Raw genomic sequence first — 72,089 nt, 5'->3', positions numbered from 1 at the left:
ATCAAGATGCAAATTATATCAAACATAAGAGAAGTAGACAAACCTTAAAGGAGGTGTAGGAAACTCACAAAGTAATGTGGCATCCTCCCAAGAGCTTGCTAGTCCTCAATCTTCGCCCATGGCGTCATCACTATCATCATCATCGACCTCCTCACTTGAGTCATCATCAACCTCCATGGATGCGGAGTCATCACCACTTTAACTTGCACTTCCCTCTTCTTCTTCTTCTTATTCATTTTCTTCATTCTTCACCTTCTTTTCCACCACTCTCAACAACAACCATCTCCTCTTCACCCAATCTACCACCTCTAGAAGCACTAGGAAAGAAGACTTCCTTATCCGCCCAACTAGGCAAAGGACAAGATGGGTCAATAAGTCCTTGCCTAGCAAGATGTAGGAGGGGCGGATATTGTGCTTTGTAAGCATCGAATCTATCCTCATAAGCTTGCTTGTGCATTTCTTTCATCAAGAGAGTCAAGTAGTCATTTCCCGCCTTAGCATTTTCGGGTTGAAATTCACGGTAGAGGAATGGGTAAGGTGGGGTGATAATGGAGGAGGAGGGCTCGACAATGTCTTCCCCTTGGTGTTGTATAATATATTCGGCTTCCTCGGAGAGTGGGAGAAGGTAGTTTGGCCTATGAACATTTAATCGGCAAATCTTGCTTGGCAATGTGAAGGATTTAGCATCTTTTGTTATCCACCCAAACTTGTTATCAAGAGTATCATTCTTGACCCATTTGAATTTTTGAACCATGGTGGGTAAATCAATGATATGGTTTCCCGTTACCGGTTTATAGGTGCCATCCTTGTTGAAGTTCCGGTTAAAGTGCTTAGCCAAATAAGTTACCAATCCTCCATTAACAATAAAGGCCGTGCCTTCTTTGCCATGATCAACATTGAGCCACCTCTCAGTCAAAATTCAAAGAATGTTGTACTTTTTGGTGAACTCTCTTCCAATGTTCAAGGTTGACTCGATAAAAATAAAGTCAAGTTCGGTGAAATGGTTTGTACCCTTCCTAGCAATCAAAGTATGCCCAACAACCTTGTGCCATACTCTTATGCCCGGATGATGGACAAAAAGAGCACGACAATCTTGGTAAGATGTAAACTCTCTTCCGGTAATGGCCTTCCATAAGGGAGCGGGATCATACTTGGTAGGCTTCTTCGTATAAGTCAGGTCATCACTAAGGCCAAAAATTTCACCAAACTCACGAAAAGACAATTTCCTATCAATATTCTCGAGATGGAATTCAATATTTGTTTGGGTCTCCACTTTGGTAACTTTCAAAGAGCTTAAGAACTCTAAGGTGAGGGAAGAGTAAGTCAACTCTTGCATATCAAACAATGTACTCAATCCCATGGACTCGAAAAAGGTCTTGGTTTGTTCTAGGACACCCAATTTTGACAAAGTCTCTTGGCATATGAATTTGGTGGGCAAGATAGTTTTCTTAGAAAAGGAAACAAATTTCTTCCTATGAGAGTCGGAAGTGAAAATTACCTCCGGATAATCATCTAGTTGTTCAACAACCGGAGTAGAAGTAGTAGCTTCCATAGGAGGATTAGACTCTTGAATTTCCAACCTTGCATTTTGAACCACCAATGCCTTAGATGCTTGAATTGCTTGAAGAGCTTGTTGTCTTTTGGAAAGGTTCTTCTTTGAGGGTGCCTTACTTCCACCTTTTGTTCTTGCCATGTTCTCCTTTATGTAGTAACACCAAAGATAAGCTTGATTTCTTCAAATTCCAATAAGACCCAAATCGATTTAGGATAGTTGAATTTTGCTTTGTATCCTAAAAATCGATTCAAACTTTGAAGATGTTGGTGTTTTAATCACTTGTTGTTGGTAAAGGAGTGAATTATTTGAGTTTTGAGGAAATTTGGATTTAATTTGAGTGATTTTGGTTGAGAAATTTGATGTTGGTTGATGGAGAGAATGAGGGTTTGGGGTTTTGGAGCTGTGTTTATATTGTGAATGAGTAAAATGAATTGGAAAAGAGGGGTTTTAATCCCGTTGGATTTGAAAATCAGAGGGGAGATGAGCGGCTTTGTGTCGGGACGAGCGGATTCTGCTGCAGTTTGCTTCAGGAAAAAGACGTGCTGGGACGAGCGTCTTCTAAGGAAGACGAGCGTATTTTTGAAGGAGGACGAGCGGATTGTTGTCGGGACGCTCGGATTCCTTGTCAGGGAGAAATCCCAATTTTTACCAGCTGCAGGACGAGCGGATTCTCTGTAGGACGAGCGTCCTAACTGAGACGAGCGGATTCTCTGTGGGGACGCTCGGATTCTCAGTCAGAGCAAAAACTTCTTTTTCCAGCTTTCTCAGGATGAGCGGATCCTACCCAGGACCCTCAGATTATCTTCAGGACGAGCGGATTTCCTTTGGGCCGCTCGGATTCTCCCTCTACCACACGAATTCAGGTCCATCCGTGGGTATTTCATAACCCGTGTCATTAACTCTTCATTCATTTGGTGTTCATTGTGGGGGCACTACGAAGGCTTGGATAGCCTAGGCAATTGTTATCCCCACACTATGTCAAAACACTACACATCAATAATCACATAATTCCCTCCCTCACTTTCTCTCTAAATGATGAAAATCTTGATCAAGGCATAAAAATATAAATCCAAATTGGACAAAAATGCAATACAATAAGTAAAATGCAAGTTAGGGAGTTAGAAAATTTACAAGTGGTGGTTTAGGGAGGACTCCACCAAACTCTCATCCATTAATGAGATGTCAAGGGGGCATGTTCAAGGTGTTATTGATGTTGCTCAACACCTTGAAGAAGTAGTCGAAAGCTTGTTCATTGTCATGATAAAGATCTTCGATAGACCTTTGCACTTGTTGTTCTTCATGGTGGTCTTGGGACATAGCATTACCGATATAGGGATTGAATATCCCTTCAAACTCATCATCCCAAAGACCGCATACTTCGTCTACTTGATCCCTAAAAATGTCATGAGTTGATGAGGACAACTCTCCTTCCTTCTTGTCATGGCCAATGAGGCCTTCTTCTTCACTTGTCATGGGTGAGCTTTTCAAGCTCTCTTTGTTGAGACTTCCTTGCTCTTTGGATGGAGCATCTTCCACTTTCTTCTTCCATTGAAATGCCAACTTCTTCCTATCACCTTGCCGGCTATAGTGATCAACTATAAAACATGGCTCATGTAATCGGGGAGCTCTCATTGTCTTGTCAAGATTAAAAGTGATTGTTTTATCTCCCACTTCAAGGGTGAGCTCTCCATGTTTTACATCGATCACCGCTCCCGCGGTGTGCAAGAAAGGTCTTCCTAAGATAATAGGAATGTTGGAGTCTTCATCCATATCAACAATAACGAAATCTACCGGGATGAAGAATTTGCCAATTCTTACGGGCACATATTCCCATACCCCTAAAGGTGTCTTTGTTGATCGATCCGCCATTTGAAGCGTGATATTAGTGCACTTGAGTTCTCCCATTCCTAGCCTCTTGCTTACCGAGTATGGCATGACACTTACACTTGCCCCAAGGTCACATAAAGCTTTGTTGATTGTAGTGTCACCAATAGTGCATGGAATGGAGAAACTTCCCGGATCCTTGAGTTTTGGAGGTGAACTTCCTTGAAGAATAACACTACTCACTTTAGTGAAAGCAATAGTCTCAAGCTTCCGGATGGATTTCTTCTTTGTAAGAATATCATTCATGTATTTTGCATAGGCCGGAACATGATTGATCAATTCCGTGAATGGAATCGAGACTTCTAAGTTCTTCACAATCTCCATGAACTTTCCAAGTTGGTCATCAAACTTAGGCTTAGCTTGACGACTCGGAAAAGGAAGTCTAATAACAATAGGCTCCTTCTCTTTGGCCTTTTCTTCATTCTTCTTTGAAGCTTCTTGAATGGTGGGTTCTTCTTTCCTAGAGTTTTGCACAACTCTTTCCTTATCACTAGTCTCCACAATGTCATCATCAATTTGCTTCTTTTGCCCTTCATATCTTGTACCACTCCTCAAATGGATGGCACTCACCGATTCATGTCTTGGGGGATTACTTTGAGGTGGTAATTGCCTCTTTTGTCTTTGAGAGCTAGAAGATGCTAATTAAGTCATTTGGGTTTCCAACATTTTGGTGTGGTCTAGGATGTTTTTGATGGTGATGTCTTTTGCGTGACTATCTTTTTGCATTTGAGTGAAAAATTCTTGTTGGTTCTTTTGCATTTGGAGGACCGCTTTTTGAACATCAAAACCTTGGTCATTGGATTGATTGTTTGGAGTTTGATTTTGATAACCTTGGTTTTGGTTGTAAAAGGGTCTTTGAGCTTGGTTTCTCATTGGAGGTGGGGTGTATGTTGTTTGAGGATTTTGAACATTTTGGCTTTTGTATGAGAGGTTTGGATGGAATTTGGTGTTTTCATTGTAATAGTTTGAATAAGGGGTACCACTCTTGTATGCTTGGAAAGCATTCACTTGTTCATTTGTTCCCCTACATTCACTTTGGTCATGTCCCAAAGTTCCACAACTCTCACATACTCCACTTGGAATTGATGAAGATGCCACCATGGCATTTACATGTTGCTTAGGTGATTTGGAGGCTTCTTCAAGTTTAGCCATAGCCTTCTCAAACTTCAAGTTAATGGTATTAATATGAGCACTAAGTTGAGCACCCAATTGAGTAATAGAGTCCACTTCATGCTTTCCTCCTCTATTAGCCTTCTGAGGTCTACTATATTGTGGGTTATGGACCGCCATTTCCTCAATCTTGTTCCATGTTTGATTATCGTCAACTTCGGTGAACATACCATTTGATCCCATGTTGAGAATGTTTCGGGAGTCTTCATAAAGACCATTCCAAAATTGTTGTACCAAGAACCACTCGCTAAGGCCGTGATGAGGACATGAGCGGTAAGTTTCTTTGAATCTCACCCAAGCTTCATACAAATATTCTTCGTCCCTTTGTTTGAACCCGGTGATTTGGACTCTTAACATGTTAGTCTTTTTTGGAGGATAGAACTTTTTGTAGAAAGCAAGTGCCAATTTATTCCAAGAGTCAATACCAAGAGTAGCCTTATCAAGGCTCTTTAACCATTGTTTCGCGGTACCAATCAAAGAAAAAGGAAATAAGACCCATCAAATTTGGTCTTGAGTAACTCCGGTTTGAGAAATCACATCACAATAGTCACAAAAGGTCTCCATATGAGAATGAGGGTCTTCACTAGGCATCCCCCCAAATTGGCTTCTTTCGACTAATTGGATAAATGCGGATTTTGCAATGAAATTACCGGTCAAATGTTGTGGTGTGGGAGTACCATTGGGTAGGTTCTCCTCAGTTGGTACGGAATGTGATGAAAATTTAGGCATTGTGGGTTGATTTTGTGGTTGATTTTGTGTTGGGTTATCCTCTCTTTCTCTTGCAAAAGGGTTGATGAACTCAATGGTATTTGGTTGAATATCCACAATCTCACCAATACCTCTCAAAGTATTTCTAACAAGTCTTCTATTGTTGGTCAAAGTTCTTTCAATTTCAAGATCAATGGGTAACAAGTTACCTTGTGATCTCCTAGGCATGCAAAATATCAAACAACTCGAAAATAATTAGAACAAACCTTGAGGAGTTTTACTTCCCCAAGGTAAAGAAAGACACAACTAAAAAGAATTAAAGAAAATCAAATCAAGTTAACACCGTCCCCGGCAACAGCGCCATTTTTGGTCGGTTCTATTTTTCGGTTACTTGTCGTTAAGAGTTACCTACCCCAAAACAATATTTATAATTTCACAAACTACTCTACTATTAGTAAAGAGGTAAGTAAAGGTCGGATCCCAAGGGACGGGTATTGATGTAGGATTTTCGATTGCAAATGGTCGTGTCTAAGGGTGTCACAATTTGAATTGAGGTAGGAGATCAACTAAACTAAATAACAAAGTAAGTAAAGTAATGAAAGCAAGCAAGATGATTAAAATGAGATGTAAACAATTGATTAAAAGCACTAGGGTGTCATGGGTTCATAGGGGATTCATGGGATTTGATCATACAAACATGTTTTCTACTAGATGCAAGCAATTATTGTTGTGATGGGATCGAGTTAATGTATATCTTACAATCCCTAGGAAGGTTTGGGTCCCGAAGCCGAATCGATTAGATTGTACAACACCTACAAGTCGACTTAATCCTCCCTATCCAACTATATGCATGGTCTAATGAGACTCGAGTTGGTTTATGTCTTACAAGTCTCATTGAAAAGGTAAGTGATGGGTAAAAAATGCAAGGATTCATAGGCTCGCATTTCATCAAACATAACATGTGCATAAGTTGAAATCACAACAAGCAAGCAAATTAATTATGAAAGCATATTAGATTAAGCATGAATCAATCCCCATGTTGGTTTCCCCTAATTCCCCATTAACCCTAGTTAAGGTAAGTACTCACTCATTATCAAGTTTAACATGCTAACAAGGTTGACAATCATTCTAGCAAGGCAAAACATGATGAACAAATCAAGATGATTAACAATAATTAAGAAGGATTAAGAGAGAATTATACCTAAAAAGATGATTCAAAATAATAAAGCAAAGAATAATAGAAGTACTTGATGATTGATGAAAGGTTGTCAATCCTCCAAATAAACCCCAAATAATCTTCAATTACCCAAAATAAATGATGAACAATAGAGAAATTAAGGAAAGATTAAGAAATGAGATTTGTATTAATGTTAAATTAAGAGTTGATTACAAGATTAAGAGAGTATTAAGACTTAATTAGAATAAGATTAAGATGACATGCTAATCTAGGTAGTACAATGGGGTATTTATACTAGAGATTAGGTATAAAGATTAGGGTTACTAAGGGCTTAAATGACTATTAAGACCCTTAAGAAAAGTTGAGAAAGTGCTCCTCTCCAAGGAGATGCTCATCTCCGTTTTGGTGGTCTTCAAGTAATACGCTCATCCCGAGCGTCTTGGCTGAGGGACGGTTTGTTCTGCCTGAGGATCTGAGCAGATTGTGGGTCGGGACGCTCGGATCATTTGGCCTCAAAACGAGCGTCTTGGCCACGGGACGCTCGGATTGTAGCAGGGGGAGACGCTCGTCCTGGGCATTGCGACGCTCGGATTCCTTGACAGCACCTTCTCTTCTCTTCTTTCTTCAACAATCCTCGAGGATCTTGTTGGAGATGCAAGGATCCTTTCATCATTGCCCAATCTACTTTATTATCTACATAGGCCTTTTAGCATTGTCTTCCTTTGATGCTTGGTCATTGAATTCGATCAATTTAGCTCCATTTTGCCATGAAAATGCAAGGTTCTTACTCCTTTCCTACCAAGGGATCAAAACCTCAAAGAATATGCAAAATGAGAAACTAAAGATAATAAATGACCCAATTATACACTAAAAAGCATAGGAACGAGGCTAATTCGGGGACTAAATAAGCTCCAATATGAGTCACATCAGAGAGGCTAAGGTATGTAGAGCCTCCGGCCGATTCTTCTTCTTATTCCTTCCGTCACCTTACTATAAAGAAGAAGTTGTACACGGATAGTTTTGCATCCACCGAGGCCTATTGGACCTCGAGATTGGTGGAGGAGGGTGGTCCTCACATCCGGTGGATGGTGCCATGGTGGCACTTGAGGTCCTTCACGGGGTTGCCCACTCCGGTTTCTAGTTCTTGCTCTTTGATGGTGGTGGGTTTGAAGGTTGCTTGCTTCATTTATCCCGAAAGGCTCATGAGGTAAATGGGGCGTCAACAAAAGGTGCCGGTCAAGATACTCTCGTCCAAGAGAGTGTTTTTCGAAACTCCGAGCTTATGGAGGTCTTCGAAAGATGGTGGGCCCCTCGGCCGCTTTGGGAGGTACCAAACCCCGTTGCCACGACATGGGTGACTCCCACTTATGTCAAGTGGTCAAGAGCTCAAACCTTCGAGGAAAGGTCCAAATCTCGTAAGGACGAGGTCCTTGATTTGAAGTATAGAGAGGTTGGAAAGGCCAACCGTGCTTTCTTTGACGACTTTGTTGATGGAGCTAGCCCGGATGTGATGAGGTCACCAAAGAGGAGAAGCTTGGGCCCCAAAAATGTAGTGGGCCGTGCATGGGCTAGCCTTGGACCGAGTATGGGGTCATACAAGAGACCGGAGGCCGTCACCGTTGTAGATCCATTGAGGATCCATTCCGAAGAGGAAGTTCATGCTAGGCAGGCCAACAAGAAGAACAAGGGGAAGATGTACCCCGAGGGAAAAGGCAAAGGTATAATGGAAGAATGAAGATCTCCATTACCCATTTTATTATTATGTTGTATTAGTGTTGTGATTTTTATTATGTTTTACTAGCTATGTGTTGTGTGTTTTATGCTAGTTTTACTACGTGAGGTGTCTTAGTTGACACCTTAGCTTTGACAAGTTGTAGACTTGCCGAGCTTTATTTGCTGTTGAATTTGTAATCCTTCTCATTATTAACTAAATAAGAGGATTGCTTGTGTCAAAAGAGTCGTGAACGCTTGTTTCTTCCATCCATTTTATAAAGGCAATTCGGCTTGACTTGTCCTAAACATTGCACTTGGGAAGTGGATTTTGTGGGAAGGGAGAAAGGCTTCTTTTTGTATTTTTTGTGGAAAATATAATGTTTTACCCTCTTTTTTGAGTTGATATGGGTGATTTTTTTGATTATGGGGATGGTTGTATCCTTCTTGTGTAAGAAAGGACTGCCTACGTATCCACCTGAAAAGGTGAAATCAAACCATGATCGTAGTTCGAAATGTTTTGTAATTTATTTGGATTTTGTGGTTGTATCCTTCTCGTGTAAGAAAGGACTGCCTACGTATCCACCTGAAAAGGTGAAATCAAACCATGCTCGTAGTTCCGGTGTTTTGGTTTGAGTGCAAGTGGATGTTGCCTTCGACAGATCAAAGGACATTTGAAACGGGCAAGGTACCGTAACTTAAACTCGATAAAACATGCAATTTCAAATCAGAACGCGTTGAGGAACTTGACTTGAAAAGGATAAGGTGGTCACTAGTTGTAAAACTAGGGTGAGGTCGTTGGTTGCTAAAGTTCAAGGGTAGTATTTCTTGAGGTGGTCTAGGTTGGTCGGGTTTGTAGAATCCTCGCCGTCTAGGTCACTCAGTCTCACTATGCCCCCGAAAGTATTTTCTTGACCAGGTATGGCCCGACCCAATTGGGTTTGAATTTCCCTCTCGGATCGACGGATAATGGTGCTCGAACCGACTTGAGGACCAAGTCGCCTTCTTTGATGTTCTTGGGTTTAACTTTTTTGTTGAATGCCCGTTGTATACGTCGTTGGTATAGTTGGACGTTGTGCAAGGCGTTGAGTCGCCACTCGTCTAGAAGCATGAGTTGCTCGAACCTTCGACGGCTCCATTCTGCCTCGGGAACCTAACTCTCCAGTAGAATGCGTAGAGATGGGACCTCTAATTCTACTCGCTGAACCGCCTCCATACCGTATGCTAGGTAAAAGGGTGTGGCTTTTGTCGGTGTTCGGATGGAGGTTCGGTATCCCTAGAGTGCGAATGGGAGTTTGCTCGGCCAATCGCGGTAATTATCTTGCATCTTTTTGATAATGGTGACAAGAGTTTGGTTTGCTGCCTCCACCGCTCCGTTGGTTTGGGGACGGAAGGGGGATGATCGATGTCGTTTGATCTTGTATTTGTCTAGCAAGGCTTGTGTTTCCGTCCGGAAGTGGGAGCCTTGATCGCCGATGATCTCGTGGGGTACCCCATATCTGCAGATGATGTTGTCCTAGGTGAACTTGGCCACTTGTTTAGCGGTCAAGACTGCGTAGGACTGTGCTTCTACCCATTTGGTGAAGTAGTCGATGGCGACAAGGATGAAGCAATGCCCTTTGGTGCCTATCGGGTTGACTTTCCCGATGATGTCGATTCCCCAGGTCGAGAAAGGCAAGGGTGATGTCATGGTGTAAAAGAGGGATGGTGGTATGTATTGTATGTTGGCGAAGATTTGGCAATTGTGGCAATGTTCGATGTAGTTCAGGCAATCGGCTTCCATGGTGGTCCAGTAGTAGCCTAACCACATGATTTTTCGGGCTAGCATCATTGCGCTCATGTGAGGGCCGCATTCTCCGTCGTGGATCTCTCCCATGACCTTTTTGGATTTGTGATGGTCAATGCAAAGGAGGAGAATCCCTTGGGGTGTTCTCTTGTATAATTGTTCTTGGTTTATCACAAATTGTGATGCAAGTAAACGGATGGCTCTTTGTCCTCTTGTATCAAAGTTGGGAGGGAATTCGTTTTTGGTTTTGTAGTTGAGGATGGCTTGGTACCAAGGTTCGACATGGTTTTCCTCCTCGTTGCTGATGGCGCAAATGTGAGCTAGCTCGCTCCTTCTCTCGACACATAGGGGCATCGATGTCATGTCTTCAGGTATGTTGACGAGTGCGGAAAGTTTTTCCAGGGCATCTGCAAATTGATTTCCTCTCGCGGCAAGTGGAAGTAGTCGACTTGGTCGAAGAACTCGGCTTCTTGATTGATTTTCGCTTGGTACGGTGCTAAGCTGTCGCTTCGGATTTTCCATGATCCGGACACCTGATTGATGATGAGTGAGGAATCGCCGTGGACCCTCAGTCTCTTGATGCCAAGTGTTATGGCTGCTTGTAGGCCGAGGAGGCATGCTTCATATTCGGCGGCATTGTTGGTGACGGCGAAGTCCAGTTTGACCGAGATCGGAACATGTTCTCCCTCTGGTAATATTAGAAGGATTCTTACCCCGAAGCCTCTCAGATGAGATGTATCGTTGAAGTATAGGTTCCATGCGTTGGTGTCGGCACAAAGGATGTCTTCGTCAGGAAGTGACCATGTGTCGGTTGTTGGATCCTCGTTGACGGGATTTTCTGCTAGGAAATTGGCGACTGCCCTTCCCTTGATAACCTTGAAGGGTACGAACTTGATATCAAATTCGAATAGCATGAGCGTCCATCTAGACAGCCTTCCATTTAGTACGGGTTTTTCGAAGATGTATTTGACTGGGTCCATCTTGGAGTAGATGTGAACCGTGTAGCTGAGCATGTAGTGTCGCAGCTTCTTTGTTGACCATACTAGGGCAAGGCATGTCTTTTCCAATTTGGTGTACTTTGGCTCATACTCGATGAACTTTTTGCTGATATAGTAGATAGCTCGTTCTTCGCCGTTGACTGTTTGTGCTAGCATCGCTCCTATGGCTGTGTCGGTGACAGTCTGGTATAGGGATAAGGCAATTACTTGTTGAGGTGGCATGAGGACAGGAGGTTTAGATAGCTTTCCTTTATCCTATCGAAGGCCTTTTAACAGTCGTCGTCCCAATCGGTGTGATCGGAGGCGCGAAGCTTCTTGAAGATTGGTTCACATATCATGGTGAGCTTGGCTATGAAGCGGCTGATGTATTGAACCTGACCGAGAAATACGGGAATCTCCTTCTCGTTATTAGGCCGAGGCATTTGTTGAAAGGCTTTGATTTTGGTTGGATCAATATCAATGCCTCTTTTGCTGACGACATGTCCCAGGAGCTTTCCGGAGGTGACCCCGAATGCACATTTATGAGGATTCAGTCTCATGTTAAATTTTCGTAGACGAGCGAAGAATTTCCGAAGGGCGTTGATGTGGTCGTCCCGTTCTTTTGATTTGACGATCATGTCATCGACATATACCTCTAGCTTCTTGTGCATCATATCATGTAGGAGAGAGGTAGTGGTAATGACACCCCCATACTCCAAGTGCCTTCCCAGGACCACTCAGGTATAGGAATGTCACCATCTCGGTTACCCGAGGCAATGATAATCATAAGACAATAAAGAAACGTACTTTAAAAGTAAATATTATTTATGTGATTACATGTTCAAAACCAAAACTAATAAATCCAATACATCCAAATCCAAAAGTGTATACTATCAAAACTGAACAACTAAGACATCGTCTGACACAGCGGAAGACTCTTCTAATGCCAAGTGATGACTCATCCCAGCTAGCCCAAATATATCATATCAAACCTGCTCAACAACTGCTCACCATCCCCGAATGGATCACCACAGTTTTACAAAACAAACAACGGGGTCAGTACTAATTACACAATATAAATCACAATAAACAAATGCCAAATAGCTCAATCGTCACATCAACCACATTCTCCATAATCAATCTCCACACAACTGACTACACACTAAAGTGTGTAGTCCTGCCAGAGTACCCATCGCAAGAGGTGCTCCACACTGCCAGTGGGGGACCGCAGCCGTTCCCACCTAAGCCCCGCTCATCTCATCCGAGCGATAAACCCATGTTCATTAATGTCCACATCCCTTCTGTGGCGGGTTCCACAGAAAGAGAATCAAGGGCGTGAAGCCACTCCCGCAAGTGACTCCACTCAGCCAGGGACGCACCGCGAAGATCACAGACAGATACAACAACAATCAACGATATTAATCAAACAACCGTCATAAACTCCAGCAGTATGATAAATCAACAATAACAATACAACCACCACACACATCATGTAGGTAATACCGAGTAAGGAAACCCTACCTGGAATGCAATCACAGAATCAGACGATCTAGCAGCTGTCTCAAAACCTCTCTTCTACGAACCCTCCTCCTATACACACATTTATACAATTACTACCATAACAATAAAAATCATAAAAGCCCCCAATTCCCCAAATTAGGGTTTAACCAACATTAACCAATTGCTACAAAAATGATATGTAGAACTTACCCTTGACGCAAGGATCGCAACGGTATAAAGAACAAAGGAAATCGACACCTCTAGCTCCGGGATTTGCCAATAATGCGAATGAATCGAACAACGTAACTTACAATCTCTCCTTTTTGTGTTTTTAGGTTTGTAAAACTGTTTAGGAAAAAGATGACGGAGTATTATATATTAATCCGCATTATTAAAAAACTCGTCGCAAATCACCCGATAACCGACTTACTCGATCGAGTAAGTCACGTACTCGATCGAGTGCCACTTACTCGATCGAGTGCCACTTACTTGATCGAGTGCCAAGACTACTCGATCGAGTACCCTACAGGCAGACTACTGTTTCCTATACCAAACATACTTACTCGACAGAGTAAGCCCCACTCGATAGAGTACCCAAAGACTCATAAAACCGTAGTATTACAGTCTTCCCTTCTTAAAAAGAACTTTGTCCCCGAAGTTCAAACCACACAAAACAAAAACACACTAACACTCTCCTGACACAACAACAAAAACAAAACTCAACATAAAACTCCAAAACATACTTACGAAACCAAACTCAATCCGACTCGAACAACTACTAACTATATCAAAATTAACATAAAAACATCTCCTACCCCCCTAAAAGAAACAAGGTTACGTCCCCGTAACCATACATACCTGATCAAAAAGAGACGGGTACCGCTCCCTCATAGCCTCTTCCGCCTCCCATGTAGCCTCCTCAACCTCATGATTAGACCAAAGAACCTTAAGCAACACTGTCTCACCATGTCTAGTTTTCCTAACCTTTCGATCAAGAATCTGTTTAGGCACCTCAAGATAAGACAAGGACTCATCCAGCTCTATGTTCTCTACCTCTAAAACATGTGACGGATCACTAACATACTTCCGCAGCTGAGATACATGAAGCACATTATGTACCCTATCCAAAGCAGACGGTAAACCAACCGATAAGCAACCTCTCCAATACGGTCTAAGATCTCATACGGTCCTATGAACTTCTGACTCAACTTCCCTTTCTTACCAAATCTCATGACCCCACACATAGGAGACACTTTCAAAAGAACCTTGTCCCCAACCTGAAACTCTATATCCCGTCGATGTAGATCAGCATAACTCTTTTGTCGATCCTGGGCCGCTCTCATCCTCTGTCTGATCAGCTTAATCTGCTCTACCATCTCATGTACCATCTCTGGTCCCAATACTACTGCCTCAGCACTATCGTCCCAACAAATCGGACTCCTACATCTCCTCCCATATAAAGCCTCAAATGGCGCCATGCCAATACTGGTGTGATAGCTGTTGTTGTAGGAAAACTTGATCAAATCCAACCTCTGCTCCCAGCTACCACCAAAATCCATAACACAAGCTCGGTCCTCTAGAGTCTTGATGGTCCTCTCAGTCTGGCCATCTGTCGCAGGAAGAAATGCTGTACTCATCTTTAAGGTAGTTCCCAAAGACTCATGCAACTCTTTCCAAAACCGTGAGATAAACCTCGAATCTCTGTCAGACACTATATCTTTAGGCACCCCATGTAATCTCACCACATTCTTCCGATAAGCCATAGCTAATTGTGCCTGAGTCCATATATCTTTCATTGGCACAAAAAGAGCTGACTTGGTCACTCGATCCACAATAACCCATATCATGTTGTTACCCTATTGACTCTTCGGTAAACCCATAATGAAATCCATAGAAATGGACTCCCACTTCCACTCAGGTACCTCAAGAGACTGAATCTTACCTTGTGGTCATCGTTGCTCCCCTTTTTACTCTCTGACATGTCAAACAACGAGCCACGAACTCAGCTGTTTCTTTCTTCATCCCAGGCCACCAGAAAGTCTTTTTCAAATCCTTTTATAGCTTGTCACCGCCTGGATGTACCGAGTATTGTGTGCAATGAGCCTCTGTCATGATCATCTTTTTCAGCTCCTCATCATTAGAGACACACCACCTCCCATCAAACCTCAGACTACCATATGTATGAATAGAGAATCTAGACACTGTCCCTTTCGCTACTCCAGCTCTCCACTCCACAATCTTGGGATCCATCACCTGTTTACCGCGAATATCATCATAAAGATCAGGCTGCACTGTCAAATATCCCATAGCATCCCCTTTCTGGATCATATGTATCCCGAACTTCCCCACCTCATCTCTCAATCTCATCAAAGATATAGATGTGCACAAAGAATACACACTCTTCCTGCTCAAGCATCTGCAACCACATTGGCTTTCCCTTCATGGTAGATAATGTCCATGTCATAATCGCCAATCAACTCCATCCACCGCCTCTGTCTCATATTCAACTCCTTTTGAGTGAAGATGTACTTGAGACTCTTGTGATCTGAAAATACCTTAAAGGTCGCCCCATATAGGTAATGTCTCCAAATATTAAGAGCAAACACAACTGCACCCAACTCCAGATCATGTGTAGGATAATTCTCCTCATAAGGCTTCAATTGCCTAGAAGCATAGGCAATCACTTTCCCATTCTGCATCAACACACATCCCAACCCATTCTTTGAAGCATCTGTATACACTTCAAAGTTCTCACTCCCTTTAGGCAATGCTAGGATTGAAGCTGTGGTCAAACGCTCCTTTAATGTTTGGAACGCCGTCTCACAGCTTTCATCCCAATTAAACCTGTTCTCTTTCCTCATCAACGCTATCATAGGTCTAGCAGTCTTGGAGAAATCTTTCACGAACCGTCGATAATACCCTGCTAAACCCAAGAAACTCCTGATCTCAGCTACATTTTTTGGTGCTTCCCACTTGGTAACTGCTTCAATCTTTGCAGGATCCACAGCTACCCCTTTCTTTGAAATCACATGCCCCATAAAAGCTACCTCCTCTAACCAGAACTCACACTTGGATAACTTTGCATACAACTCATGTTCCCTCAAGGTCTGCAACACAATCCTCAGATGCTCCTCATGCTCCTCCTTAGTCTTAGAAAAGACTAAGATGTCATCTATAAAAACCACCACAAACTTGTCCAAAAACTGACTAAAGGCCTGGTTCATCAAATCCATAAACACATCTAGTGCATTAGATAACCCAAACGGCATCACCACATACTCATAATGGCCATACCTCGACGTGAAAACTGTCTTTGGTATGTCCTCCTCTCTAATCTTCACCTGATGGTAACCCGATCTCAAATCAATCTTAGAAAAGACTGTTGCACCACTCAACTGATCAAACAAATTATCTATCCTTGGCAAAGGATACTTGTTCTTCACCGTTACTCTGTTCAGCTCCCTGTAGTCTATGCACAATCTCAGGCTCCCATCTTTCTTTTTCACAAACAGAACTGGTGCTCCCCACGGTGATACACTAGGTCTAATGTATCCCCTCTCAATCAGATCATCCAACTGCTTCCTTAGCCCTCCAACTCCTTAGGACCCATCCGGTACGGTGCCTTAGAGATTGGCCCTGTCCCCGGTTTCAGCTCAACACTGAAATCTATCTCCCTCTTTGGTGGCAACCCCGGAATCTCCTCTGCAAAAACATCTGGAAACTCTCCCATAACTGGTATCTACTCAACTATCGGACTCTCCCCTCTGTGATCCCTCATATGGCACAAGATCAACGGGCACCCTTTCCTCAGATAGGACTTCAAGGTCACTGCTGCAATCAACTTAACTTTGGGTTTGACAACAAACCCACGATAAGATATACTAATCCCCTTAGGACCTCTCTGAGAAGCTTTCTTTTGATGACAATCTATCTTAGCTTTGTACTTTCCCAACCAATCCATCCCGACTATCATCTCAAAACCGTCTAAAGGAAACTCTAGCAAGTCTACAGGTAGATCAACTTGCCCAACTATCATGGATACACCTCTATACAACCTCCCACAAGATACAGACTCACCCGAAGGTATAAAAACTTCCTCTCTTATAGACTCATACTCACTCAAACCCAACTGTTTAACATGACTCGAAGATACAAACGACTGTGACGCTCCCGAATCAAACAAAACAAAGGTATAAACACCATTAACAAGAAATGTACCAGTGATAACATGAGCGTCGTCCTCAGCTGCTTTCTTCTCCATCATAAACAGCTTGCCACTAGTCTTCTGCCCACCTCCCTAGACAGTACTAGCTGAGGTAGTCGGCTTAGCACCCGACCCTTGGTTGTTGTTGGTGTTCGTAGCTGGTTTCTGATAAGAATTACCGCCATTGCGGTTGCCCCCACTGTTGTTGTTCTGACCTCCCCTATTGTTCCATGACCCAGCCAGTCTGTTGCTCGCATAACTCTGTGCAGGCCCCTGTGAAAAGTTTCCCTGTAACGGCCTCTGGAAACCCCCACTCACCGCACTGGTGCACTCATGTCTCTTGTGGCCCACACCACCACAGTTAAAACAGGTCATTCCCCAGCTACCGCTACCACTCCCACGGCCACGCCCATATGAAGCCCCAACACTAAATCCCGAGCCAGATGAATATGCTCTCGCCTGAGTGTGGTTACTCTTCTTGTAGTTGGATTGACCACCACCCTCGCTCTCAGCCTTCCTCTTCTCAGCACCCCTCTCCCTGGTCATCTCCACCAACCTCTCAGCCCTCCTTACTCTCTCATAGACTTCCTTCACATCTGTAAGGACTCCCACCGGTAGCTTCTCCATAATCTTGGGGGTCAACCCCTTCTCAAACCTCAAAGCTAGATTCTCCTCACTCAGCCCCATATCCTCAGCGTATCTGGACTTCTCATTAAACTTACGGTAGTACTCAACCACCGTCATATCAGATGTCATCTTAAACTCATCGAACTCCTCCCTCAGCTTACTCCTCACATGTTTCGGCACAAACTCACGTCTCATGGCTCTTCTGAACTTATCCCAAGGTATTGCAGGTAGTCCCTGCTTCATATACATCTCCATAGCACTCACCTTGACCTTATCCCACCACTCACCTGCCGCTTCCCTCAAGTAGAACGCAGCTTGTTCCACTTTCAAATCATCCGGGCAGTGAACTAACTCCAGGATATTCTCCATCTCCCTGTGCCAATTATCCGATCCAGAATAATTGGCTCCCAGTTCCCTTATACTCTTTCGGATTGAACCTCGCTATATGGATGCTGATCTTGGAGTGATCAACCTCCTTATCCTTTCCCACTCTCTTCAAAGCTTCCGTAAGAGCATCTTGGTGCTCCAACATCTTTACTATATCGTCAACCGTCATACTTTCAGCTCTAGCATACAAGGCGGTTTTCTTTGGCGGCATCTTGTAACTATATAAGAAAAGGTAGACATAAACACTCATACTATAACCTAAAACATGCATATGACCTGTATAAAACCCACTCGATCGAGCACCAACACCCACTCGATCGAGTTGAGGCCACTCGATCGAGTGCCCCACCTACTCGATCAAGTGCCTCAACTCCAGAACCTGATCAGAACTCTGCTAAAAAACATACTCGATCGAACTGACTAGCCACTCGATCGAGCTGACCCCACTCGATCGAGTGCCCCTACCTACTCGATCGAGTGCCCAAAAACACGCTTCTGCCCAGAAAACACTAAACTATCTACTCGATCGAGTCAGACCCACTCAATCGAGCCTCTCACCTACTCGATCGAGTGCCCCCCACTCGATCGAGTCATGCAGACTCGTATAACTACCCGCATGCTTATCTTTCTTTCCCAACTATACATATAACCTTTATATTATTAACATAACAACAACAATAACAATTCATATGTATAAACGCAGCTCTTTATATACTCAACATAATAACTTTGCTTCTTATCACTAATATGCCACATTATAAAACAAACAACATGCCTTCATCCAATCCAACATATAAATCACATATCTTTCAACTTCTATTCCATACCTCCAATCCTCCACATTCATACATCCATCAATTCACACCACATGCTACTATATAGATACTCAAACCAGAAGATAACACATACGATCCCGACACGTACCCCATGTGACCGGTTCAAAATTGCAGGGCGAGTTCGCGACTTTAGGACGTCTCCCAAGCCATTGCATTAGCTCCTACAACTTCTACCCCGGGTTCATTTTAATTTGACTCCCTATATTCATTAAATTCTTTGGTTACAGGTTTCAGGATCGTCGCTCTGATACCACTTTGTGACACCCCCATACTCCAAGTGCCTTACCAAGACCACTCAGGTATAGGAACGTCACCATCTTGGTTACCCGAGGCAATAATAATCATAAGACAATAAAGAAACGTACTTTAAAAGTAAATATTATTTATGTGATTACATGTTCAAAACCAAAAATAATAAATCCAATACATCCAAATCCAAAAGTGTCTACTATCAAAACGGAACAACTAAGACATCGTCAGACACAGCGGAAGACTCTTCTAATGCCAAGTGATGACTCATCCCAGCTAGCCCAAATGCATCATATCAAACCTGCTCAACAACTGCTCACCATCCCTGAATGGATCACCACAATTTTACAAAACAAACAACGGGGTCAGTACTAATTACACAATACAAATCACAATAAACAAATGCCAAACAGCTCAATCGTCACATCAACCCCAGTCTCCATAATCAATCTCCACACAACTGACTACACACTCAAGTGTGTAGTCCTGCCAGAGTACCCATCGCAACAGGTACTCCACACCGCCAGTGGGGGATCGCAGCCGTTCCCACCTAAGCCCCGCTCATCTCATCCGAGCGATAAACCCATGTTCATTAATATGTACATCCCCTCTGTGGCGGGTTCCACAGAAAGCGAATCAACGGCGTGAAGCCACTCTCGCAAGTGACTCCACTCAGCAAGGGACGCACCCCGAAGATCACAGACAGATACAACAACAATCAACGATATTAATCAAACAACCGTCATAAACTCCAGCAGTATGATAAATCAACAATAACAATACAACCACCACACACATCATGTAATTAATACCGAGTAGGGAAACCCTATCTGGAATGCGATCACAGAATCAGACGATCTAGCAGTTGTCTCAAAACCTCTCTTCTACGAACCCTCCTCCTATACACACATTCATACAATTACTACCATAACAATACAAATCATAAAAACCCCCCAATTCCCCAAATTAGGGTTTAACCAACATTAACCAATTGCTACAAAAATGATATGTAGAACTTACCCTTGACGCAAGGATCGCAACGGTATAAAGAACAAAGGAAACTGACACCTCTAGCTCCGGGATTTGCCAATAATGCGAATAAATCGAACAACGTAACTTGCAATCTCTCCTTTTTGTGTTTTTAGGTTTGTAAAAGTGTTTAGGAAAAATATGACGGAGTGTTATATATTAATCCGCATTATTTACAAACCCGTCGCAAATCACCCGATAACCGACTTACTCGATCGAGTAAGTCACGTACTCGATCGAGTGCCAAGGCTACTCGATCGAGTACCCTACATGAAGACTACTGTTTCGTATACCAAACATACTTACTCGACAGAGTAAGCCCCAATCGATAGAGTACCCAAAGACTCATAAAACCGTAGTATTATAGTGGTTCTTTGATAGGTTTCTCCGGCGTTGATGAGGGCGAAAGGCATGACCGTGTAGCAGTATATACCACACTGCGTAGTGAATGTAGTTTTGTGCATGTCTTCCTCAGCTATTTTGATCTGGTTGTACCCAGCATACCCGTCCATGAATGATAGGAGGGCGTGCTCGGCGGTATTGTCCACCAGGATGTCAACATGTGGCCAAGGGAAGTCGTCCTTTGGACTTGCTTTGTTCAGATCCCCGAAGTCGACGGAAACCCGAATCCTTCCGTCTTTCTTAGGTACATGCATGATGTTGGCCACCCAGTCAGAGTACTCAGACACTTTGATGAACCCAACCTTGAATTGTTTATCCACCTCTTTCTTGATTTTCAGGGCCCATTCAGGGCGCATTCGGCGCAGCTTTTGCTTTACGGGTTTGGCTCCGGGTTTAATGGGTATCATGTGCTATGCAATCTCCCTGTCAATCCCAGGCATGTCTTTATAGGACCGGGCTAATACGTCCTTGTATTCGTGTAGGAGGTCAATGAACTGTTTTCTTTCCGAGGGGTCAGGGGTTATCCCTATCCTAAGTTCTTGAGGTGTGTTGTCGGTTCCTACGTTAATAGGTTCGGTCTCCTTAATGATGGGGGTCCTAGTTTCTCGTTTTTCAAGTTCTTTGGCTAGGTGAGGTGGGCAGTCACTCAAGTCAAATTCCTCATAGTCGCTCAGAATTGTATTGCAGTTAAATTGAGACGAGTCATAAGCAAACTTAGCATTCATTAAGTCGACTTGAGCGAAAAGATCAGATAGGACAGATATCCCATGGGCAGTTAGAGGCGACACAGTGGAGGAGGTGGTCCCTGGAACAAGCTCCAGGTTGCTACCTTCCACGGGAGTGGGGATGACCCTAGTTAACTCAGGCTCTGAAGCAGCCACAGGTTTGTGATATCCATAGTGTTAGGAGCTAAGACAGATTCTGACTCCGACTCCGACTCAGACTCTTCTTCACTTCCCTCTTTGAACATATGGCCTTCTCCAGTTATAATCTTGAGAATACGTCCTTGACGATCAGTCCATTTGACGGTTTTCCTCCAGCCTTGTGTGGCCTTCTCTGGGTCAGTATCAGAGATCAAGGTGGTGGGGTCAAACTGGTTGTCCTTTAGAGCAATATTAATGATGTTCTCATAGCCGAGGTGCTTGACGTTGTCTTCTCCGAAGAGGAGAGTGACAACTTGTCCCTCGAAGCATGGGGTCGATTCAGACTTGGGTGATGCAGCTTTGGTGTTGTCGGGGATGAAATATCAGTCTTGAAAGACTTCTACACCCGGATGTCGAACATTGGCTACGGAATCATAGATTGGCTCAGGAAAGCCGTGGTAGAGCTCGGACTCTCCCTCGGGGACAAAGTATCCATTGAGGGTCAAATGATAGGGACGGAGGTTCATCTTCGTATTAGGAGGCTTATCTCCTGGATGTCTTCATTGATTGGCTCATAGCCTAACCCCAAGAGCATGTTGGGGACCTCAGCCTGTTTCAAGGGAGGCAAGGTGCTCTTCAGTGGATTGAGGGGTAGACCCCGAAAATAACCCTGGCGCATCAGAATGCGGTTGACTGTGAGGTTAGAAAATGGGTCACAGTCAAAAAGTGTTGATTCATCTGTTAGAGCATTCACAGCCTGAAATCCCCACATTTCGCTGTCGTCCTCCTCAATGGCTTGGGAGGCTATTCCCTTTTTCATGACGGCTTTGATTGGGGAAGCGGGAATTGTGATTGTCTTCCCGTTGAAGGGGACCCTGATTTTATGATGAAGGGTTGAGGTAACTGCCTTGACGGTGTGAATCCAGGGACGTCCAGAAGCATGTTGAAGGAGGCGTCAATGTCGACTACCTGAAAACTGGTTTGCCTTTCCAAGGGTCCAATTGTAATGGTTAGGGTGATAAGCCCCACAACCTTGCGACGAGTGCCATAATAGGCGCGTACTCCTTGATTGGTTCGGACCAAATCGGATTCTTTGATACCCAGTTTATGAGCCGTCTTGAGAGGAATGGCATTAACCGTAGATTCGTCATCCACTAGAACCATAGGCACATTCTTTTTTAGGCACTGCATGGTGATGTATAAGGCCAGGTTATAGTTGGCTCCGAATGGAGGGATATCTTCATCAGATAAAATGATCGGGTTGCTCAAGTCGGGGACATCCCTTGTCATGTGTGCCACCACTTCTTCAGGAGAGGAGGTAGAGGGAATAGTCAGTTTTCCCAGGGCTTGCAGTAGAGCTTGCCGATGCTCGAAGGATGTAGCAATCAGTTTCCAAATTGAAATTTCGGCCTTTGCTTTCTGCAGTTGTTTGAGGATTGAATTTTCGGGAGCCCTCGGGTGAGCGTTCGTGTCCGGGAAGACCTGGTCATTCGTTGTTGGAATGACCGTTGAGTTGTTTGGGCTTTGATAGGGGCGTCGAGACCGGGTAAGGTGACTGATTTATTTTGCCTGTTTCCCCTTTCCTTGGACCACATAGACATCTTTCGCATCGTCTCTCCAGATGCCATTGATTTCAGGATCTCAAGGGTACCTTGGAGGGGTATTCTTCGGTGGGCATGTTTTGTGAGGGAGGTTTTTGTGAGGGTAATTTTTGTGAGGTTGATTATTATGAGGTTGATTATTCTGGGGGTAATTTTGGTGGGTTGCATGCCAGAATAGTCGCGGGAGCAATCCTTCCTGGTGAGGGTAGTTTCGGGTTTTTGAGGACCCTCCTCGGGCGTGGTACTGGTGTTGGTGGGTTGAAAATCAACCCGTGATAAGCGTCGTCAAGCCGAGTAATCCTTTTTGAGAGACTGGCTATAGCCTCCTCAACTTGTTGGAACATGGTAAGCATGGTTGCGGCGCTGAACACGAATACCCCGTCCGAGGCATCCTTCTCCAGGGCATTCACTTCATCGTCAATTGGTAAGATGAGGTGCGAGCAATCCAAGGTTGGCTCGTCATCGCAGATAGCATGGATTCCCAAAGGGTTTGTATTGTTGTTTGGTTTTGTCGGTGGAGGCAAAGGTAATTCCTCTTTCTCGATTATGTCCTGAATGACGTGTTTGAGCTTAAAACAGGTTTTCGTGTCATGACCTTTCCCTCGGTGGTATTGGCAATAGGCATTGGGATTCCAGAAACGGGTCCTCATAGCCTCAGATGGATCCGGAGTGGGTCCGATTGGTTGTAGTTTCCCTTGGTCCATAAGCCTTTTTAGGGCTCTTGCATAAGTTGACCCTAGGTTGGTGAACACTCGTTGAGGGCGCTCAGCTCTTTTCGCGGTTGGCTCGAGGAGGTTGACCTCGTCAATTTTGTTTGTTTGACCATATGGGCGAGATCCGGTTGATGTAGATCCCTGGTAGCCTCTACCGGTGGTTTTGGCTAGGACACCCTTTTGAAGGCCGTCTTCGATGCGGGTTCCAAGGATATGTAGATCCTGGAACGTCTTGATGTTTTGGTATCTCAATAAGTTGGCATACACCGGGCGGATATTGTTGACAAATTTCTCTACCAAAGTTTATCGCAACTTTTTGGTTTTTAAAGGTTGTGTTTTACAATTTTTGTTTTTAAAGGTAGTGTTTCGCAAAAAAGTTTTTTTAAAGGTTGTGTTTCACAAAAAATCCTATTTCATTTTAGTTCAACTCAACTCATCTTAGTTTAGGAATATTAAATCCAGTTCAGTTCAAACAAGTTCACTCCAATAAAGGAGGGGCATAATGTCTTTCCTATAGTTAAATGATTGTAATAATTAGAGAGGGCTTATAAAGGAAATGTGATGAAAATATTTAATGTTTAAAAATAAAAATAAAAAATTATTAGAATAGTTTAAAAATAAAAGAAAAAGTTGTTGTTTTGCGTTGGAATAAAAATTATTTGTCAAAATAGGGTCAAAATAGGTATGGGAAATCCAAAGAAAAACTCAACACCTTACACAACCATACCTATGGCAAAAGCAACCCGACCCGATTGACCCGACCCAAAAAGGCTTCCCCGAGACCCGAAAATGACCCGACTACATCATCTGAATATGAACCAAAAACCGAATTGTCCCGACTCAGCCCGAAAATGACCCGAACATTCTTGACCCGTAAATGACCTGATCCAAAACCACCCAACACGAATATGATCCGACAAAATATAACTCTAATTGAAACGAAAAGACCTGAAATAACTTTTTCTCTCTTATTCATTGACCTGAAATAACCCGACCCGCTTGACCAGAAACAAACTCGGCCAACAAACCCGAAACAACCCGACTCGTCCCGAACTAACTCGATGTCCATAAAAGACTCGAATTGACCAGACCCGAACTGATCCGACCTTAACCCGACCCGATTAACTCGTTTTCCAGGTCAAAGTCCATACTCTTTATCTAATAGACACTTCTGTGATTCACCACCACCTCCGCCTCACTCCTCCACAGTCTGAGCCGCCAAAACCTTCTGATAGTCACTCCATCTTCGCCTCCACCTCTACGGCCTACATCCACCATCGCAACCATACCCCTTATCCTATAGACACTCTTATTATCTCACTTCACTAAGCACCGCTAACCAACCATCAGCATTCACTCATGCCACACGCTCCTCCCTATCAACCACCATCATAGCCTCAATCGCCGCCCTTTTAACCGCCTTCATCCCAGATTTCAACACTACCCTTCTCGGCTCCATAATCCCATTAGCAAACAACCAAGATGACTTCGAGACATGAGAGAGGGTTGCCATGATCAAAGTCGTTAGCCAGCGATGACGGATGCGGTGGAGGAACCAAGACCAAAGCCTAAAGGGAGGCCTTTGTGGAGGAGAGATAGCTACCGAGTGATCGTACGTTGAGGCGTTTCATAGCAAGGAAGGGTTAACGGATATAGAGTAGCCAAACAATGGCGGAAGCTTGACGAAGGAGAGAGAAAAGGCAGTGGTTGTTGGTGGTTTTGGAGGAATTTTGTTTGTAAGGGAGGGTGGTTGGCAGTGATTGTAGGGGTTAGAGTGGCGATGTGGTGGTGGTAATAGTGGTAATTTGTCAAATCCAATGATTGTGGGGCTGACTAGTATAGGGTGACTGGAGAGAAGGGGTGATTATGAGTCAATGTGTTGACTAAGGTTAGGTTAGGGATTTCCAAACTTAGGTGGACATTATTTTGACAAATATGTTTCATTTTAAACCAAAATGATAATTATTTTGTTTTAGGGCGTTGTTTTAACAACAACTCCTCTATATGACCGTCTATAGCATAAGAAGGGTCCAATAGAAAAATTGGTCGAATAAACATGAAAACCACAGAACATTCCCACGATAAGAACAAATACTATAAGATTTTATTAGTTTAGGCTTCTCCAATCCCCGCTCCAGCACCTCCGCAATCACCGCCGCACACTATCTCTGCAACCATCTTCGCGGCACCAGTCATTTAGCCGTAATAGAATAAGAACGGTGGCACCAATCACCCACAAATATGAATTTATATTTTAAAGGCACCATATTTTAATAAGCTTCAAATTTAGGATTCTAATTTTGAGAAACTAATTTGTATTAACTTGTTTAAAACTTTTGGGTTTTAAGTGAAATATTAGGGGACTGGCATTTTTAGTTTGATTACAATCAACTTTAATTTGAAAGCATAAAACCTTTCCTTTATCTTTAATTAGTAGGAATTATGGTATCAAAGCTTATCTAAGTGCTTCTCTCACTAAAAACGCTATCTTCACTCTCAACCTTTTCCTCCCCCATTAAGTAACCCTATATCTACTACCACCGCCATCCTCCTTGACCTCCCATATGCCCCTCCGGCGCCGCCGGAGATTCGGCTTATCTCTGGCTGCCTCAAACGCTTGACTGAATGAAGTTGGTTTCCGTCCTCTCCGTTTTCGACCCACCTTTCTCCAGCCTCTATTTAATTAGATGCTCTGAGCCTAGGTTTTATGGTGTTTCCGTCGTAATCGGGCTTCTTGCATCTTTCTTCGACTGTCTGGTTTTAATATGTTGGTTCGTTTCCTTCGTCTTATCTGATTTTTGAAGGGTTTAAGTAAGTTTGTTTGTGTCTGGTTTCTTTCAAGGGTTATGATTTTAACTTGTTCCACTGCCATTTTTAAGTCCTCATGCTTTATTTTTCTGATTTGGGTTGTTTTCTGCTAAATCAATTTCGGGGTTTTTGCATTACTCTGTTTTTCGATGCAGAATTGATTTCTTTTTTTCTGAGTTTATGTTGTTCAAAGTCTTTAGTTCAAGCAAATCACAACACAAAAATTTGTCTCAACTGATTTCTTTCTTGTTGTTGATTTTGATCTATATTTGTCAACGTTTTTCTGCTTTGTTATATCCTTTTCGTTTCGCTTGCGTATCTTGAATACGCATCTGTTGTTTGAGTATGTCGTGCTCCAGTATTTGGCTTTGTGGTGGGTTCCGACTCCTTCTGGATGTTTGGCTTTAGCTATATCTATTTTGAACACAGACTTTCCTTATTTCCGTCTTATGTGGGGCAGTCTTGTTTCTTAGAGGTTGTCGGGTTGTTGTTTGAGGGGGTGTCTGGGTTGGTTCTTTTCTGTATGTTTCACTTTGGTCGAGTGTGTGGCGGAGGTCGAGTGTTTGGATTGGTGTTGTGTGGATGGTTGGTTGTAGTAGCTTTTACTCTTCTCTTTTACCTTCCTTTTCTTCACTTTGGTCGAGTGTTTGGCGCAGTTGGTTGATTTAAAGTTTACCTTAGTTTTAAGCTATGACGCCATTTCAAACTTTTACTTCCATCTCTAGTGCCGAGTTTCCTGAATACTTTGTCCTTTTTTATGGTAATGAGAAGTTATCGGTCGAGGAAGTTGAATTTCTGAAGGTTCTTACAGAGTTAGATTATTCACCTATTTCTCAAATTCAAGTCCTTCAAGATTTTGGTAATAATCTTTTCGACAAAATCAGTTTGATCAGGCGGGTGAGTGTTATGATAAGGCATGCCGTTTACCGAGTTCGTCTCTCACAGAGGAAAGCGTGATTGATTCAAATTTATCTTTATCGCTCGCTGTTTCTTTGTGTTTAAATTTATCAGCGTGTGCGAATAAGCTTCAAGCTTCTGAGGTGGCTTTGACATACTATTCTATGGTTTTAAATTTCTTTCCTCGCAATGCTAAAGATCTTTTCGTAAGGCGGTAGCCCTTAAAAAATTGAATAGGTTATCAGAGGCATGTACTACTTTGGAGGAGGCAAATATGATTGAGCCTCGTAATAAAGAGATTATTCACGAGATGGAAGCCGTAAAGCAGTCTCTTGTAATTAAAAAAAATGGTAAGTGTGTTGTCGTTGGGTCCTTAGGTGTAAAAGATGTTCGAGCAGGGAAACTGTTTGTTTCCTCTCCCCAAGATCAAGTTGCTGAAATGGTGGAGAAGATGGCCGAGACTGCAACTTGTACCTCGTCGTTATGTTCTGAAATTAAAGGGAAAGAAAATAAACTCTTGTCGGATTCAGTTTCGCCTGGTGGTTCTGATCTTAATAGTTCACCAGATATGGCTATGGATTCTGATAATAGCAGCGCGTCTGATGAGGCCTCGAATGGTACACAGGTCTGCAATTATTCCTCCTCACCTACCTCAAAATCTTCTCAATTCCGCTTCACCAACAAGAAGCGACCTCATAATACACCACATTTATCATCTCAAGATTATGATAGTTTGTTACATGGCATAAATTTGGGATTCTACCACCCAAGGTCCATGTCTTTTATGAGGGTTCGTCCCCTCATTTCTAAAACCATCCAGACGAGAACTCCCCATGACGACTTTCATGACATCAGAAGTTCCCACCTCTTCTCCTACACCGGAGAAATCTTTACACATTGGTAATATTGAACCTGAAAGTGTGGTGTTAGTTAACGAGCAGGCCGACGTACAGGTTGATAAGAAGACACGGCTTAATTCAGATTCTCCTTATCCTACTAAGATCTCATCGGTCTGGTTTGAGTTTGCTGCGGTTAAGGATCTTTCACTTACCAGCGACGGACCTATTGTGCATCGGTACCACACTAAACACTCCAAGGGTTGTGCTTCTGCCACGTTAAAGAAACGATCTATGTTTTCAGCTTCTTTTTGCAGGTACACCCGCACTACTATTGCCGTTATGAGGAGGAAGCGGAATTATGTCCACGTTATCGACTTTGACGCTCATTACCATCCACCGTTCAAGAAAATTCGCCTTGTTTTTTCGCTTGAATCTACTTGTACTGTTTCATCTGTTACTCGGGTATCAAGTAGTTTTGGGGTCGCTAATACCCCTTTGTTTGTACTTTAAATGTATTCTACGTACTCGTTTCTATTTATAACAGTTTACCGTTGTCGAAAAAAAAAAGGAATTATGGTTCAAAAATAGGTGGTTTGTTTGAGAACTCAATGTCTTAACTTAAGAATTCATTATCTTAAATGATTACTTACGACCTACTACGAGGAGCGATATGGAGTAGAAATGTAGAATCGCCGTGGGCAATTTTTGGTTGAAGAAGAAGCTGATTTTTCTTCTTGGAAGACAAGCAATCAATGGGGTTGCATTGGGTTAGTGGTTGGTTTCTCTTTGAGAAGCTACCGTTCCCATCCAAAAATTCATCGTCTATAGCTATAGACGAACACTATTTGTCTATAGCTATAGACGGATAGTGTCTCTTTCATAAATGAAAACGAGTAGTGTAAGTGGGTGGAAAATGGATACCCTCATTTGCTCTTCCACTTTAATTTTGTGAAACGGCAACTATCCGTCTATCACTATAGACCGATAGTGATTGTCTATAATGAGACGGACTCCCAAAAATTAGTCAGTTTTTGGACTTTTAATCAATGGACTCTCATGATAAGAGATCATCTTATTAAACAATTTGTGTTATTTTAAGGGTTATACTGTCCCGGTCATTTGTTGTCCTTTTTTATTTTTGGGTGTCTCGGTCATTTGTTGTACTTTCTATTTTAAGAATTAACTTGGTGAGTAATTTGATCCTTTTCATTCAATTTGTTCCACTTATTATTGGAGTTACTTTTTCACATACGAATTTTACTCTTTCAAATACATTTTTTCATTATTTTTTCATTTAGTACCCTTCTAACCTTAACCTAATCAAATTAACTCTAATTTCTACCCTTTTTCCCCTAAAACCTAATCTAATTTATTAATCAATGAAGTAATTTCTGTCTATCAATTGTTAATATTAATGTTGCAATATTTATCAATTATTAAGAATTAAGAATTGTTCGTAAATCATAATGGTTGAAATGGGGTTTATAAAATAATTATTATTGAGGGCGAGGGCAGTGGTGCAGCGGTGGTGCGTGCCACCGAGAGGAGGCAGCGTGGGACGGTGCTCGGATTATGGGGAGGGGGCAGTGCGGCAAGTATGGTGTTCGTCGGGTACGGGGGAAGGGAGTGCGGGAGAGGGGGCGGTGGAGGGGGAGGGGGAGTGCGTGAGAGAGGCATGGGGTTGGTCGTGTAGTTGTCTGGGCGTAGAGGGCGGCAACGGTGGTGGTAAGGTGGTCGGCTGGGAGTGAGGTGTTGGTGGGTGGAAGCCTGGGAGTGACGGTAATGTTGTAATGTCTTGATTTTTTTCTTTTTTCTTTTTTTTTTTAAATAAATCATAATTATGGAGCGAGGGTGGGCGTTGTGAGGTTTGCCGATGAGTAGACTAGCCGGAGATGATGAATGGAGATGGTGGTGAAGGGAGATGGGGAATGGAAAAAAAAAATCAATTGGGTGGGGAATAAAAAATGACAAGGGTAATAATGTAAAACGCGTATGTGATAGAGTAAACTCCGTATGTGAAAAAACACGACCCTTAATTATTGGTCATTTTCTCTTTTCTTGGTCTTTATGTCAAAACCAAAGGAAAACAATTAACCGGGACGGATGGAGTACTATTTATTTATTTTATTTTCACGGACATGATATCAAAGGCCATTTATTGCTACTTCCTTCATTCAACTCCACTCTACCATATTTCCTTTTTCATCCATTCAACTCCACTCTACCACTTTCAATAAAAAACAAGTAAAATGACCCTTTTATCCTCATGACAAACAATTATTTACACAAAATGTCACTAGTTGGCCCACATAATTACCCACTTTATGGACAAATTAATCATCCATCCCATTTCCCATTGTACTTTTATTACTACTTTATTATTTTCTTAACATTTGTGCAAATTGTCCTATGGTAGAGTGGAGTTGAATGGAGGAAGTATTAACTAAACTCCTTAAGAGCATCCGCAAAGGCGGAAATTTGCCTCCCCATATACCCTCTCTCTCATCTTATGGGGCACCCCATTATTGCATTACCCTCCCCATCACTTGGGGCTCCTCTACTTTTAGGGAAGGTCCCCAAGAAAATGCAAAGCTTTTTTGTGGTTTTTTTGGGGAGGTTCCCAAAATGTTGTGAGTAATTTAATTTTGTTGGGGAACCTCATTGTTGCGGACATGATATTATAAAATGGGGAGGGTAGATGAAAAAGTTAGTGGAAATGTGGTGGACGAATAAGAAAAGGAGAGATAAAATATGGGGAGCCTCATCATTGCGGATGCTCTAAGGCCTGTTTTTTGACCAAACTTATAGGATTCGAATCGAATCGAACTTATGGATCTCGAATCAACTTATAGGATCCGAATCGATCCGAACTTATAGGATCAATCGAATCGAACTTATAGGATCCGAATGGATCTCGAAAATTTATAGGATCCTCCCCAACTTATAAGATCCTCCTCAACTTATAGGAGCCGAACTTAACTTAATTTTATTTTATTTAACTTAACTATTATTATTACTATTACTATTATTATTACTATTATTACTATTACTATTACTATTACTATTACTATTTACTATTACTATTTACTATTACTATTACTATTACTATTACTATTACTATTACTATTACTATTACTATTACTATTACTATTACTATTATTATTATTACTATTTTATTATTATTACTTGCCAAGAGAGAACATTGATAAAAGAAAAATTAGTGTAAAACACAAGGTAAAATAATAAAAAATTTCCCCTTTATATGTATTGGTTTGTTCATACATTTTACTACGATTACATTACGATAACAAATAAATCACATATTATATCTTTTTTTTCTAATAATTTATTTCCATATTATCATAATTCTCGTCACTTTCATCTTCACTACCACTCTCAACAACGGATCCATTACCTCGCTAAATATTTTTGACTTTGTTTCGTACTAAAATGGTTCCGCTTTTTATCAAACATGGGTAAATCTATTATGAAAAATTATTAATGAGAAAAATAATAATGTATGTGGAATAATTTAATTAATGTCAAATGTTTTTATATCGGTCTTTAAAAATAGTACTCCGTATATAGCTTTTCTTCAACTAAATTTATAGGATCTCAATTTTTCTCAATCAATTTATAGGATCAACCAACTTATAGGAACTTATAGGATCTCGAATCAACATTTATTGGATCTGAATCAATCAACTTATTGGATCAATCGAATCAACTCAATAAAATATATGGATTCGAATCAACTTATAGGATCCTCAATCATTATAGGATCCGAAGGAATCAAATTAAGCTCTAACACACTCCACTCCTTATTAGCTGGGCATTTTACATCTTTTTGTCCAACCGATCGACCTCCGTCTCCTCCACCGCCCACCGCCCACCGCCATCATTCGCCCACTTCCAGCCCACCGTCTCCTAATATCGTCACCGAGAACCAATCGTCGCCGGTGACCTGTAAGTAAAAGTTCCCCTTTCAATTTGTTTTGTTTTTCCTGGTTAATTACACTTTGTTTAGTTATTATACTTTTAAATGTTTTTAATTAGTCCCTATTGTTAATTTAACGTGCTTGTTTAGTAGTTGTAATTTGAGAATTTTGATACATTTTGTAAGTATCGTCTCTATTTATAAATGATAATTACGGTGTTACTGTTATTAATCATAGTTAGCTTGGAATTAGGGTTCTATGGTTTAGAATTACAGCTAATTGTGTTTGTTTGAAAATTATGGTTGTTAGTATAAGAATTTATATATGCTTCTTGTTGTTAGATACTTAGATACACTGGTTCATTCCGAAAATTCGAGTAAAACTTATGTTCCTAAAGAGAGGGTGCACAAAGAAGTGGAGATTATTTCTGCTTTGGTAGAAAAGCCAACTGTTCTGGATGCATGTTAACAATTGGCAACATGATTGCCTTCGATACAGCTTGTTCCGAAGAGTTATATGTGACCGTTCCTTTTGAATTTAATAGTTGCAGATATGTGATTTTGCTGCTAAACTATGTTCTTGAGCCCTCACAGTTGGTACAATCATTCATGATTCATTAATTAGTGGTATACAAGTTGCCAATGGTTAACATGCATCTCTTAGTTTGATACAATTACTTCTTATGCCGCTTGTTTAAATTTTGAATGGTAGCTGCCAATGCTTACTCTTAGTTTCTACTGAGATATTCATTTGCTATTTATATTATTGCAGAAATTAAAAATTACTTGCGTAAACGTTTGTCGCTGACAGGAAAGAAGTAAACTAATAGTCTGCAAAATCTCCATGGTTGGCTTCTCAAAAACCTATATTTAAGGTGATTTCCATCTTTTATTCTCTTTATGATCACGATTTCTACTCTTGGTGGAGTTTGCTTCTTAGAAATATAAAGTAGGAGTGTAGTTGTGAAAAGTGACACGTTCCAATGTTTTTTCTATTTTTCTTTCGTGGACATAATCTAGAGCCCTTGAGTTGTTACTGCGTGGATGTCCTTCAAGACATGTCTGAACTCAATGTATTTGGTACTTGTGTTGCTCTATTGGGTTAATCATGGAAAGGCTGAATTAAAGTAGTCATTGGTAGTGTTTTCTCCTTAGTACTGTAACTTGTGTTTTGCATGCAAGTCTACCATGACATTTTCCGATCATTTGTGCTAAAAAAAGTGTGGTAAATCCCATCAACAAAGAAACAATGGGCAATTCCATTTATAGCTCACTCGGCAAGGCTTGCAAACGACTAGTCATTGATGGAGAGCAGTAAGTACTTCGCCATGTGTACATAGATGCTAATATGAGCATTGACCAATTGTCAAAGATGGTCCTAGCTCCCCCTCTTGGTGATCATGAGCTTCATGCTCCTCCTTACGGAACTCAATACCTTATGATTCATGAATATCATGATGTTCAAGGCATTGGTGTCAGTCGACTTATAGCTATGTAATTCGACCTCGGCCACCATTCTCCAGAAAAGAAAATAAACCTCAATGGAATTGAAGTGATTACAGTGTACTGGTTATGTAAATAATTAATCCGTTAATACAGTACAGTTTAATAAGAAACAAATGAAAAGAGAAAAAAAAACAGTTCATTGAAAGAAACGTAAATAACGTGTTTCTGTCCCCAACTGAAAGTTTGGAGTTATTGAAAAGGAAATAGCGACAGTTGCAGGTGAACTTTTCAATGGTCTGAGGGAAAAACAGAGAGCTCGAACTTAACTTCAGAAACCTGTTCCTTTTTCTTCTGAATCTCCCTGGCTGACGAAGCAACCCCAGTGTTGGTGTTGTGCAAATGCAGTTTCTGAAGGCTTGGCAGGTTTACAAAATCAGAAGGAATGCTCTTCAACTGCTCACAAAACCTGAGAATAATTACTGATAGCATAGGAAAGTGTTCACTTGAAGCATCCCAAATCTCCAAGTCTGTGTTCCCAATAAGAAAGACTTGTAAATTAAGGAATCCTTCACTTGGAGGTTTCCAATACTTGCCCACAAATGCCTCATCTTTCAATTTTAGAACTGCAAGAGTCGGCAGCCTGGCTATGACTTCCATATGGGTCTCCCAACTTAGATAGGTCTTTTCCAAGGTTAATTGTCTTATTGTACTTGGGAAAGCTCCCTTTCCAGGGAAGAAGCTTACTTTTCCGTTTGAGCTCGACTCATTTTTCATCTTCAGAACTTCAAGAAGTTCCAATCCTGAAAATCCAACATTTGGAAGCTTCTCGAAATCTCCTCGAATCCCAAGTTTCTTGACAGTATCAATCTTGGCAAAGAAATCTAAGGTGCAAGTTTCGGGTGATACATAGCTAATGGTTCTAACTGGTGATTTGTTAGCTTGCTGAATTCTCCTTTGTGATAGTGAAAAATAAAGGGGGATATTTGTCTGAAGATGCCTTAATTGGTACATCTGCCATATATTAGCATCAACTTTAAGTTGATACATATTTTCTCCTTCCTTCACTTTAACAACAAAAATCTGCAATTTGGAGAGCTTGGTAAAATCTTTGGAAATCGTATTGAAATTAATGTATATTCCAAGATACCTGAGGTGAAGTAGTTTTGTTAAGGGATCAGGAAGACGTGGCAGAAGAATCGACAACACATCCAATACTCTGAGCAATTGAAATGGACCCGGAAAGGTCTTCTTATCAGGTATCTGCAAGGATACATCTGGCCCTAAGGATAACAGTGAGCGTACGAGTACACCTGAAGCCTTTGCTTCGGGGAGGAATTTTAAAACATGTGAGTGGGCTGACTCATGGATGGAGATACGACGATGGTTGACATGCTTAGTTGGCTCACCAAGATAATGCTCAAGGTTCTTAATCTGATAAAATATATTCTCTTCTCTAGCTTCTTGGATGCATAAATCATGAAGGATATCATGGACCCGACATTGTTTTATCTTGTTACTAGAATTGGTTTTTTCAACTAAGACTAGATTTCGGTTCACAAGGTCTTGAAGATACTTCTCCGCAACTTGTTCCGAATCTAACCCTTCTTCTGCCTTTATAAATCCCTCGGCTATCCAGAGGTTAAATAATTTGGAAACAGCAATTGGGGTACTCTGGGGAAAGATGCCGAAGTATAAAAAGCATGGCCGAAGGTGATGTGGCAGATTATCATAGCTTAGTCTTACAATCTCCCAGCAATTCTTTTGGGCCACATTCTCAGTAACCCTCTTTGAGATGTCCTCCCAGAAAGTCTTCTCTGGATGCCGCTGCAAGAGTACACCAGCGATTATTACTATAGCGAGTGGAAGTCCGTCACATTTGGATACTATATCGGTTGCCACATCTTTGAGATGGACCGGGCACTTATGCTTCCTAAAGACCCTCTTTTCCAACAATTCAAAGCCTTTGTCAAGTTTAAGCGGATCCAGCTGAAACGGTTCAGCTTCTGGGACAACTTTGCTCAACCGGGAAGTAATCAAAATTCGAAGGTTCTTGTTACGCCTTGGAAAAGCATCCTGGAGTTCATTCCACGCTTGCTCTTTCCAAACGTCATCCAATATCATGAGGCAGTGCTTCTCAGCAAGCTGGGCATGGAGATGTCGAGTTAGCTCATCAAGGTTAATGTCAGGAGAGATCTCTTTTGGGTCACCAAAAGAATTGTCGCCCACTTCCCGCCACATTTGACGAAGCACATCACCTCTGTCGTATTGTTGGGAAACGCGGATCCACACAATGTACAAGAACTTGTAGTCGATTGTTTTAACATCGGTGTAGACTTTGTTGGCTAGGGTTGTCTTCCCAAGCCCAGGCATTCCGGCTACTAACACCACTTTTCTCTCATCGGAATCGCTGGTAAGGAGGGCAATAAGTTTTTGTGTCTCCTTCTCTAGGCCTACCACTTCGTCTCCTTTCGCCAAGTCCACCATTCCCTACGAAAACAAAAGTACAGTATAAGTGAAGAAATTGCCAGCAATTTTAATTTGGAGGGAAAATGATGAATACAGGAACCTTAAGCAATAAGACCATTATTTGCTTTTTGGTCTAACAAAGCGCACACTTAGCCGTATCACAATAGAGGAGAGGGGATTCGTACCTGGGACCTATTGTCCACAATACCTCCGTCCTAACCAATAAACTAAGACACCACTATTGCGAACGTATGTATCTATTTAAGATACATACCAATAAACTAAGATACCACTAATTTGGAGGGAAATTGCCAGTATAAGTGATAAGTTTTGGTAGTAAATGAGATGATATGGGATCTATTTCTCTTTCTTTTTTTTTTTTTTTTTTTTTTTTTTGGGATCTATTTCTCTTGTAAGCAATTCTCTTATCAATATTCAGCAAAGTTAAGCATTTTAATCATATACAAGTTTGTAAATGAAATTTAATTTTGGGATTTTCTTATTCATATGTCAATTATTTGAGTTTCTAAGTTATGTCCCTAATTGTCTATTTATAATTTTTTTGTCACGAGTTCAGAAAATTATTTTTTTCCTCCAACCAAAAATGTCTTAAAAACAATAAATTTGAAAAAAGGAATCAAAGCTTTATGAGTGGTATTGAGATTTATAGTCAGTCGAAATGTATTAAATCATCAACTTTAAATGGCTGTGACTCTTGACCACGAGTTCATATTGCAATAATGATTTTTTTCTCAATCGAAGATTTTCGAAAGCGATTTATTTGAAAAAAAATCGCCATTTTTCTAAACCCATAACTCAAAAGTATAATTGATATGATTTGTCAGTCCTTTTTCACTAAAAGGTGAATAAAACTTAGAAACTCAATGATCTAGAGGAAAACCTCTTTAATTTTGAGTGTGGTTCAAACACAAAAGGTATGAGGTATGAGTTTGGAATGAACCAAACCCATACCAAGTGTTTGTTTGGCAAATTTACAGGTTTCATACCCATACCTCAAACCCAAGAGGTATGGGTTTCTCATACCCAAGGAGGGGGGTGAGTATGAGATTGATACCCATGGGTATCAAACCATAATAAAGAAAAATGTGAAAAAAAATATTATGACATATTGTAAATGAAATCTTTTGAATAATTATTTGATTAAATCTTTATTTTCATAATTTTATATGTTAAAATTATTATTTTAAGTATTGGATTTTACATATTTCAACTTTAACTTAGTTTCAAACCCATACCGCATACAATTGAAACAAACACATGAGGAATGAAGTTCCAACCCCATACCACTCAGGTATGATTCCTGATTCCAAACTCATACCCATGTGCGAAACAAACGCCCAAGGGTTAATTTATAACAATAATTCTAACTATGGACGACCTTCTAATATTAATCCATACTACATTTTAACTTAGAACAAACCCAACTATCAAATCTTCTGCTCAAAATAGTTTAAGGTCAGTTAAAAACCCTTATCTTCATTCTATTAATACAAGGTCATTTACTCAATCCTGATGAAGCCATGTCATTATTTAGATGATTTAATAAGGACATCACCCCTGATTTAGATGACATCACCCATGATTTATTTATTTTACGTTTAAAACCTATTTACAAAAAAACTATTGTATTTATTTACTGTAAACGTATTTCAACGTCAATTGTTACCAAAGTAATTTTTAAAATATGTCTATTATATTAATTAGTTTGTACCATTTTCATACAAGCTATATACAAATGAGAATAGTTTATCAATAAAATACTAATTTTATAAAACTTATGCAAGTATTTCTTATTCAATGTAAAATGAATCGGCTTTTTTTTTTAATTCATAGTAACCGTATAAGCATTATTATGTGTTAATAAAGTGTATATATGCATATAAAATGAATTTTTTGTTGTGAATATTGTGCTTTTGGTTGAAAAAGTAAAACTTGGGTTGACTTTCACTTTTGTACAAGGTAAAAGGAGTTAATCACCACTTACGCGTGATACCGAGTAATATTGAGTACATTTAATCATGATATAATAATAGAGTTTTTAAAAACAATCCCGTCCAATTTGCACCGGATTAAAACTAGTTTGTATTAAGTGGCATACAAAATAATATGAAGGTGTGATTGTTTTGAAGAGAATAAATTGAGTCTTTATTATTATATACATTTTTCTTTAAAAAAAAAAACAAGTTGAAATCTACGATTTTCTATTTTGAAAAGAAGAGGCCAATAGTTAAAGATTATTCTAATGGAGTGTTTGGTTGGGAGGTTTGGAATGGAATGTAATGGATTCTAGTCATTCTAGTATTTGGTTGGGGAATTTTGGAACGGAGTTAGGCTCTGTTTGGTAAAACTAACTAAAAAGGTAGCTGAAAACTAAAAAGCTAGCTGAAAACTGAAAAGCTAACTGAAACCTGAAAGGTAACTAATAAGGTAGCTGGAAATTAGGAACTGATAAGGTAGCTGATTATATAAGAAAATTTTTGGCAAATTAACTGAAAAGGTATCTGATTTTGATGAAATGACGTAAAAGGATATGATAATTATTTAATAGTATAGATTTAAAGGGTAAAAACGGAAAATCAAACCAAATCAGGTAACTGAAATCTCAAATGCTACTCTAAGTAGCATTTCATTTCAGGTAGCTTATTTGGTTAAATAAGCTACTTGCCAAACGCTTACAAAAAAATAAGGTACCTAAAATTTTGGTCAAATAAGCTACTTTGACCAAATCAGATACCTGAAATGTCTTGTCAAACGGAGCCTTAGAATCCATCTCAACCCCTTGAAATCCCATACCCACCTCCTCCCCATGATTCAAACTCCACCTTTATGTTTGTTTTTCTAATGAACCAAACATATTTTAAACGGTATGAAATTGCATCCTCATATTTTTATAGTTTCTCATTCAAATACATTTCATTCCTAATCAGTGACTAATCCCTTTCTTTACTCCAAGAGGCTGCTCTTATTTTTAATGTTTGGGTAGGAATGTAGGTTCAATGGTGCTCGGTGGGTTTGACATTTATGTATATTTTAATATATGGCCCTTTTTTTGTGTGCGTGAGTTTCTTACTTTATAATTACAAAAACTTATAACCTAAAATTACAAAAATCATACAACTTAATTTATAAAATATAATTAAAATGCTAATGTGACATGATAAATTAAATGTGACATGACAAATGTATGTGACAGAGCAAATTAAATGTGACATGGCAATATCATAATCCACATATTATCAATTTATACAATATAGTTTAAAAGGCTACCTAAAACATTAAATTTTATTACATGGGCCATTTTTACAATTAATTTGTATTTAGAATTTGATTATAAAATATTTGATTAGTGACAAATAACAATAGAATATTGATGCCTTGGATAATTCTTACTCAAAAAAAAAAAAACAAATTGAATTATAATTGAGTTAATGACCCACCAAAACAAGTAAAAGCTTATTTGGGGAGGTGTATGTCAATTATAAATCATTTTCTTTAATAAAAAAATATCACATGAACACCAAAACTTGGACTATTTCTATGATAATACTCTTTATTTTGAATGAGAGCTTTAAAAGTAACTAAATTACCCTACAAAATAGCTTTTACAAATTTTTGGGATCAACTTAAAAATAGTTTAAGCACTTGTGACTTAAAAATTGAGAAAATATTGTGGTAGTACAAAAGACCGGTCTCACAAAAAAAAAAAAAAAAAAAAAAACTTTATGTAGAATTTAGAACATAATCAACACATACATATTTATTATAATATTTATATCTATATTAAATTTCATAATAATGAGAAAATGATGCTCAATAGTCATGAACCTGCTCCATATTTATGCCTATATTAAATTTGATAATAATGAAAAAAGATGTTCAAAAGTCATAAAAAATATCCTTAATTATTTATATATTTTTGATGGATGACAAAATTTGTAAGACAACATTTTTCTTATCTGTTTCGTCAATTAAATTGTACGTGTCGTTGATCTTCGTGTCATTCTATTCACAACAATTTAAGTGTATCATGGTTTAAAATTATTAAATACTTTTTTATGGAAGTTCTGTTGGGTTATGAAGTTCATCACATTTTTAACTTCACGTATATGTTTGTTTTGCTCGCATTTACAGTTATCAAGATTTGTGGTGTTGAGTTTTTCAAAGGTATACTAGTTTTACACCCGTGCAACATTACACGGGTATATTTTTAGTAAAATGTAGTATAATTGATTGTTATTAAGAAAACATAAACGATATAATTGGGTTGACTTTATGTGTAAAACAGGACCCTTCTATTAACCTGTATGCCATATAATTTGAAAATTGGTGAAAGTTTTTAAGCGGTCCAACAACGACCAAAACCTATAACTCCCTTAAACAAATTAATAAGCTCCTACCAAGCCGTACTCCATACAATTTCTACGAACATTCCATCTTTCATGTACCAATGACGATAATTCAAACAATTAACTTTTAAATTCTTTTAAATAGTTATCTGCTTCTAAACATGGATTTCACACATTTTGTCCCAGGGACATGGGAGATTCGCATCCAAGTCAGTCTTAGACTCTTAGACGTGGATTCCTCACATCCAGTCATTGTTATATATTATAAATGTTAGAATTATCGCCAATGCGATTGACATTTGTCGAATTTATTCATTTTTTTAATCTGTATAGATTTGTAATTTTTTCAATTGATTTGATTTTAATTTTTTTTATTGAAAGTGTGAAAATGAGATGAAAAGTAATCCACTATCTCAATTATCATTTATTTACTTTTGACTAAAATGTCCCTTAAAAAATATAAAAAGTAAATAAATGACCGATACAGAGGTAATAAGATTTTAAAATTAATCCCCAAAAGAAAAAAAGAAGATTTTAAAATTAATGGAAAATTTAAGAAAGTGGGGAAAAAACGCATAACTATGTATAGTATTTTGTCAACTGTTTATAACAACCCCTATAATAAAAACCATCTACTCGGTATAGTTTATGTTAATTTTTGGCCCGCTATAAATTGATCAAATACAAATAACATCGAGACCCAACATTACCACAACTCACCTAAATATCAATATCAATATCAATTATATTATTACCGTATGACAATCTCTCTTTGTCTATAGATACCACGCTAACCTATATTTTAGCACAAATCCTTGTTTCAGACTGATTATTTTCGTCTTTTCAAAAAAAAAAAAAATGAAATTTTGTGATTAATTATTTAAAAATCTAAATAATTTCTGAATTTTGGTTAACGTATTATGTTAGATTGGGGATTGTTATAAAAATGATGATAACTTTTTTTGTTCTATTGTGAAGATTTACAAACAATGAAAAAAATTGATTGCAAGGATGAAATAAAGGAAAAGAATACAAAGGGCGGTGGATAATTTGTTTGTGCATGATGGAAAGTTAAAAATTGTGTAAAAAAGCAAACGTGTGACGTGGCTTAACCTCATGGCTTTAAATGTTTGTGTTTTTATAAAGATAAGATTATAATTTTTTTTTTGTTATTTATCAATTGTAATTTGTCGTTATTTAGTGTAATATAAATTTGATATAATTTATTGTTTTTTGATGTAATGTAATATAATATAATATAAAAAATTCATTATTCATAAATAGTTTAACTTTATTTGTTAATAAATATTTAGGTCGTTAAATTATGATTAATTTATTCCGTTAAAATCATAAATCATAAATGTAATATAAATAAATATTTCCGGAAAATTTTCCGAAAAAATCATAAACGTAATCATTTACGTACAAAACATCAACAACGACAGTTTTTTTAAAAATTAATTCCTTTACTTTTATCTATGTCTCGCATTCACAATTTTATAATTAAAAAAAACTGTATGAGATGACGTGGACGCACAGAAACTCTTTAAATGATCTTGTATTTATGAAGATAAGATATGTATTTACACACCTCTATGACTTGATTCTCACTCTTTTTTTTTCATTATATAAGGGAAACTTAAGTAAATAATTAACGATAATATTGCATAAAACAAATTCCATTATGTTTTATTTTGGTATTTGTTGTTTTTGTTTTCAATCATTTTACCTTTTAAAATATGTCTTTATGTTAACATGTCGATGTTAACATTTTTCACCTATTTGACTTATTTAATTTTTTCGACTTTGGTCTTTATGTTAACATGTCGATGCCCGTAATTTTAGTACATGATCTGTCATTAATAATTCATGAGGTGATCTTAGTATATATCTTACTATGTGTTTTGATATTTTATAAATTCCAATTTATTTCATTACATTATAATTTGACTTTTGAGAATTGTAGATTTCATTCTAATTCTAAGTTTGAATTTAACCATTTTCGCGTAGACAATTCCGTGATTTTCACCGGTGATAAAACTAGTTTCTTATTCAAAAGACATTTATATGAAAATAAATTTGATAACATTCACTTATTAAGTTTAAAAGACTTTGAAAAGCTCATAAAGAAAAGGGTTTTTTGTCAAACACAACCTTTAAAAAACTTTTTTTTCCAAACACCACCTTTAAAAAAAAGTTTGTGAAACACAACCTTTAATAAATTTTTTTTTGTTAAACACGACATTTTGGCTAGAGCTTGAACACTTGCAATGGGGTGACTTTCAGTCGATGTTTGGTATAGCAAACGAGGTCGGTTTGAGATATTTTTAGACTCCTTGGAAAGGTGGGAGTATAAGTTTTCTAGGTGTTATTAATACGGCAGTGATAGGTGGACTTATGTGGGGTCTATTGGTGTGTAAAGTAAGGGTGGTCAAGGAGTGAATTGGTGTTTTTCTGATTTGTTTTTACCTCCAATTCACTCTTTGACCAACCTTACTATACACACCAATAAACCCCACATAAGGCCACCTATCACCACCGTATTGGTAACCCCTGGAAAGTTTGTACTACCACCTTTCCAAAAAGTCTAAAAACACCTCAAATCGACCTCGTTTGATACCTCAAATATCGACTTAAAGTCACCCTATTGCAAGGTGGTTAAATTCTTGCCAAAATGTCGTGTTTTACAAAAAAAAAAAATTATTAAAGGTTGTGTTTTACAAACTTTTTTTTTAAAGGTGGTGTTTGGAAAAAAACGTTTTTTAAAGGTTGTGTTTGACAAAAAAACCTAAAGAAAATACGAGAATAAATATAGAAAAAACAAGGGACAATAAAATAGAAACATTAATCAGAGTATTTATTACAAGCCTTTTTTCATTTTTTTTAAGTAAATTTTCTATTTCAGTGCCAAAAAGTTTTTAAAATATTGAACTTAAAAATGTATTTAGAAGTAAGACTAAATTAGAAATTACTCTCTTTTAAAATAAAAATTTTTTAAATTACTCCCTTATAAATCTTTTTTTCTAAAATTACTCCCTTAAGATGCACTTTCATCAAAAATTGCTTCAAAACTCCAAATTAAATCGCTTATTCCGTTAGTTCATGAACTTATCCCGTTTGTAGCTTAGCCAATTTCCACAATAATTTGGAGCCGACTCCTAATTGCAGGCTTGTTCAAACTTCAAACGTTTCATCGGTTTCTATGCCTCTAAAATCGGTTACGAACCCATGACATGCTTTCTTTACAATGTTCCGTGGGAAGATGTGTAGTCGCTTGAGCTTCAACGCGCGGCGCGGGTGGCGTTAGTCGATAGTTTGGCTAGTTTGGCTTGTACCTGAAAGCAAGAACAAACCTAGCATCGTGGGGTTTCGAGGAAAGCCCCTCTGATGCCCAAGTCAGATTCTCTTTTAAGTTACTTTAGGTCTATCTGGTTCCTCTTGAGGAGCTACCTTTGGCCGGCTTTAGTAGTGAGAGAAATACAGCCTTTGTGAGAGATTGGGTTTAAGAACCTGAGATTGTGTGTTGGTTTGATGAACGGTAATCCTTATTTATAGGGCAAATGGTGAGGATCTTGAGGTGCTTATGTGGTAGTTCCCCACGCGAGCCTTTCCTCGAGTTAACGTCATGGCGCCGAGATGTGTCGCCAAGCTGGTGAATTTTCATCCCCATGACCAGGACCTTTATCTTGGTCGGCTCGGAGCCGATCAGTAGATTGGCCGACCTTTATCCTTATTTATAGGGCAAATGGTGAGGATCTTGAGGTGCTTATGTGGTAGTTCCCCACGCGAGCCTTTCCTCGAGTTAACGTCATGGCGCCGAGATGTGTCGCCAAGCTGGTGACTTTTCATCCCATGACCAGGACCTTTATCTTGGTCGGCTCGGAGCCGATCAATAGATTGGCCGACCTTTATTTGTGACCCCTTGGGGCGTAGTATAGGTATTCGGATCCCAGGCTTGCCTTCTGGATCATTGAGTGATCTCGTGACTAGGTTTCGCTAAGGGAATGAACTGTAAATCCGTGCCTCGTCAAATGTATATTTTGGAAATCTTTATTTATTTACCTCTTTATAGTCTCCAAAACACCAACCTACTTCTATGACTTATATATGTTAAACAATTAACATACTTATACATCTAAACTATATAGTATATGAATTTTTATAAATTTATGTTATTCCATTGAAATCCCTTAGTTTCAGTTTATATGTATATAGTACTAGGTTTGGTGTCAATCCCCGCATGAGCTGCCTCTATTTACCATTTGAATTTTATTAGGATTGCGTTACACTTGCTTAACACATTCATCTATAAATATTATTAAAAGGCTAGACATTAAACGCCACGTAGACAAATGTGACATGACAACAATTAATTGTGACGTGGCAAAATATAGTCCACGTGGAAATACTAGCATAGTAGATTAGTAGTACACATGAAAAAAAAAATTATCAATTGCACATTTAAAAGTAACTCTCATAATTAATGGTAAAAAACTCAATTTAGATAATTTTAATTTCATAGGATAATTTTTAAATCACTCTCATGCAAAGTGGATTTAATAATAATAATAATCTATAAATATAATTAAAAAGTAAACCAAACTATCAACCATCAACTATATGTCTTATTTTAAGTTCATAAGATAATTTATAAACCACTCTCATGCAAACCTTTTACATTACATTTCTCCTTGCTCCATATTTATGTATGTAAAATCAATAACTCTATAATCTAAATACAAAATCTATATATCTAACTTAAAGGCATGCTAAATTACCTATCATAATCTACATGTCATATCTATACAATAATATAAAAAGGCTACCTTGAGCATTTGTATAAGACATGCGAAAACGTAGAATCACTAAGAAACTTTCATTTGATAATATTTGACTAATTAATAATATTCATTAATAAAATTAAGATAGAATACTTATTATCACGTTTATGACCCCTTATTCATCTCTAACTCTTCATTTTCTCTTTAGCTTTTCCTTTTCCTTTTTGATGATTCCTTTCTCCCCCTAAAATTTAACTCTTTATTTGATGCTAAGTTAATATAAGTAAAGTCTTTAAAATAATCACTTTTATTTTTTACCCTCTTTTTCTAACCTTTTGGCATATTCATATGTTATTGAAACTTTTCATTGCATATAATTTTTATTAATTATTTTCATTTGTGAAAAAAATAAAGTTATATCATACATAAGATTTGTGTTTTATTTGGTATTGTTTAAATAACTTTTATTGATGTCAATTTGTATTTTTCACCTTGATTTATTTTTGCAGATGGAATGATACAATTTTCTTATTATTGCAAAGTTGGATTGTGCAGTTAATTACGTTATACATAAGGTATGTTCTACGAGTTTTGTTTGTGTAATTTATATAAGCTTATTGAAAAATGCACAGTTATTTGTAATTTATGCACTAATATCGCTGTGTGGTAGATTTATTTTATACTATCTTTATGCAAATCCTCTTACAAGATTAATTAAATTATCGTTAAAATGTATGTTTGTTTCTTATTCTATTTTTGTAGATGATGCTTCCTTTGTCTTCTCATAATATTAACATAGTGTGTAAAAAAAAAAAACTACATGGGAAATGTGTAGGCAACAGAAAGATTTAGTTGAACAAAAACTTGATATCCGTCCTTGAACCATGTTCTAATGATATTAAAACTTATTTGGTACGTAATTGTTTCACTTGATATAAAAACAAAACATTTTTAGTTTTTAATTCGAATTTAGAGGATCTTAGTAAATTATTTTTTTTATAACTATGTTTTTGTAAAAAAAAAAAATACAATATAGTTAAAAGGCTACTTAAAACATCTAATTTTAATTCACATGTCATTTTTATATTGGTTAATATTAAGGCTACATCAGACTTATTTATTAAAATTCTTCATAAGATTTACTAATATTTTTTGATGGAAATCATAATACCGATCATGATTTAAATTATAAAAATTAATTAACAATTTACTCTCATCATTTAAATCGTACCATTTGTCCATCTATCTCTTCATTAACCATAGAGATAGTAGTTAAAAGGTCTTATATGTAGTAAATAAAAAGTCTAATAATTTGGATTATAAAGCTATTAATAATATTTTTTAGTGGAAACCATAAGATCATGTACTAAATTACAAAAATAAATTAAGAATTTACTCTCATTATTTAAAATTTAAATCGTAAAATTTATCCATATAATTCCTCATTAGTAATAAAGATAGTAGCTAAAAGGTCTTATATGTGGTAAATGAAAAATCCAATAACTTGGATTATAAAGCTTCACAATTTCTCATATTGTTACTTTTGATTTATTTCAAAACCATCTTAAATATTGTAATTAACACACTTGCGAAAAAGTGAAAAATAAGATGTATATGTGCATGTGATTCAAACGTTCATAGTCTTCTTAAAAGTACTCCATATTTCTATCTTTTAAGATTTTAAAATTTTAAACGTTTAATAAGTTGTATAGTTAGTTTTGTAATTAAGATGATGCTTATTTAATTTTAATTTTAACTATCTCAATTTGTAGATTATTGATTGTGAGGAGGCTATTAAAAAGTGGAGATTACATGTTTGGATCTAAATGTGAAAAACGAAAACATATTTTTTACTCTTTTAGTTGGCTTACAAAGCATCACCATTCATCACCGGCGAGATTCTCTATTTTACATGTATATTTTTGATAAAAAGTATAGATTTTGAGGAAAAGTTAAATTAATAGTATCTATTTAACTTTCTTAAAAAAACCTATCAAATATATAACCGCGAACTTGGAGTGCTTTGTTTATCGACCTAACGACACATCCGTTTTTATCTTAATTATTTATGACGTACATCATAAATACATAAAACTAACAAATTTGTAAAAAATTTAAACAAACATTTATAGTAATAAAATTAGCTACATTAAATTGTATACTACAAAATATTCATGAATAATATTAACATGTATTAAAATATATGAAAATAAAATTCAAATTAAAACTTCTATCTATATTACTATGATCATGAAAAATAATGTAAAAGAATTAAATATTTACAAATGTTTGGTTTATAGCTTATTCGCGATATAAAAAAAATATTTTATATTTTAGTTAAAGATGGACGTCAACAAAAGCAAATAAATGGGACAAATAGAACAAGTCCGCGATTTTCGCGGGTACAAAACTAGTTTACTATTTATTATATATCTATACAATATATTAAAAGGAGAACTTAAAATGCCATGTATACAATGCCACCTACCATTAACAAAAAGCCATGTCACTTACTACACATGACATGATAAATTTTAATGTGACATGGCGAATACATATGACATGAATGATCAACTTTTTATTATATGACATTAATTTAAATTTATTATTTTCCAAAATTTATGTAACCCTTACAAATTTACATCAAAGTTCATAAGTTATAATTAAAATTGACATTTTAATTGAAATTTTTGTAATAAAACATGTTAATAGATTAATTAAAAGTTTTCATATTATTTAACACCAACATTTTTATTTAGTGTTTTTCCTATTTAATTCATTTTTATAATAAAACATGTTAATAAATTGATTAAAACTCTTCATAATACTTAAGTACTTAACGCCCACCAAATTAATTAATACTTTTTCCTATTTAATTAATTTTATAATAAAATATGTTAATAAATTGATTAAGACTCTTCATATTGCTTAACCCCACCATTTTCATTAACATTTTTTATTATTTAATTCACCTCTTGAGTTTATCGGCATTTAATTATCTTATTCAACCATAACACAAAATAAATTATAAATAAAATTTAAGTATTGGAATCAATGGTTGTGTAATGACTATAAAAACTATAATAATACCTAAAATAGTTTATATTCTTTTCAATTATTTATTTAATACCTATTTTCATTCACACATCAGTTTCTAAGTTGTGGGTTATATATTTTATGGTTTAATTTATTCATTTGATTATGATGAGAACATATATTGTTGTTGTCCTACAAAGTATATTTTAATTTTTATGTTTTCGATTTTTTTGAATTGTTTGCTTTATATCTGAATTCATATTTTCCATTTGGTTTTTAAATGACTTACATGTCACAATGTTATTATTCATTTGTCAAGTTATTGTCATGTTAATGTTTTACCCTTTGGTAAATATAATTTATTTTTATTATATAAACTTTAAAGTATCATGAAATGTATGTGACTGCAGATAAGCAAAACATTATGTGAGAAATTTGAAAAGGGAAGAAATACAAAAGGCACAAAAATGAGGTAAAATCAAAGGTAAAAAAATGTAAGGTATAAACTCATAAGTTATGAATGTATTGTTTATCGGTAGATAATCTCAAATAAAAGAGCACATATTTTGTGTCAAATGTCAATAAGTTGAAAAGTTTTTGGAATAAATTTTGAATAACAATTTTGTTCAAATAACGATAATTTATTTGATAGTCTCATATTTGTTTTCGTAATTGACACAAACAAATATTTGTCTTCGTAATTCAAACTATTTATATTTTTAAAAAAAGTCGTAATTGTCTTGTACTATATATCGTAATTTGTGCCAAAATTTGATACACATTTATACTCAAAGGTAAACATTGGTGTTCAATTTTACATTTAATAAACATCAAAATTCTAATAAAACATAATTATTTTGTTGGTTAATTCGTACTAATTACTGAGTTATTTTTTTTCCATAGGGACGATTCATTGGAGAACGAAGATGATATGTAGAAGTGAAATAATAGGATTGATTAAACAAATATATATTGGAGACTAATTATAAGATTGACGATATCAACATGAATGACTAATAATATTTTTTTTTTCAAAGGTATGATTTATTTTGATATTTGTTTGGTTTTTTCATCATTTTACCTTTGAAAAAATAGTACTCTTCACCTACTTGACTTATTTAATTTATTGACTTTGATCTTTACGTTAACATGTCAGTGCCCGTTATTTAAGTACACGATCTATCATCAATTATTCACGAGGTGATCTTACTATGTGGTTTGATATTTTACAAAATTAAAATTTTTAGAGACACTAAAAATATCACACTACAAACAAAACATCCCGTGAATTTCACGGGTCACAAACTAGTTTTTCTATGATATATCTTGATATTATGGTGAGCTGTACCATTCTCATTTATTTTGGCAAACTCATATATTTAAATAAATAAAATATTTTTTTTTCAATCAAATTGTTAGCTAATTTTTCATACTTTCTCTGTTGTTCCTACTGTTACTTTTATTAGATTTGTTGTGACTACTGTTACTTTCACTAATCCCCCCGTTATCATCGTTTCTTTCACTACACCGGCATTTATTAATGTTAATTTCACTACTCTTGTTATTTTCACTATACCGGCATTTTTTAATGTTAATTTCACTACTCTTGTTATTGCTACTATTACTTTTATTACTCCATTTGTTATTATTATCACTTTTACTACTCAAATGGGTGATCACTATCATATTTACTACGTTAAAAGTTCCTACAATTATTTTCACTATTAACAGAGTTATTTTTATTACTTACACATTTTTATGAGGCTTATATATTTAAATATATCAAATATTTGCATTAAATACATCAGTTTTATCTTCCTGGATCTATTACCTTTCTTTTATTTGTTCCTCTTCATTCTCCATTTATCATTAAATCCATTACAAAAAGTCGAAAATCAAGTTAAAGCTCTTCATCAACGTTTAATCAAAATAAATCAACCAACCATAGACCCTAATTTGAATTCACCAACCCAATTCATCATCAATTATGGGAGGACAGCTAGAGGAAGGGTGGCGCAAGGGTGGCGGCATATGGGGTGGTCAATTGCGGCATGCACCATTGTAAAGGAGGGCGTTTGCTCGTCGGGACAATGGTTACAATCGTCGGCGATGCGAGGGAGGAGGATGATGCGTTGGGTTAGTTGTTGTGGTAACCTATCGGGGAAGTTACGGAAGGTGATTGATAGTGGTGGTTAGTAGAGTGTATATAAAAGTTGGTGTTATATTTAATTCCCTCCATTATGGATAAGTATGTTTGATGAGAAACATACATATATGAAATTCTAACTCAATGAAACTTACTTTGTATTGATCACATGAAATCAATATGAAGAGTTTCATGTACTTATTATATGTGGAGTTATAGCTTTTTATTTATTTTTTTTTTATTTTTTTTTTTTTTGACAGCAACAAATAGCATAGCTTACAAAAGAGCTTCTTGAGCAAGATTATGAGCTATCCTATTCACCCCCCTAGGACAGTAACTAAGAGAGCAACAATGAAAATGAGACGCAATAGACTTTAAATCATGGATAATACCCTTAACAGATGCATTCGCCTTCTCCGCTCCAGCAACCTGCATAACCAAGATAAGACAATCCGTAACTAGTCTAACATGAAGGTAGCCTTCGTCCAAGGCCCATTTGAGTGCCATGATAGCTGCATTTCCTTCGGCATGCAGGGCAGACGAGGCAAAAGAGCGAGCGTGAGCAGTATTCCTTAAGGTCCCATTACCATCAAACAAGCACCACCCCATGCCAGAACTTCTATCGGCCCTCCAGGCAGCATCACACTTGATAGTGCAAACATTATCGCACCCAGCTCCACCAACAATCCAACAGGGGAAGGAGTTTCTAATTCTCTTAGCTAAACCAAAAACAGGAGAGGAATCCAATAAAGATGCTCTAAGGAGGCTAACATCCTTACTGCTCACTGCCTCATTCATACACTGAATGTCACCAAGAATAAAATTGAGAGCACTCAAAGGCCAAGGGCGACGATTTTTGAAGACCATCTCATTCCTACAACACCAGATTCTCCAAAGGGTAGCAATAAGGGGAAAGAGGAGGGAGTTGGGATCTGGGCCAATTAAGAAATAAGTAACCCAATTTATGACCCAAACCCTAACATCAATGTCCACCCCTCCCGTGATTCTAAGTCCTAAAGGACAGCCAAACCATAAAGCCTTTGCAAAGCTACAATCTCTGAAGAGGTGAGAAATAGATTCCACACAAGGAGATGATTCATCACAAAGAGAACAGGAGGAGCGCCAATCCATTTTTCGTTTGAGAAATTCAGAACCCACTGGAAGGGCATTAGCCATAAATTTCCATAGAAACACCTTTAGTTTGTTAGAAATAGGCAACTTCCAGAGCTTTGATTGCAGAAGGTCACAATTGGTGCAGACATTCTAAAGCGATCAGCATTCGAGGTAGGTCCATTAGATAAGGCCATAGCGGCAACATAGTATCCCGACTTGACTGTGAAAACACCATGTTTAGAGAATTTCCAGTAGAAGGAGTCATCCGAGGGTTGACACGGGATATAAGTTGCGAGAATTTTCTTTGTAACTTCCTCACCCGGATCGAAACCAAGAGATGAGAGATCCCATCTCCTATGATTATCATGAAGATCACCAACCAATAGCGTGGAATCAGTAGGAGCATCAATAAAATCCCCACAAAGATCATGAAGACTATAGCCCTCAATCCATTTACGCTTCCAAGCATTAAGCCGAGAAGAATATCCAATAGTCCAAGAAATATTGTTGTAGATAAGATCAGAGCCCCAGACAAGGCTTTTTAGAGCCCATGATGATGCTTGAGGAGCCTTCCAACGGTTCTGAAATAAAATATCATCTTGAACACCAAGCTTGGGGCCAATAACTTTGCTAATAAGGCTTCCCGGAACACATAAGATTCTCCAAGCAGACTTGGCCAAAAGAGCTTTGTTAAAACATCTAATATTGCGAAGTCCAAGACCCCCTTCTCCCACAGGCCTACTAAGGAATTCTTTACTACACCAATGAATGGACTTATTTGTTCTAGTACCACTCCACCAAAAATGCACCATCAAGGACTGAAGCTTTGATGTTACACTTACCGGTATGCGAAATACCGATAGAGAAAAAAGAGATAGTGAAGAGAGAACGGAACGAATAAGAGTCAATTTACCAGCCGAGGATAGAAGAATGTTATTCCAGGAGGATAGTCTTCGCTTAGTCTTGTCAACAAGAAATTTAAATAAATCCCTCTTAGAAGACCCAATACTTGTTGGTAAGCCAAGATAGTTGCCAAGATCATGCTTGGGAGCAAATTTAAACTCAGTCAAACACACTTCTTGACCGTCATAAGTGAGCAATTTGGACTGAAAAGTAAAGAGGACTTCTCTTTATTAAGGCATTGCCCAGAGGCAACACAGTATTCATCGAATATGTTCATAAGAAAGTCCAAATCCCCAAAGTCACCTCGAATAAAGAAGAGGGAATCATCCGCAAACAATAAGTGGGAGATTTCCGGTCCATTCTTGCAAATTTTGATACCCTTAATGAGATTGCCATCGTGAGCGTAGAGAATCATTTGGGATAGGACTTCCGTACAAAGCGCGAATATATAAGGGGATAAAGGATCACCTTGTCTAATTCCACAACGAGGTTCAACTTTTTCCATAGGAGCACCATTCAACAGAATTTCATAAGAAACAGATTCAATAGTGCTCATAATAAGTTGGACCATAGATCCCGGCAAATTTAAGTAAGAGAGCACCCCTCTTATAAAATTCCAGTTCAACCTATCATAGGCTTTACTCATATCAGCCTTTAAAGCCATCATACCCTTCTTGCCAAAAGAAGAGGAAAACTACGTAGATTAGTATCCTCATATCCTCATTATTGTATTTATTTGCGTGATCAATAAAATTCCTAGTGCGATTATAGTGAGGACGTAGCCAAGTTGGTGAACCTCGTAAATATTGTGTCCTTATTATTTTCCCGATTCTTATTATCTTTATTATTGTGTGAGTGGCTCATACCAAAAATCCATACAGTTGGTTTCTTTTCTATTTTTTTTAAACGAGAGTAATAACCTATTAACAGGTATATATCTAGTCTAATTTGAGACGATCATAGTTGAAATGGGGTTTATTATTTGTTAAAACGTTTCTCAAATTATTATGAGAAGATGAGCTATAGTTTAGATTATTCCCAAGAAATAATATTAACCTAATTACTTAAATGATTTATAAACTCTAGCTAGTTTTTTAACTAATTTTTTTGCGAGTCCGTGTCAAGTTTTCGGTTGTACCTAAGATAATAAGTGATCTGAGTCGGCTCGTAAAGCCCTCGGAATCAACTCGATCATCAAAACCGGTCAAAATTGATTCCGAGCCACGCATGACCAAATCCGAGTCGACTCTGAGCTTAATAGAGCTCAGATCGGAATTTAGGCTCATTTATTCTTTATATTAATCAATTTTAGTATTTTGCAATTATTTTTGTTCTTATTCAAATGTTATTGATTATATTTTTGTCATCATTCTTAAACTTTTTGTTTTTATTATTTATCTTATAACTGGCTGATTGCGAGCTTCAAATTTTCTAGGAGAATTCCGAGCCAATTTCAAGCTCAAGCTCAAACTTCTAAGTCGATTTAGAGCACATTTGAGCTCGAGCTCAAATCAGCTCGGTTACGCCCGCTACTTGTACACTAGTACCGAAAGCAATACGCAAAAGATGCAAAAGTCAACAAAGCAAAACAGAGAGATTGAAAAGTTACCTTCCATTGGTCACTCGGTAATTTGTGATTATCTGGACCCCGCAATGTGGGAATATCATAGAATTTATCACTCTTAATTCCCTGAATTCTTTTCCTAATTTTTTTAAAATCTTGAGCAACATCATGAATGTTTTTGTACCCCATTAATTTTTGAAATGTTCCTCCATACTGGTACATCACATACTGCTCTATTGCATCCTCCGCTTCATAAGTCACGTCCCTTATTTGGTTTACCAGTGGCTTTAAGCTTGCCGATTCTCGGCACTCCGGGCTACCCGCGTCTATAAGGAAGCCTCTCATTCTCTCCATATCATCACGTATTGCATCAAAATCATCCCTCACTCCACTTATTAAGTCCACATTGGACCTGATCACGTCATTGGCTAGTCCTAGGAAAACGTTGATTGCTGCATCTGCCATGGATTCTAAATCTGTCTCGTTTTTATTCAGATCGATTAGATATTGGATTATTGACTGATAGTTACATATACAAAATCGATTCAGCTTGAGTGACAACCTTGAAAAAATGAACCGATTTGACTCATATTTGGAAGAAACCCATATAATATCCAGATGTGAGTGTGCCACATGGATAAAAGGGGATAAACTACGGGGTTACTTCCTCTATTACCATTGTCAACTCGTTTTAGAGTGAGGCAATTTAATTGGTTGACTTCTCATAAGTTTGGTTTCTCATTCGCAAGAGTCAGGAATCAAACCTGACCACTTGTTTAAGAGATGAGAGCCCTTATCACCCACACCAAACTGAATACGACCGGAAATTCAAATTGATCCGATTTGACTCAAACGAAGTATAATAAACCAACTTTACAAACACAAACTATTGTGACACAATAGTACAGGACTATCACTCTTATCATACGTCGAAGAGAGCCAAACCAAATAAACCGACATCACATACTTGACCCGAACCAAAGGGACACAACAAACCCGAATTCATGCGTTTACGTGGTGAGGTCAACGTCTAACAATCATTCAGTTTGAAGAAAAATACAAAGACTCGGTGTAATGATTTAGAGAAGATGTAAACATAATACCTGAGATTGGATGAATGCCTTAGATTAAGCAAAGATGGATGCAGATTAATTAGTGGAAAGTCTTCGGAGTTTGTGTTGATAATGCCTTACATTATTAGTGCTATTAATAGAACATGGCATCGTAGTGTGCTGGTGCGGTCATTATATTTTATTCTGACTCTCTTGACTTTGGCTTGCTAGTGAGCTGGTGTGGTTATCATATTTTATTTAGACTCTCTTGACTTTGATTCCTCCATGTTGCTCATCTTAATTACTCTCGATCTAGAATTAGCTGGTTAGCCTCAAAAATTTCAAAAATTATTATTTAGTGCCAAGATATTTGTTTTCACTGAAAAACAGGTTAAGTAAATAGGGAAACTGAAAATTGGGGAAGTAGTAAATAAGTTCCAAACGTTTGACACTATGTGTAAATTAGCCCCACAACTTTTGACGGATGTAAATTAACCCATAAGTTATACATGATGTGCAATTTAACCCAACTATAGATTTTCAGGCCATTTTCTCAACGGAGAAAATTGATATAACACCGAAAAGATAACTAGGATTGAATTAGATGATTAAAAAGTAAACCAAAAAAACAATTTTAAATAAGAAAAATTTAACGGTTCACTAAATTAATGGTGCAACTATTTAGCAATCATGTTTCTACCTTGAAAGCCATAACACATGAAATGTTAGAGAATAGTCAGATCCACCCATAAGTCGGAAATATTTTATTTCGCAGTTTTACTACATATTGTTTAGATAAACCGTGAATGGTCCATTGTTTTGGACAAATGGACATGGTTTTGTGGAAAAACCATTTGAAACCCATGGTTTATAAGAAACCACGGTCTCTCTCCCATGGTTTTATTAAAGAAACCATTGGAGTACACGGTTTTCTTAGAGAAAGAAGATCGTGTTCTTCTAGGCCTATAAATAGAAGGCCTTGGGGAGGTATTTGTATCATCTAAAAATCACACAACTAAAATATATCTTTCTCTACACAAAAGAAGGGAGGTTCTTGGGTTGTGAGGCTATAGGTATTGGTCCTAATGATCAATATCTAGATCGACGGACTCATGATACTAGTTTCGTATTAAAGTCATCTTGGAGCAATTACTTGGAGGATTCCGCAAGTTAGAGATAGATTTTCTACTCTCCCGATTTACTAAGGTGAGTGACTATACACCTTGTTAATATCGTCTTATTGTCATTATTTTTCTACATTGGTATCAAAGCTAGTATAACTAGCATCCGAATCTGAATAATGGTCATCTATATTTCTGTTCGACAAGATTAACATACAAACTGGACGAGTAAAGTGCGGTTTGTCGAACCTCATTTCATCTTCATACAAGTATATGCATTTAGAGCAATACGGTATCATGATGTTGGTTTTTTCATGCTTTCCATTCTAACATTTGTCCATTTATCATTATTAATTACTCAAATTGTGTGTTTTATTTGCTCCAAACGGAAAACCTGTTGTAGATACCCAGTATCTGCTGAGACTCCAACAAACACCCGATGATTATCGGACTACAACATGCTTAGGAATCACGGCGTTTGATCGACAGTTTGTGTACAACTTTATGTCGGAAAACTTAAAACGATTTCGAAAATAAAACATTTCAAAACTTTTTAAAAGTACCTGGAGTGTTTAATGCATGACGACGGGGTCGCAATGACACTAACTAGAGGCAAAACCGACACCGGACCAAAAACCGACTCAAAATTCAAATCCTGACTCCAACAACGAGTCAAACCGAGTCAAACACAAAAACCAAACCATTCAAAACCTTCTATGTTAAGATTTCCCGGAATCTTACATAGTCAAGTACCAAACATGTTCATCCAAATCCTAGGATAGAACAAATCATGATTGCACTTGTGTGAAAGAGATAAGACACCTCGAAGACGTGCGACATGGCTCGCGCCTCTTTGAGCAGCCCAGGTGGCCACGTCGCTCAAAACTCACAAAACCACTCATTTTCCTATAAATACCCCTCAAATGCAACCATTTGAGAGTTACGCGAGTGTCGCCCCCTCTTTTCTCCCTTAAAATTCTCGACTCGACTTCCTAAGTCACAATCCGACACGTGTTTACGACCTACCGATCGTAAACACAAGCCTTACACATTGTTTGGTACCGTCATCGTGCATTGAATCACTTGACCGACCATTTCGACCACTACACCATCACTAAACTTAACAAAACACTCTTTTTAATTACTAAAACGGTTTTAAACCGAGTCTTTTCCAACCAAACGAGTTGATACACTTACGTCGGTTTCTCGCCATAAGCCAAGCATGTAAGTATGACTGTATGAGGGTGTAAAAATCATTCTTTTATCATGTCTTTACTTGTTTCATGACTATAACATGCTAAATCATGCATAACATGGTCTAAAACATAGGAAAATGGGCCAATACCGGACCTTTTGGTTGAGGCAGAGGCTACTTACGTAGCACATAGGCTCGCGCCTAAAGGACCTTGCCCAACCTCAAGTCCAAACCATGTTTGGTCTCTTCTTTTCCTCTATTTTTCATTTTTATATTTGTAATCGGTTTTTACCATTTCAAGTATTTTCAAACCATTTTCTACAAATTTTAACCATGAAACATTTTTCACCCTTGGTTCTTAATACCACGACGGTTTAATCCGTGTTTCGGTGATAATATTTGGTTAAGCACATTTAAAAGGTATTTCAAAACCTTTTATTTCATTTCTTTACATTTTGGAAGGTATTTTAAAGCCTTTCATCATTTCTTTACATTTTCAAAATAAATGCGTTAGTCACCAACACAAAGTCATCCTTGGTTCTACATACCATGTCGGATTTTAAATCTGAGTACGATGATGAGTATCGACTAATTATATTCAAATGAACTTAAAACAATTAGTTCATATTCATTTTCAAAACTATTCATGTCAAGCTTACAAAGTCGAACTTGACATCGAGTATCGTCAAAACAATGACGATTATTCAAGTCTCGTTCTTCAAATCAACACAAAAGCGGCCTAAACGGCCTTTTCAAACCAAAACGGGTTCAAATACCCATTTTTCAACACGTTTTATTAACGTTTTTCAATGGTCAGAACACGTCATATACCGTTGACTGACCCGCGCCTAAACAGGCCACTTCTTTTCCTATTTTCAAACCAGGGGAGACCCCCTTACATCGCCAATAGACTCGCGCCTCTTCTGCCTGCCTGATGCAAGGTCTTTTCCCCTTCCAGCATTGGTCTAGGACGATCCCGATTCCGGCTAACCCGGATATAGGACGGATCAGACGACTAATTTTCTCATTCAAAAACCGTATTTGCAAAATGCCTTACTAAGACAAATGGATCACGTTATGCACCATAAACCTAATTTGGTAAATGGATGTTTAATTTCCGTCTTGCATACAAATCAATCATAAATCCAACTCGACATCTTATACTTGATACTTGGATTAAATCAACCGACTTAGAAAGCTCTCACATGTTAGGTTTAAATTATTGGATGCGCATTCATGCATTTAAACCGTTTTATCAAGTTTTGCATTCAACCAACCAAGATCGATCAGTAGAGGCCGCTACCGCGGGCGGGATTGGGTGTCTGATTAAAGGGCTTCCCAATACGTACCTTCACCTCTTACTCAGAAACTTTGGATAGTGGACGACCTTATCCAGAGCGTACGAGAGTCATTCTAGAGATAGGATGCTAAAGAGGGACGATTCCTTATCTTTAGTACCTATGTCAAACACTGCTTTATGCTTCGTTTGACCGAGGTATAAAGTGGATTCGAACGGGTTCCAAGCATCCCACAAATGCTTGGTGGCGAGTCCGAACATCTCTAGTCGTTTCAAGACCCTTGCCGAGACGAAACCGACCGATCTAAAATGATCCGGTCGAAAGCATTTTTATACCGCCGAGCGTGGCTTTCAAAAGACCGCTATACGTCCGACAGATCGGCTCGGCGTGTAGGTGGGCCATGTCCATAGATTGGCGACTCCGCTGGGGAAAAGTAGGACACTTGTGCCTTTGTGATCCCTAGATAGTGAGACTCGAACGAGGTCTTGGTTGGAATGCATTAATTGATATTACGGTCACGGTCGGGTTTCTTGTTCGGACCCACAACCTAACCCTTTCGACCAATTGGCTCGTCTCGTCGGCGTGAGTTTTCTTATCCCCGCTTTTCGAATCCCGATTGAGTCAGGCATACCATTGACGATACACATCTCTGTTTTGTCAAAGAGCTTTCATTACCTTCGAGCACGAGGCTAGGGCACCCTCCTTACACATTTTGTTTGGATTGGTATCCCTCTCGCAAATCGGAGTTTGATTGCTTGGTGTGTAACCCACCCTTTTAAGCCAAAATTTGTGTCAGCATAATGCATAATATAATGAAACTGTGAATGCTTATGTGCTATGTGATCATAAGTCCTTCCGTGTCATTTTCAAACTTTAAAAAACACCTTTTGCGCCGTTATAATGGCCATTTCAAACCTCGGTCTTTCGCCGACCGTTGCTTTTCAACACGCCTTTCTAGGCCGTCGTAATGACGATTTTCAAATCCGAGTTTTTATAACCATTTCAACACGCCTTCCTAGGCCGTCGTAATGGCGATTTACAAACCCGGTTTTTATAACCATTTCAACACGCCTTCCTAGCCCGTCGTAATGACGATTTTCAAACCCAATTTTTTATAACCATTTCAACACGCCTTCCTAGGCCGTCGTAATGACGATTTTCAAATCCGGTTTTTTATAACCATTTCAACACGCCTTTCTTGGCCGTCGTAGTGACGATTTTCAAAACCGGTTTTTTATAACCATTTCAACACGCCTTTCTAGGCCGTCATAATGATGTTTCAAATCCGGTTTTTTTATTACCAATTCAACACACCTTTCTAGGCCATTGTAATGGCGATTTTCAAACTCGGTTTTCTACAACCATTTCAAAACACCTTTTTACGCCGTTATAATCGCCGCGTCTAGACACGGATTTTAACTCGTTTCGCGCCGACAATGGCTCTTTCAAAACCCGAGAAAAGCACACACCCTTTTCTCGAGACACTTTCGAGATCCTGAGGACCATACACCGTCCCCGAAACCTTTTCAAACATTTCAAACCCGATTTTCAGAACATACAATTTTGAATTTCAAAAATCGTCTTCGGAAACAACACATTGTTTTCCGGGCCGACTTAAACTCAAACCGTCTTTTGCAAACAAACTTAAGACAAACCTTTCAACTGACCGACTTGCGAAGATCCATATCTTCGGAAACCGTCCATAAAGCGACAAATGAATCTTTTTGAAAATCTCTATTTTCGAAAACTTCAGTCCACCACTTCAATTCCGCCTCGTGTCTATCGAGTCGAAGCAAACATACTTATGGGTCTTTACTTATGATTCGTCTCACCACGAGACTCGTCCAACGGCGTCACACCGCTAAGTTGGGCGCGTGTCAAAGTTCGGTCAACACCGTCACGTCATAAATCGAGTCAGCACCGAGGTACCACACACGGTCATCCTCGTCTTGTTGAGTCTGATCTTTGTTCCGTCCTTTGTGTTGTCTGCGTTCAGTCTTCGAACCATGTCGGATTGAGTTGTAATGTGAGCCGTTCTTCTGCCTCAGAACCATGGCCCTGTCTTCAGCTTCGTCCAACAACAACGACAACAGATATGTCACGACTGCTCAGCTAGCCAGCCTACTCACTGCTCTTAAGGTCACCCTGGACCGTGTCGAGACCCGCATCGACACCCTGGAAAACAAGGAAACTGGAGAGCACAACACTACGCCCTTGACTGAAACTGAGAAAAGGCTCAAGCTCTTGGAAGAACAACTCCTAGCCCGGGGTAACAATATCCACCTCGAGAACAACCGAAGATTTGAACCTGTTGGGGATCAAATACCTGACAACTTTACCCTGACTGATGTGCCCAAATTCAAGGGAGTGGAGGATCCACTCAATCATATTCGAGCCTTCAAAGACTACATGGCCATTAAAGGGGTTAAACATGAACTTTTCACTTGGATCTTTCCATCATCCCAGGAACCGATCCCTCACCAATGGTACTACTCCCTTGACTCGAAGAACCCCACTACCTGGGACGAGGTCGCAGTTGAATTTGCTAAGCAATATGCCGACATTGTCGAAATCCAAGCCAATACCCGTACTCTTGAGGTCCTAACCTAAAATGACAAGGAGGGATTCACCGAGTTCCTAACCCGTTTGAGGAGGGTAAGCACTCAGTTGGTCAGTAAGCCGAGTGAGTCAACCTTGGTGGAGAAATTTGTCAACAATCTCCGCCCGGTGTATGCCAACTTACTGAGGTACCAAAACATCAAGACGTTCCAGGATCTGCAAATCCTTGGGACACGCATTGAAGACGACCTCCGAAAGGGTGTCCTAGCCAAAACCACCGGTAGAGGCTACCAGGAATCCACATCAACTGGATCTCGCCCTTATGGTCAGACGAACAAGATTGATGAGGTCAACCTCCTTGAACCAACTGCCAAGAGAACTGAGCACCCTCAAAGAGTGTTTACTAACATAGGGTCAACTTATGCAAGCGCCATAAAAAAGCTTATGGACCAAGGGGAATTACAACCGATCGGACCCACCCCGGATCCGTCTGATGCTAAGAAATCCCGCTTCTGGAACCCTATTGCCTACTGTCAATACCACCATGGGAAAGGTCATGACACGGAAACCTACTTCAAACTCAAACACGTCATTCAGGACATGATCGAGAAAGGAGAATTACCTTTACATCCACCAACAAAACCAAACAACAAGACAAACCTTTTTGGAATCCATGCTATCTCCGATGACGAGCCGACCTTGGACTGCTCACACCTCATCCTGCCAGTTGATGACGAGGTGAATGCCCTGGAGAAGGATGCCTCGGACGGGATATTTGTGTTCAGTGTCGCGACTATGCTTGCCATGTTCCAACAAGTTGAGGAAGCTATAGCCAGTCTCTCCAAAAGGATTACCCGACTTTTTTTTGGTAGAATGTGAGCTTTTTTTATTAATAATAAAGAAGATTTACAACCAAACTATTACAAGACTCCACTCTCAAAACTAGACTAAGTACAATAAAGACATCGAATATTAATCTTACTTAGCCAATTACAATCCCTTGGCATGACAAAATCATTCAACTTTCCTACAATTCGGCCATGCACCAGATTCTGAATTTGTTGAACCAACTTCTCAGGCCTGCAAAGAGTAAGCTCTAACCGAGCATTGTTCCTTTGCATCCAAAGAGTATACCAGGCAGCCATCTTGACTACCCTACAAATTCTTCTTTGCAGCTTAGACATAGAGCTAGAAGGAGTAGTAAGCTTCAGCTGAAACCAATGTTCCAAACCTGCAAGCACCTGTGAGGAGTAGGCACATTCCCAGAAAAGATGATCGTGTGTCTCTTCCCTCATCTCACACAGAACACAGCTAGCAGTAACACTTAGGCCCAGCTTAAACATCTTAGATCTAGTGTTCAAGGCTGCCCTATAAATCAACCAACCAACAAAAGCATGTTTAGGAAGAACCCAGGGATCCCAAACATCCTGATGCCAAAGGACAGGAGGGTGTGGTTCCTGTAACCAATGGTATCCAGCACTGATAGTGTATGTACCAGTTGAACCAGTCCAACAACTATCTTGATATCCACCTACTAAAAGATCTTTTACCCTGCAAATATTCCTCCAGTTCCAATTGGAGTCAGGAGGAGGATGATAATCAGTCCAATCAGCACCTTTCATATAGACATGATCAATCCAAAGAACCCATAACCTGTCAGCCTTTGTATAAATCCAATTCACTAGCTTTCCCACACTAGCTATATTCCACACCCCAGCATCTTTAATACCCAGACCACCTTCTTTTTTTACTTTAACAAACATTATGCCATGCCACCAAAGGTGCCCTGTTATAATCTGATCCCCCACACCAGAGAAAATTCCTGCAAATACCCTCTATTCTCTTGACAACACCCTTAGGGATCAAAAATATGGAAGCCCAGTAATTGTGCAGAGTATTCAGTACAGAGTTTATAAGGACTAGTCTACCAGCATAGCTTAGCTTCCTAGCCCCTATACCTCTAATCCTTGACACAATCTTCTCCAAAAGCACATTACAATCAGCCTTGGTTAATCTACCAGGTTGAATAGGAATCCCAAGGTATTTAAAAGGAAGTGTACCTTCTTGGAAACCAGAAACCTGAGCAATATCCTGCTTCAGGACTTCAGATACTCCATTGAAAACCACCTCTGATTTAGCAGCATTTACCTTGAGCCCAGAAGAACCAGAAAAAGTAGCCAAGACTCTAAGAATAAGCATAATGGATTGCACATCCCCTTTACTGAACATAAGAAGATCATCAGCAAAGAGTAAATGAGTCAATCTCAAGCTCTTACACATAGGATGATACCTGAAATACCATTTTCTAGTAGCAAACTCCATAAGTCTAGATAGATATTCCATACAAATGCAGAAAATAAGAGGAGAAATAGGGTCCCCTTGCCTAAGCCCCCTCCTTCCATCAAAGAATCCAAACTGAGCACCATTCAGGTTAAGGGTATAAGTTGGAGTAGAAATACAAGTCATAATCATTCTTCTAAATTTTTCAGGGAAGAGAAGAGCCTCTAACATCTGGTCTACAAAAGCCCATTCAATGGAATCATAGGCTTTTTGAAGGTCAAGCTTGAACAGACATCTTGGAGAGGCTTTTCCTCTATTATATTGCCTAATGAGATCTTGGCAAATCAAAATATTCTCCAAAATGCTCCTCCCTTTAACAAAAGCACCCTGAGTCTTGCAAATCAAATCAGGGAGAATGAGGGCCAGCCTAGAACAAAGTAACTTTGAAATGACTTTATAAATCACATTACAGCAGGAGATAGGTCTGTAATGCTTGACACTAGTAGGCCTGCCAGTCTTAGGGATAAGTGTAATGACAGTAGAATTTATTTGAGTAAGCAACCTACCAGTGTCAAAAAAATTAATAACAGCCTCACATATATCATTGCCCACAATGTCCCAAGAATCCTTATAAAATGACTGGTATACCCATCAGGACCAGGTGACTTGTTTGAGGGGATACTAAAAAGACTCTTCTTAACTTCATCAGCTGTGACAGGTCTATTTAGTAAAGCCCAATGTGACTCAGTACAACACACACCATTCCTGACCATAGTAGAGTTCACAACATCAGTAGATTTATGAGAACCCAACAGTTCCTGGTAATAATCCAAGAAAGCTGATTGTATAGCAGTCCCATTAGTACACAGTCTACCATCCTTATCCTCTATCTGGAAGACCTTGTTCATCATCACTCTCTTCTTGATAGAATGATGGAAATAAGAGGTATTTAGGTCTCCATCCAGGGACCATTGCACCTTAGCCTTTTGCATCAGAAAACTATCTCTGGCAGTTATAAGTTCCTTAAGATCATGAGCCAAGTCCAGTTCCTGCTGCAGTAGATCAGCATCACTAGGGCTATCAATAAGTGCTTTCTGAATATTCTCCAGGGCAAGACTAGCTATATTAGTATTGTTCTCTATATCAGAGAAACATTCTCTGTTGAGAGCCTTAAGAATAGGTTTCAAAGCTTTAAGTCTCTTGACAATCCCAAACATCTTAGTCCCCTGATAGTGTTTAGACCAGCAATCAGAAACCAGAGATTTAAAAGCCTATCCATTACTGTACAAGGACAGTGATCAAAGAGGCCCTCAGGATGAAAATGAGCCACACTGTCCCCAAATTGTTCAAACCATTCTAGATTCCCCATAGCACGGTCAAGCCTACTATAAACTCTCTCCCGAGGAGCTTGTTTGTTTGACCATGTAAAGAGAGCACCAGTAGCTACAATATCCTCCATACAACAGATAGAAACACAGTCTTGAAAATGCTCCATCTCAGCATCAGAGGTGCTCCCACCCAATCTCTCAACTGGACTGAGGACATTATTGAAATCCCCAACCAAAGCCAAGGGTCATGACAATCCTCAGAAAACTTCTTCAAAAAATTCCACAGTTCAAGCCTCCCATTCAGATCATTAAAAGCATAAATGAAAGTGAGATAAAATTTCTTATTGTCAATTTGAGAATGAACCAACATATGAATATGTTGAGCACTATAAGATAAAAAATGAATAGCAAACAGCTGAGGCTTCCAAAATACCCATATCCTACCACCTTTATGCCAACTGCAGTTAGTGGAGACACTCCATCCATCACAAATTGAGGTATTCTTCTTCAATAAACTACCAGGCTTCAGTTTAGTTTCCAATAAACCAAATAAACCCACCCCATTATTGTGCATAAATCATTTCACCACTTTCTGCTTATTCAGGTCATTTAGACCCCGTACATTCCAAAAACCCAGACTATGCATTGATAGCAGAGTCAGGGGGGTCCTTTCCACTCTCTACTACTCCTCCCTGAGCAGCAGAGTTACTCTTTAAGGCATCCATGAATGTATAAGGACTAAATCTCCCGGACAACCTTACTCCAACAATCCCATCTTGCCTATTCATACGCATGATCTGCTTAGCTGGTGTGGATTTGATGGTAGGAGTAGCTCTAACAGTAGCCAAAGGAGGGAAATTTGCAGGTAACAGGGAAGGAGGAGTCACAATCTCTTCTCTGTGATTTTTGCAGGGGTCTCCATACTTTCTGCTGCTTAGGAGGATTCTTAACAGAGGGAGCCTTAGCCTTCCTCTTGTCAGGTTTCCTGCATTGAGCCGAGTTATGCCCAATTCCATTACAGCTAGAAAAAGATATAGGTCTCCATTCATGCTCAACCACGATGAAATACCACTTTACCGGACTCATCCAAGAATTTGACTCTCTCAATCAATTCCTGATCCATAGGCAACTCAACCATTACCCTGGCATAACTGAGTCTAACTTTATCCTGAGTTTCAATATCCATTTTAACAAATTTACCAACAAGCCCAGCAATTTGTGGTAAACACTTGCCCCAAAACATCAAAGGAATCCCATATAATTTTATCCAAATAGGGACAACTGCAACCTTCTCCTTAACTAAATCCATATCCGGTTCCCATGATTTAACAATAACAGGCTTATTATCAAACATATAATAACCAGACTTTAGTAAGGCATCCTTTCCATCTTTCTTAGTCAATCTTACAATAAACACACCATTATCAAGGAACGAAACCCTATCAATACCAAACTGACTCCAGTTATTATAGACATAATCCTCAACAATATCCCAAGGAGGGTTAGCACCCAAAATATAACACATAACAGAGTGACTCCAGAAATCTACCTCAGGTTTAATATCTTCTGCAGTAAACTGAAGTAAATCTGGTATTTTCTCCTCTTCAAGTATCGGCTCCATAACTGGAATATCCTTCCCCCCATGCCTAACATACCAGCTATCAGGTTGAACATGCTCTCCTTCAGTCAAATTCAGGACAGGAATTCCCTGTATATCATTAATAGCCCGAGTCCTACCAGTATCTGCTGATGAAGGACGAGGAAAGTTACCAACTTTAGGAACACTAGTTGTAGTAGAGTGCATTAACGAAGCTTTTGCTGAATTTAATGAAGATTTTATGGTTGAATTTAATGGCGTAAAACGGTTTTGTGAGTGTTTGAGCGCTGTCATGTTGTTTGCAGGAAAAGATTTTCCTAGGTCATGAAATTTAGAGCTTTTTTCTCTCTAGCTTTCTCTCTCATCATTCCTTTTTTTATCAACCTCCTCTTAGGATTACCCGACTTGACGATGCTTACCGCCGATTGATTTTCAATCCTCCAACACCACGCGCGAGGGAAGGTCCCCCAAGCACCCAAAACTACCCTCACCAGGATGGATTGCTCCCGCGACCATTCTGGCATGCACCTCACGGTAATCACCCTCACAAAAACTACCCTCACAAAAATGTCCCTCACAAAAACTGCCCACCGAGGAATACCCCTCCAAGGTACACTCGGGATCCCGAAATCAATGGTATCTGGAGAGATGATGTTGAAGATGTCTATATTGTCCCAGGGAAAGTGAAACGGGCGAAAGAAATCGGTCATCTTACTCGGTCGGGACGCCCCTATCAAAACCCAAACAATTCGACGGCCGCTCCAACAACGAATGACCAAGTTGTCCCGGACATGGACACTCAGCCCAAGGCTCCCGAGAATTCGATCCTCAAACAACTGCAGAAGGCAAAAGCCGAAATTTCAATTTGGCAACTAATTGCCACGTCCTTCGAGCATCGACAAGCTCTACTACAAGCCTTGGGAAAACTGACTGTGCCCTCTACCTCCTCCCCTGAAGAAGTAGTAGCACACATGACAAGGGATGTCCCTGACCTGAACAACCCGGTCATCTTCTCTAAAGAAGATATCCACCCCTTCGGAGCCAACCATAACCTGGCCCTATACATCACCGTACAGTGCCTCAAAAAGAATGTGCCTATGGTCCTTGTGGAAGACGGATCCGTGGTGAACGTCATTCCCCTCCAAACAGCTCATAAACTGGGTATCAAAGAAGCTGATTTGGTCCCAACCAATGAAGGAGTATGTGCTTATGACGGCACTCGCCGTAAGGTCGCACGGCTTATCACTCTAACCATCGCAACCGGACAACTGGAAAGGCAAACCAATTTTCAGATGGTCGACATGTGGGTAAATATCCGTATACTACCCTTTAAATTTAGGACTATAACGTAAATTTAAACATGTGATTATAGTCATAAAACATAAATACAATAGAAACGATAAGGAACAAGAAATAACCTCGGGTCCTTATGATGCACGGCGTAAAGAACAGAAATCAAACGAGATTCCCTCCTAATTGTTGCACCCAAGACTTGTCCGAGATATGCCCTTGGCTAGATGATGTTCTCCGATTGCCTTGCAATATTGGGAGAACTGATGTGAGGTTTTCGAGATGTGAGATCTAGGTTTCAGAGAGAAACTGTCTCCAAAACCCTAAAATTTTTACAAATGTTTTGATTAGGTCGAAGGGAGGAGAAACCCTCCCTTTTGTTCCCTCTCACTCGGCCGGCCATGGGCTACCTAGGGAAGTGGGCTTCCACTTCCTTTTAGTCTTGGCTCATGGTGCAGTTCGCAAAATCGCTAAAATGTATATGACGCGGTCGATTATAAATCATTATCGGTTATCGGAAATTAAGGCATCGGCTAATAATACGGGTTATGAATTATTAATACGTGTCCGACAAAACGATATTGTATAATTATATTCAATATACATTTAATTAAATATAAAACGCTTATATTTAATTTTACGAATTAACTTGTTAATTCGCCTTAGCCCATGATATTTAATCCGTATTAAATATAATATCTCAACATCACATATTTGACTAATTACTAGTCAAATAACTCGGACTAACCGGTTAGTCAATATTGCATCTACATGACAGTATTTTCATACCGTCACATCTCTCGAACGTATCCTATAGGTGTGACTTTTAGGGACCAGTTGATCACCGCCATCTGTATGACAATAACGTCAAACTTATCTAGCAAGCCAACCGTTATTGATAAACGTGGATCAACTGATAATAATACCAAAGTATGCCCTTTGATCCTTTTAGAGGTTTATAAGTCCTTGCACTAGCTGTTAAGGACACCAACCCCAACAAGCTCCCACTTGTCCGTACAAGTGCATGTGCAATGACGTTATCCGCACTAACTGGAGGACACCAGCTCCACAAACTCCCACTTGTCCGTACAAGTGTATGTGCTAACTTCTCATATTCATTTAAAATTTCTCCCACTCAATGTAAAACAATTTGCAGATCCGGATCCACAAAGGTCGTATTTTACAATCGATCTGTATCATGAGTGGTTTCCCCAGACTAGAGAGTAACTTAAGCGATAAAACGAATCCGTGTCCGAGCATGGCCATGCATTTCGATTCTGACTCCTCGAGTGGCCCCGAGAAATATCGAGTGTACACGATAAAGGCTGAATATTTCCTTCAACTCGACTCCTTCCGATCTAAGCACGGCATGAAATGACCCAGAAAAAATCTACTTGGCCCCCTGTTATGGATGACCGTGAGAAAGAAACCAAAGTCACCCAAAATCTGCCGTAGTCTCGAGACAAACGATAGTCAAAAGAATCGACTCTTAGGATCACCATGGAAGTCCTATCCACGATGTTATAAAACATTTAGGACTCCACGTCGATGTCACAATGGTGTCCTCCGAGATATCCGTATAACTCGCCTCTAACCTTTGACTTATGGCTCGTTGAACCCACCATCAACCAACGTCACAAAATAATTGCCAGAGTTATCAGCTCATGTGGGCAATTAAGGACTAAAAAGATATGATGTTTGTTCGGTTCACTTTGTGGTGTTCAAAATTGTCGTACAATTCCACATGAAAAACAAAATATATATAAAATATCAAAACGATGATGTCGTATAGAGTACAAGGAGAATGAATCTGATCCATAAAAGAGTACTACAACTCAGGAACACGTTCGATTCCATGGAATTTACGTGCCCTTCATGCTTATCTTGTCGTAATGCTTTAGTGAGAGGATCTGCTATGTCATCATCTGTAGCAATCTTTTCTATCACTACTTCCTTTTGCTCCACGTAATCCCGGATTAGATGAGCTTTCAACATGTCTAGACGCGACATAGTACTCGGACTCGATCGTAGAATCTGTTTGTAACACTTTGCTTGGAACTCTTCCGGTGAACGTAGCGCCATTAAGAGTAAAACCGAATCCGGAGGCGAGATTTCGAGTCATCTCGATCCATGAGTCAATGCCCAATCTTTAGTCCTCTGTAGGTACTTAAGATTGTTCTTGGCACCATCCAATGTGATTCACCTGGATCTTTGTTGGAATCGACTTGTCATACTCAATGCATATGCCACGTCCGGACGTGTGCATATCATGGCATACATGATTGATCCTATTGCCGAAGCATAAGGAATCCGTGTCATGCGCTCTTTCTCTTCCGGTGTCTCTCACGGTGCACGAGACGGCTCAAATCACACCTGGAGCCATGGGAAGAAACCCCTTCTTGGAGTTAGTCATCTTTGAATCTCTCTAGGACTTTGTCTATGTAAGACTCTGACGAGAGATAACATCCGTCGTGATCTATCTCGATAGATACGGATGCCTAGAATTCTTTGTGCCTCTCCCAGATCTTTCATCCGGAAATGGTTTTTCAACCATACTTTCACCGAAGTTAAGAGAGGTATGTCATTCCCAATCAGGAGTATGTCGTCAACATACAATATTAGGAAGACAATCTTGCTCCCACTCGACTTGATATATAAACATGGTTCCTCGACCGATCGAGTAAATCCATTGTCTTTTATCACTTGGTCGAAACGATGATTCCAACTCCGAGATGCTTGCTTAAGTCCATAAATGGAACGCTTAAGTTTGCATACTTTCTTAGGATGTTGTGGATCGATGAAACCTTCGGGTTGTACCAAGTACAACTCTTTCTCCAAAAAGCCGTTTAAGAAGGCGGTTTTCACGTCCATTTGCCAAATTTCATAGTCATGAAAAGCGGCGATCGCTAAGATAATCCGAATGGAACGCAGCATGACTACGGGTGCAAAAATCTCATCGTAGTGCAAACCTGGCACTTGGGTGAAACCTTTAGCAACTAGTCGTGCTTTGTAGATATCTTCTTGACCTTCCACAGAATGCTTTATCTTGTAAAGTCATTTGCATTGAAGGGGACGAACCTTAGCAGGTAAGTCAACAAGATCCCACACGTTGTTCTCATACATGGAGTCCATCTCGGATTGCATGGCATCAAGCCATAGCTTTGAGTCGAAACTTGTCATGGCACCTTTATAGCTTGCGGGTTCACTACTCGTTAAGAGTAGAACGTCATCTATGTCATGTTCCTCGACCATACCAATGTATCTGTCCGGAGGAATAGAGACTCTTCCCGACCTCCTAGGTTCCTCGGGAATATTCACGCATGGCGGGATTGAAGGAACAGGTTCCTCCAATGGTTGCTCGGTGTTTGGTTCTGGAATCTCCGACAGGTCGAAGGTTCTATCACTCTTTGCATTCTCGAGAAATTCCTTCTCTAAGAATGTCGCACTAGCCGCAACAAAACACGTTGTTCGGTTGGCGAATAGAAGTAATGACCACGTGTTCCTTTAGGATAACCTATAAAGTGTGTTTTGACCGATCGCGGGCCGAGCTTATCCTCGTGTCTCCACTTGACATAAGCCTCGCAGCCCCAAACCCGTATAAAGGACAAGTTAGGGACCGTTCCCTTCCATAGTTCATATGGAGTCTTGTCAACAGCTTTAGACGGACTTCGGTTAAGTATTTGAGCGGCTGACAATAGAGCATAACCCCATAATGAATCAGGTAAAATCGTGTGACTCATCATGGATCGAACCATATCAAGTAGTGTTCGATTGCTCCGTTCGGACACACCATTCAATTGAGGTGTTCCAGGTGGAGTTAAGCGTAGGGTAATCCCACGTCCTTTAGGTGTTGATCAAACTCGTGAGAAAGATACTCGCCACCACGATCCGAACGTAGTGTTTTAATCTTCCTACCTAATAGGTTACGCACCCTATTTTGGTATTCCTTGAATTTCTCAAAGGATTCACTTTTGTGCTTCATTAAGTAGACATAGCCATATCTACTTAAATCGTCCGTGAAAGTGATGAAATACCTATAGCCTTCTCGTGCGGTGATTGACATAGGACCACATACATCCGTGTGTATGAGTCCTAATAGGTCAGCAGCGCGCATTCCAACACCTTTGAAGGAAATACGAGTCATCTTACCGATGAGACATGATTCACACGTGCCAAATGATTGAAAATCAAATGCCGAGATAGCTCCATGTTTGATGAGCTGTTTAACGCGTTTCTCATTAATGTGTCCCATACGGCAATGCCATAGATATGTTTGATCTTTGTCACCAACCTTTAACCTTTTATTCATTACGTGTAATATTTCCGTGGTCTGATCTAAAACATAAATTCCATTCATGGAGACTGCCTTGCCATAAATCATATTGTGTAATGAGAAAATGCAAGAATTATTTTCTATTACAAATGAAAAACCAAGTTTATCAAGCGCGAACAAATAATGTTTTTCGAAAGATTGGGTACATAATAGCAATCATATAATGATAACTCAAATCCGCTAAGAAGCTGGATCACATATGTTCCCTTTGAGATGGCAGCCACTCTTGCTCCATTCCCAACACGCAGGTCAACCTCACCCTTTACGAGAGGCTCGAGATTTCGGAGGCCCCGCACATGATTACACAGATGAGAACCACAACCAATCAAGTACCCAAGTTAAAGTAACTTGCGTG

The 72,089-nt window shown here is 39.0% G+C and overlaps 2 protein-coding genes, 1 long non-coding RNA gene and 1 other non-coding gene across 10 annotated transcripts; 2 read left to right on the top strand and 2 right to left on the bottom strand.

The window, feature by feature from the left end:
* The first annotated feature begins 4,859 nt into the window (after positions 1–4,859).
* Positions 4,860–4,966, top strand: LOC141639317 (small nucleolar RNA R71). The gene has a single exon (XR_012542467.1). It is a non-coding gene; the product is annotated as a small nucleolar RNA R71 (small nucleolar RNA).
* A 26,760-nt stretch (positions 4,967–31,726) lies between these two features.
* Positions 31,727–48,995, top strand: LOC141639313 (uncharacterized). 4 transcript variants are annotated; one of them, XR_012542465.1, is made up of 5 exons: positions 31,744–31,888; positions 32,632–32,734; positions 45,429–45,494; positions 48,366–48,427; positions 48,859–48,995. It is a non-coding gene; the product is annotated as an uncharacterized LOC141639313 (long non-coding RNA). The 4 variants fall into 4 exon arrangements; XR_012542464.1 differs by having other exon boundaries at positions 48,366–48,439; XR_012542463.1 differs by lacking the exons at positions 45,429–45,494; positions 48,366–48,427; positions 48,859–48,995 and adding an exon at positions 33,579–36,273 and having other exon boundaries at positions 31,738–31,888.
* LOC141639312 (putative late blight resistance protein homolog R1B-8) lies at positions 33,392–55,083 on the bottom strand. Of its 4 annotated transcripts, none has more exons than XM_074448467.1 (3): positions 54,785–55,083; positions 53,727–54,157; positions 33,392–35,792 (listed from the first exon to the last, which is right to left on the bottom strand). In XM_074448467.1, the coding sequence occupies exons 2-3, from the start codon at positions 54,144–54,146 to the stop codon at positions 33,594–33,596; spliced, it is 2,619 nt and encodes an 872-aa protein (XP_074304568.1). In that variant the 5' UTR covers positions 54,147–54,157; positions 54,785–55,083; the 3' UTR covers positions 33,392–33,593. The 4 variants fall into 4 exon arrangements, with proteins under 4 accessions (XP_074304568.1, XP_074304567.1, XP_074304571.1 ...); XM_074448466.1 differs by lacking the exon at positions 54,785–55,083 and adding an exon at positions 54,565–54,644 and having other exon boundaries at positions 53,727–54,243; XM_074448470.1 differs by lacking the exon at positions 53,727–54,157 and having other exon boundaries at positions 54,785–55,080.
* Positions 55,084–61,853: 6,770 nt separating this feature from the next.
* LOC141639314 (uncharacterized) lies at positions 61,854–64,681 on the bottom strand. The gene is made up of 4 exons (XM_074448471.1): positions 64,469–64,681; positions 63,835–64,412; positions 62,812–63,748; positions 61,854–62,702 (listed from the first exon to the last, which is right to left on the bottom strand). Exons 1-4 carry the CDS (start codon positions 64,679–64,681, stop codon positions 61,854–61,856), a joined length of 2,577 nt encoding a protein of 858 aa, XP_074304572.1.
* Between the last annotated feature and the right edge of the window lie 7,408 nt (positions 64,682–72,089).

The sequence above is a fragment of the Silene latifolia genome, unplaced genomic scaffold (genome assembly GCF_048544455.1).
Source record: "Silene latifolia isolate original U9 population unplaced genomic scaffold, ASM4854445v1 scaffold_333, whole genome shotgun sequence".
NCBI lineage: Eukaryota > Viridiplantae > Streptophyta > Magnoliopsida > Caryophyllales > Caryophyllaceae > Silene > Silene latifolia.
This window is presented reverse-complemented; position numbering and strand designations above follow the sequence as displayed.

Excerpts from the sequence above, each read along its gene's own strand:
- LOC141639314 (XM_074448471.1), bottom strand. The coding sequence starts at position 64,681 with ATGGAGCATTTTCAAGACTGTGTTTCTATCTGTTGTATGGAGGATATT. Across the intron at positions 64,413-64,468 it reads TTGATCACTGTCCTTGTACA|GGGACTAAGATGTTTGGGAT; the intron begins GTAATGGATAGG and ends AAACACTATCAG. Across the intron at positions 63,749-63,834 it reads AAGTCACCTGGTCCTGATGG|GTTGCTTACTCAAATAAATT; the intron begins GTATACCAGTCA and ends TGACACTGGTAG.
- LOC141639312 (XM_074448466.1), bottom strand. The coding sequence starts at position 54,641 with ATGTCGGTTTATTTGGTTTGGCTCTCTTCGACGTATGATAAGAGTGAT. Across the intron at positions 54,244-54,564 it reads CTATTGTGTCACAATAGTTT|GTTGTCACTCAAGCTGAATC; the intron begins GTGTTTGTAAAG and ends CATTTTTTCAAG. Across the intron at positions 35,793-53,726 it reads TACCGAGTGACCAATGGAAG|GGAATGGTGGACTTGGCGAA; the intron begins GTAACTTTTCAA and ends TTGTTTTCGTAG.